The sequence below is a fragment of the Hevea brasiliensis genome, chromosome 15 (assembly GCF_030052815.1).
Source record: "Hevea brasiliensis isolate MT/VB/25A 57/8 chromosome 15, ASM3005281v1, whole genome shotgun sequence".
Taxonomy (NCBI): Eukaryota; Viridiplantae; Streptophyta; class Magnoliopsida; order Malpighiales; family Euphorbiaceae; genus Hevea; species Hevea brasiliensis.
In genome coordinates, this window is record NC_079507.1 from 68,837,356 (window position 1) to 68,896,823 (window position 59,468).

The window sequence follows — 59,468 nt, forward strand, 5'->3', positions numbered from 1 at the left end:
GATTTCAATGATAAACAATATATTAAAACTCTTTTAATATGTTTTTGGATCTGTATTTGCCATTTAAGATTTTAAAATTAATTAGATTAATTTTAAAACCCTGGATTAAATCAAGAACGATTACACTAACCTCTTGATGCACTGCAGCGTGTCTGCGCCTTTGAGATTTGTCTTCAGGACACTAAATGTTGTCCCTCTAGCTTGTCCACACTAAGAACACCTATGGTAGCCCTTGAACAGCTTCTAAAGCTTTTTCTATTAATTAGAAATTCAAGTTCTGCCTTTTAAGAGATTAGAGATGTAAACAGGACACTAGAAATAATTTCTAGTGTTCTTAATTCAAGAGATTGATGGCTAATCTCTTTGAATTGATGAGAGATGAAGAAGAATAGATGAAGAGCCTCAAAATGGCGTGACAAAGGAGAGGAGTGGCTGCTGGTTGTCTTTCTTTTTCATAACAACACTTATATAGCTAGGTTAACATATTAAACCCTTGCCACATGTCACCCTTTGATTAGCTCTAGCTTTAAGTGACCCAATCACATTGTGACAAGTGTCAAACCTATATTTAATCTTGATTTTAATTATCTTACATGATTAAAAAATATTTGTTAAGCTTATGTGTAATCCCATGTGTCACCATCTCATGGTGCCACGTGTCACACTGTGAAATGACCAAAATGCCCCTGTGTCTTAATTTTGAGTTCTTAACCCAAAATAATTATTTTTCTTCTTCTAATTTATATCAAATATAAATTAATTAATTAATCTCTATAAATTAATTTCTTATTAATTAAATTCATATTTAAACACTTTAAATATAAATTTAACTTATACTATACATCCAATAATTTAGATTTAGTTTCAAGTCATGCTAGGGACTTTACAATTTAATTGCAAACCAAACCTATTTAATTAAGCAATTAAACTCTTTAATTAATTAATTAAATCATATTTAAATAGGTGACAACTTGTGTATGTGTGTGACTTACTAGACTCATCACTAATTGGCAATGAGACATGATATCAACTCTTAATATCATCAGAACTCTTTCTTACCATAAATGATTTCTCTAAATCATTTTATGAACCTCATAGACCATGGTTAGCACCTAGCATAGCATGCCATGGCCACCCAATTAGCAATAAGGTTTACCTTAAATGAACCTATAATCATATGTTACCATGCACTAGAATCTCTCATTACAAAATCCCAACTCAATTTGGAGTAATGGTTTATGTCAAACTCCATTTGCTATGAATATTATGTTCTCTTTTAATTCCAGTTCTTGATTAAAAGATTTTCTCATCGAAACTCTTTTACGAATAAATCTATATGTCCTGGCAGAACTTAAAACATCAAGAACAATTAAATGAACATAGGATTATAACTCTATATACTTAGAGGACCATATTCAAACTTGATCATCAGCTACCACCAAATATAACAATTAGGAGCCAACAGATGCCCATATACCCATACATAGTACAAGTATGAAAGCGATCAAACTCAAACTACCTATATAAAAGATAACTGCTATCTCAGTCTAAAGATTATATGCACTGATATGATTTATGACAAAACATTAACAAGAGTAAACTCCATGTGCTTGTCATAAGTGTCACTGGTTCAGCCTACTTATCATTTATAAGTGCCTATCATGTTTGTTATATGATATGAGACTCACCATTCCATCTTATTTATATCTCATATAAATAACTTGGGAACAAATATGAATACAATCTTTCTGGATAAGTCATGTCCTTATTATAAAGTATCCTCGATTGTGAACCTATTTATGATACTTTGTGCTAAAAATATTATCACTCATATTCTTAACAACTTAAGAATAATATTTCTAACGAAATATCAATGGACCTTTTCTATTACATATAAATATATTATGTAAACGGAAAAGTGGAAATGCCTTTTATTAATAAAAATATGTACAAGATACATACTAAATGATATGCTCTAGGGCATACTACTAACAATCTCCCACTAGCTCTAGAGCCATTCATTACAATATCTTAGACCTATCTTTTCAAGATGTCGGTCTAACTGAGTCTGTGACATAGGCTTAGTGAATGGATCAGCTGGATTTTCAGCTGATGCTATTTTCTGCATGGCTACATCGTCTCGCCCAACTATTTCTCTGATAATGTGGTAGCGCCTTTCTATATGTTTGGATTTTACGGTGAAACCTTGGTTCCTTAGCACATATGTTGCTCCATTGTTGTCACAGTGTAGTGGACTGACTCAATGGAAGGAACTACTGTAAGTTCTGTCACGAACTTCTTTATCCAAACAGCTTCCTTTGCAGCATCTGATGCAGCAATATACTCAGCCTCTGTAGTGGAATCTGCAGTCGTGCTCTGTTTGGAACTCTTCCAACTGACTGCACCTCCATTACAAATGAACACATATCCAGAGGTAGACTTTCTATCATCGATATCTGATTGGAAATCAGAATCAGTATAACCATCCAATTGCAAGTCTCCACCTCCATAAATCAAGAATAAATCCTTAGTTCTTCTCAAGTACTTAAGGATTTTCTTGACAGCTATCCAGTGTTCCAAACCTGGATTGGATTGATACCTGCTAGTCAAACTAACAGCATATGCGATATCCGGCCTAGTACACAACATTGCATACATTAAACTTCCAATAGCCGAAGCATATGGAATCCTGGCCATCTTATCTCTTTCTTCAGGTGTCTTTGGAGACATCTCTTTAGAAAGGTGGATACCATGTCTCACTGGTAACAATCCTCTCTTGGAATCAAGCATGTTAAACCTCTTTAACACCTTTTCCAAGTATAGACTTTGGGATAAACCAATTATTCTTTTCGCTCTATCTCTATATATGCGAATCCTAAGAATATAGGTTGCCTCCCCTAAGTCTTTCATGGAGAATCTATTTGACAACCATACCTTTATAGTTGTCAACATACCTGTGTCATTACCCATCAACAGTATGTCATCCACATATAAGACAAGGAAAGTGATAGCACTATCACTAACCTTCTTATATACACATGGCTCATCCTCATTTTTTATAAAACCAAAGGATTTAATGGCTTCATCAAAACGGATGTTTCAACTTCTCGAAGCTTGTTTCAACCCATAAATGGATCGCTTTAGCTTGCATACCTTGGAACCATCTTGGGATTCAAAACCCCTAGGTTGTTCCATGAAAATGTTTTCTTCAATGTGTCCATTGAGAAAAGCTGTTTTGACATCCATCTACCAAATCTCATAATCATAGTATGCAGCTATTGCTAATAAAATCCTAATTGATTTAAGCATGGCAACAGGAGAGAAAGTCTCCTAATAGTCGACTCCTTGCCTTTGGCGAAACCCTTTCGCTACTAGCCTTGCCTTATAGGTCTCTACCTTTCCATCAGAACCAATTTTCTTTTTGAAAACCCATTTGTTCCCTATAGGTACAATACCTTCAGGTGGGTCAACAAGATCCCAAACTTGATTCTTATACATGGAATCAATCTCGGATTTCATAGCATCAATCCATTTTGAAGAGTCTATATCTGATATAGCTTCTTCATAGGTAAGTGGATCATCTCTATGATCTACTTCTTCATGAGTAGACAACTCTTATTATTCTTCATGAAGAAAATTATATCTCACTGGTGGGTGAGATACCCTGGTTGTTCTACGAGGAACAGCTGTAGATGTTTCATTAACGGGTATAGGTTGACTAGATGGATCTATATCCATCTGATCTGTTGGTTGGTCAGAATTCTCTAATTCTAACTCTATTTGCCTTCCTTTGCCTCCTTCTTGAACAAACTGTTGTTCAAGAAATGTGGCATCTCTACTTATCACAACCTTTTATGAAGTAGGCAAATAAAAATAATATCCAAAACTATCTTTTGGATATCCAACAAATCGACCTTTTTCTGATCTGGTCTCCAATTTATCAGTGTTCAGCTTTTTGATATAAGCTGGACAACCCCAAATCTTAACATGCTTAAGACTTGGTTTTCTTTCATGCCATATCTCATAAGGTGTGGAAGAAACTGATTTTGATGGAATTCTATTCAGAATATACAAAGCTGATTCTAATGCAAATCCCCAAAAGAAGATTGGCATATCAGTATAGCTCATCATGCTACGTACCATATCCAATAGGGTACGATTTCTCCTTTCAGATACACCATTCACCTGTGGCGTTCTTGGAGAGTCGGTGAGAAACAATGCCATGCTCTCTCAAGTATTCATCAAATTCAGTACTTAAATATTCACCTCCACGATCTGATTGAAGAGTTTTAATACTCTTTCCTATTTGATTTTCTACTTCAGATTTAAATTCTTTAAACTTTTCAAATGATTCATGTTTGTATTTCATTAAATACAAATACGCAAATCTTGATTTATCATCAGTAAAGGTAATAAAATAATGAAAGCCCCCTCTAGCCATTTCTTTAAATGGACCACATACATCACTATGTATTAGCTCTAAAATATTTTCAGCTCTTAGCCCTTGTCGAACAAAGGGTGAGCTAGTCATTTTGCCCTGAAGGCAAGATGCACAAGTTGGAGTAGGCTCAGAGCCCAATGAGGATAGAATCCCCATTTTCTCCAGTTTTGCAATCTTATCTTCTGCAACATGACATAACCTTAAGTGCCAAATATATTTTGAACTTGAGTTGGTTTTCACCATGGAATTGCATTCTTTTAAATCACTTGCATTCAATTTGTGTTTGTCATTATTATCCAAATAATAAAGACCATCATTCATATAACCTGAACCAACATATTTATTTCCAAAATAAATATTGCAAACATCATCTGTGAACTGAAATTCATAGCCTTTTCTAGTCAAACTAGATATAGAAATTATGTTCTTAAAAGCATCAGGTACATATAAAATATTATCCAAACACAAAACATGTCCAAACATGTAAAAGGATTTATGGCTAAAGCTTTAACAGTTGAGCCATTGCCAATTTGGACTCTAATATCTTGAGAACGCAAGCTGCTACTATTTGCTAGTTCCTGCATATCATTAGAAATGTGAGAACTGGCACCAGTATCTAAAACCCAAGCTGTAGATGAACTATGAGTATCATCAGAATCTAAATAACAAGATATGGACATACCTTCCGAAGGTGTATCCTTCTTGTCCTTCAGAGAAGCAAGATACTCTGGGCAGTTCCTTTTTCCAGTGCCCATCCTTTTGGCAGTGGAAACACTTTCCTTTGCCTCCATCAGCTTTAGTCTTCCTTTTCTGTTTAGCTATTTTCTTGGAAGGACTAGGAATCTGAGGTTTCTTTTTCTTATTGCCCTTCTTCTTGTTGGACTTTCCAGCAGAAGAAGAAGCAATCAAAGCTACCTCTTTTCCTTTATTGCCCGGTATATTCTTTTGGGCAATAACCAGCATGTTGAGTAAACCAGCTAAGGTGCATTCCTGTTGAGTCATATGAAAATTTATCACAAAATTCCCAAAAGACTCAAGAAGGGACTGAAGGATCAAATCCGTCTGTAGTTGGAAATCCATGTTGAAGTCAAGATGTTCCAACTGCTTAATCAGCCGAATCATCTTGTGGACATGATCCCCAACATTCTGTCCCTCAGACCTCCTCATACGGAATAGCTGTCTAGATATCTCATACCTAGCATTCCTGCTGTGCTTACCATACAACTCTTGTAGGTGAAGGAGGATCTCACTCGCACTCAACATGTTCTCATGCTGCTTTTATAACTCATTACTCATGGAAGCAAACATGTAACACTTAGCTCTCATATCATGCTCCTTCCACTTATCCAAAGTTTCATGTTCCTCTTATGTGGCCTCTGGAGGTAAGGGACCAGGAACATTTGAATCTATAACATATCCTATATGTTCAAGGTTCAGGACAAGTTTCAAATTTCTTAGCCAATTAGACAGATTAGGTCCTGTCAACCTATTGCGATCAAGTATGCTTGCAAGGATATTGGATGGTGGTGGTTGTTCTGTGCTCATTATTATCAAAAAATTAATTGCAGAAAATAACCAGATTAATTAGTAAATGTATCATGTAATTAACCAAAATGATTATGATCTTTTAATCAAATTGGTCTTCCCACTAACTTAGCGAATCCTACACTTCCAAAGTAGAAAACGGAAATCCTAGTTAGATGGATTTCTAGTGGGTGATTGAATTCTTATAATTCTATTGATCATCCTCAGGTACATCCATTATTGGAATTACAATAAACTATAAGTGAGCAACTCGTTGCCCATCACATCTCATGTGAGGTTCAATCCTTTACCTAGCCCCTAATACTCAAAATCTCAGGTACATCAATTATTGACTTATCTTGCATTAGTTAAGTTGATCCCATTGAGCCAGTAATTATGCAAATAATTTTAATGTCCTCAGGTACATCCAATATTGGCCACCAAACTATTTACATATTTACAACATCTCATGCTTAACAATTATTCTTAAGAAAATCTCTAAAATTAATTGCATCTTATGCAACTGTTTAAAATTTCTTAAAATAATTGCCCCAATGGAGGGCCTATGTTATAATTACTTTAATTATAACACTTCCAACTTAATCATTTGTTTGGAAGATTTTATGGTCATTCTAATTACTATTAAGGTCTCACTTTGCACATTATCCAATTAGCATGCATATATCATATAATAGCATACATTCCCATACATCTCATGCATTCATGGATAAGCAACAAATATGGTATGATCATGGACTTTCTAAGGGATTTAATTCTGAGCCACCAAGAATTAAACCAGGGCATTCCTAGGTGCATTTCATTCATTCATTTTACAAGAGTTGCTGAAGGAGTACATAATCAACACTTGATCTTGAATTCCTCCCACTGGTCCCACCAATGCTCTTAACCTCCTTGAACTTCTTACAATCCAATATTACATAATAATCCTTGGCATACCAAGATGAATTTATAAGAACTTAAATAAATGAAATTACAATCCAAAATTATTACAAACTTAATAATACATGCCCAAAATAAATTAAAATAAATTAATTAATTTACAATCCTAAAGAAACATAAAAGAAATAAATCCAATCACATTGGTCTTCTATAGTCTATGATCATCCATCATGCATATCACTATTTAAAAATTAAATAAAACATACATACTTAAATTAAATTGAATATCTCATATTCAACTTAAAAATCTAGATTTGAATATGATTCAAATAAATTAAAAAATTCATATTTGAATCTCATTCAAACAAATTTAAAAATTCAGATTTGAATCACATTCAAACAACTTTAAATATTCAGATTTGAATCACATTCAAACATTTTTTAAAAAATCATATTTGAATCACATTCAAACATTTTTTAAAAAAACAGATCTGAATTTTATTCAATCAATTTTAAAAAATCAGATTTAAATATGATTCAAACAACTTTAAAAATTCAGATTTGAATCACATTCAAACAACTTTTAAAATTCAGATTTGAATCACATTCAAACAATTTTTAAAATTTTGATTTGAATCATAATTTAATTGTGTGATAAAAATTCTAATTAAACACTTTAATTAGACATAAAATGGATCTTAGATCATACAATAATTGCACATTCACCATCCATTTACCTTTGCACACCATTGTGGTGCATCAACCATGCGCACCATGGTGTTCATCATTTGTGCCGCCACCTTGGCTTTGCAACCAGCAATGAACTTTTGATCTCATGATCAAACACACAATTAAATCATATAAACATCAATCCAAATGGCAAATATAGTGGCTCTGATACCAATTGAAGGAACAGAAGCGTGAAAAACACAAGTTTATACCATTGAATTCAAAAAATTTTACCTAGGGTCACATGCATCATGCAAGATTTATTTTTATCTATTTGATTTCAATGATAAACAACATATTAAAACTCTTTTAATATGTTTTTGGATCTGTATTTACCATTTAAGATTTTAAAATTAATCAGATTAATTTTAGAACCCTAGATTAAATCAAGAACGATTACACTAACCTCTTGATACACTGCAGCGTGTCTGCGCCTTTGAGATTTATCTTCAGGACACCAAATATTGTCCCTCTAGCTTGTCCACACCAAGAACACCTATGGCAGCCCTTGAACAGCTTCTAAAGCTTTTTCTATTAATTAGAAATTCAAGTTCTGCCTTTTAAGAGATTAGAGATGTAAACAGGACACTAGAAACAATTTCTAGTGTTCTTAATTCAAGAGATTGATGGCTAATCTCTTTGAATTGATGAGAGATGAAGAAGAATAGATGAAGAGCCTCAAAATGGCGTGACAAAGGAGAGGAGTGGCTGCTGGTTGTCTTTCTTTTTCATAACAACACTTATATAGCTAGGTTAACACATTAAACCCTTGCCACATGTCACCCTTTGATTAGCTTTAGGTTTAAGTGACCCAATCACATTGTGCCAAGTGTCAAACCTATATTTAATCTTGATTTTAATCATCTTACATAATTAAAAAACATTTGGCAAGCTTATGTATAATCCCATGTGTCACCATCTCATGGTGCCACGTGTCACACTGTGAAATGACCAAAATGCCCATGTGTCTTAATTTTGAGTTTTTAACCCAAAATAATTATTTTTCTTCTTCTAATTTATATAAAATATAAATTAACTAATTAATCTCTATAAATTAATTTCTCATTAATTAAATTCATATTTAAACACTTTAAATATAAATTTAACTTATACTATACATCCAATAATCTGGATTTGGTTTCAAGTCATGCTAGGGACTTTGCAATTTAATTGCAAACCAAACCTATTTAATTAATCAATTAAACTCTTTAATTAATTAATTAATTCATATTTAAATAGGTGATAACTTGTGTATGTGTGTGACTTACTAGGCTCATCACTAATTGGCAATGAGACATGATATCAACTCTTAATATCATCAGAACTCTTTCTTACCATAAATGATTTCTCTAAATCATTTTATGAACCTCATAGACCATGGTTAGCACCTAGCATAGCATGCCATGGCCACCCAATTAGTAATAAGGGTTACCTTAAATGAACCTATAATCATATGTTACCATGCACTAGAATCTCTCAGTTACAAAATCCCAACTCAAGCTGGAGTCATGGTTTATATCAAACTCCATTTGCTATGAATATTATGTTCTCTTTTAATTCCAGTTCTTGATTAAAAAGATTTTCTCATCAGAAACTCTTTTCTGAATAAATCTATCTGTCCTGGCCAGGAACTTGAAACATCAAGAACAATTAAATGAACATAGGATTTTATCTCTATTTACTTAGAGGAACAGATTCCATCTTGATCAACACCTACCTCCATATATAACTAGTAGGAGCTAACAGATGCCCATATACCCATACATAGTACAAGTATGAAAGCAGTATCAAACTCAAACTACCTATATACAAGATAGCTATCTCAGGTCTAAAGATTATATGCACTGATATGATTTATGACAAAACATTGACAAGAGTAAACTCCATGTGCTTGTCATAAGTGTTACTGGTTTAGCCTACTTATCATTTATAAGTGCCTATCATGTTTGTTATATGGCATGAGACTCACCATTCCATCTTATTTATATCTCATATAAATAACTTGGGAACAAATATGAATACAATCTTTCTGGATAAGTCATGTCCTTATTATGAAGTATCCTCGATTGTGAACCTATTTATGATACTTTGTGCTAGAAATATTGTCACTCATATTCTTAACAACTTAAGAATAATATTTCTAATAAAATATCAATGGACCTTCTCTATTACACATAAATATATCATGTAAATATAAAAGTGGAAATGCCTTTTATTAATAAAAATATTTACAAGATACATACTAAATGATATGCTCTAGGGCATACTACTAACAGGAACAACTCATATAAAGAATATTACGCCAAAATATGATTGTAGATTGTTTAAATGGCTAGATAAAATGAGGTTCTAGAATCTGTTAGGTTCTAGAATAACAAAGGGTTAGTAAACCAGTCTTGGTAGATTAACCATAACTGGAGCTACAAAACTTCAAATTGAATTATTCAAAAAGGAAATCAAAGTTAAAATATAGAACAATTTTTATGGAGAGAGTGTACCCAAATGGTCACTGTAGCTTGATCAAATTGCTAGGAGAAGTTGAAACTGCAATTCTAGTATTCATGGAACCTTAGCAAAACAACTTGAAATATGAATTGTAATTAACAATAATTAATTGTTAAATGTATAAATGAGGTGAAGCTATCATTAGGACTTATATTTCCTTTGCAAATAGAGTAATAATACTTTGCACAACAAATGGCATATGAGAGGGAATAATGTGAATTATAAATACTTAATATGCAAAACACCTTTTAAATGTGTGAATGGGGCACTTGTTCCCATCATGAAAAGAAGGAAAAAAAATATGCTTTGAGAACAAATGGTACATGAAATCGATTGATGTGAATTGTAATCAACATGAATGAGATGATGAATGCATAAATTATGTAGAAATGTGATTTGAAAATTTATGCTCCCACCATGAATAGGATTAAAAATGTTATAAAATATAAATGGAACATGTAATGAAATAATGAAACATATGAACACTTAATGGTACTAATGTGCCCATGTATTGCCTAGACATGTGTGTCAGATTGGATAGATTAGCATGCCAATAGGAGATTGATTTAGCAGTACTGCGTAAAGCTTTATGCCCATATTCATGGCTTGTATGCCCGATTATGAGTTACCATGGCTTCTTAGCCATATTGATTGCATACGTTGTTGACGTTATGCGTTCCATGGTATGACGGTAGGAGATACTATGGTGTTCAGTGCCAGCTATATTGATTGCATACGTGGTTAACGTTATGTGTCCTATGGTATGACAGCCCTAGGCACTACAATGTCTAGTGCCAGGGACCCACATATCCAGTCCAGTCAGCCTGTCATAGGTTACTTGGGCAGTAAAATAAGTTAAGAATATTAAAAATTAAATAAATAAGTGAGAAAGATAAAAAATGAACTAGATTGGTTCAAAAAAAATTATTTATTATGAAATGATCCAAAACACATAGAAAATGTTAAGTAAAGTAATAAAAAGGCTAAAAAAATAAGTATAAATTAAATAATTATTACAAATGCATCTTCCATGATAATATAAACATAAATTCAATATTTTTATTAATTTTATATATTTTATATTATCATTGAAAACTTATGAAATAAGCACTTTCAAAGAACAATAAAAAAATGACAAAAGATATTTAATGTTAAAAATTTCATATTATATAAAATAATTCTTGATTACAAAAATTATGCTCTGTTTTTATCTTTATTTGTATATATTATTTTCTTGTTATATTATTGCACCACTAAGCAAAAATGCTTAGCGCGATGGATTGTTTCCTTGCGTAGGTATTGAAGATAAAGCCTAGTTGACATTAGACTAGAATTTTAGAGTCTGAATCTGCATAAGTGTCCAATGTGTCACATCCTCAGCAATGTATGTAGATAGGGTCCATATAGGTTATATTAATGTATTTTGTATATTATAAATATTTATTATGTTGTAATGTAACTTATGAAATTGTATTTAATATGTATATGATGTAAATTATGAAATTATGTAATTAATTTGTATATCATGCAAATGAATAGAATTTGAGAATTTTTATATATGAATTGAGCATGAATGGATATGTATGGAAATGAATATGGAATTGAAATACATAAATGATACTTGAAATGATGAGATGGTTATGATGAGTATTATGAAATTATTATTGAAAAATATTATTGAAATTTTAAAACAGGTAAATAGTGAAACACGCCAAACGGTAATAAAATAGGGAAAACTCTCTCAATTTCTCCTTTAAATATAATTGATATTAAAATATAACGAGATTAAAATTAATAAAAGAATAAAGTAAGATAAGTAAGGTGCTTTGGCACCGAGTGTGGCATTCATTGCCAGGCTACACTGTAGATCGGGTAGGGGGGTATTACATAGTTAGACTCGTCACATTAGAAAAACACCATATAAATCGGTTTTTGTAGGTAAATTGGGGTCTTATGTTATATTTACTATAATTAAGGAGGTTTAAAGTTAAAAAAAAAAAAAATTAAACTTTATGTACTCATCAACTACAGAATTCATGTATCATGGGTGAAATTCACCCCCACTTGGCAGCATAGTAACTCTTGCTATTGGGGCTAAAGGAAGATATAGTCCTCTTTGGGTTTCTTTAGTTTAAATGAGCTACTTCCTGAAAATTTTACTTTTCAATAAATAAATTACCTAATTTATAATAACTTATTTCCTGCAAAGTAGAGAAAAAATTATATTTCACTCCTAGGAAGTAGACACTTACTCTGACTAAATAAATTAATTTTTTACACTTTTTGAAAACTTGAAGTTCCCAAACCCACTTATCCCAACTAAATAAGGCCTTTGTTTAGATATAATTGGATTGCTTTTCAACTTGTAATATATTTTTGGGAAAAGTATACTTAAATATCATGTAATCAACGCTTTTTATTAAAAGGAGATTAAGGTTTTTGTTTTTGCACATAAGAGCATGTGATCTAATATCATTAGCACCTAAGGGACAAAATGACTAACAGTACGAGATATTTACTGATGTGGCAGGCATGCACTGACATAGTGATAATGTGGTAAACTTGGCATTGATATCAATGCCGCATTAGCAATAAGTCAGCATCATGCCAACAATTTTTATTATTATTATTATTATTATTATCATCATCATCATCATCATCATCATCATCATCATCATCATCATCATCATCATCATCATCATCATTTTGGGACCTAACTATAAAAGGTTAAAAGTACATGTCCTTTGAGTATAAAATATAAAAAACACATATCTTTTAAGTGCCAAAAAAAAGAAAAGTTTGGGCTCTGGATGTTAAAGTTTGAAAGTATATGATACTTAAGTGTATTTTAGCTTTGATTTACAAATAAGTTCTTATATTTTGATAAATAAGTCCTTAAATATTATAATTATTTCTAATTCCTTTATCCCTGTGTCTCCCTCCCACTCTGTTTTTCTATGTCTATGTCTTTTGCCCTCTCTCTTCCTATTTAGGTCTCTCTCTCTCCCTCTCCTCCAATTTAGGTATCTCTCCATCCTTCTCTCCCTCTCTATCCATCTCTTCGCCCTCTCTCTCTTTTCCTATTTAGGTCTCTCTCCATCCCTGTCTCACTCTCTCCATCTCTATCTCCCAATATCCATCTCTTTCACCCTTTTTTTCTTCTTATTTGGATCTCTCTCCATCTCTATCTCCTTCTATCCATCTCTTTTGCCTTTTATCTCTTCCTATTTGGGAATCTCTCCATCTATCTACAACCAAGTTAATGATCCTCAATTTTAGCATCACCGGAAGAATTTTTTGCAACTTATTTTGGGATTTTCGGAATACCTTTAAGAAATATAGAAAGAGATAGATATTAGAGAGACAATAGAAGAAACATAAGAAAAAGAGATGAAAATGAGAAGAGAGAAAGGGGAAAGAGAGAGAGAAAGATGGAAAGAGACCCACATAGTAAGAGACAGAGGGTGAAAGAGATGGATAGAGGGAGACAGAGATCGAGTGAGGGAGACAGAGATGGAAAGAGACCTAAATAGGAAGAGAGAGGGTGAAAGAGATGGATAAAGGGAGACAAAAATGGAGAGAGAGACATAGGGATAGAGAGAGACCCAAATAGAAAGAGAGAGAAAGAGAGGAAGAAAGAGATGGATAGAGGAAGAGAGACTTAAATAGGAAGAAAGAGGGTGAAAGATATAGATAAAGAGAAACAGAGTGAGAAGGAGCGATAAGAGTTAAGGGATAATATTTAAGAACTAATTTGTCAAAATATAAAGATTTATTTGTAAATCAAAAGTAAAATATACTTACCTACTCTCAAAAGCATTCAAGGCTGAGTTTTCCTTTTTTTTAACACTTAAGTAACAAGTGCTTTCAACCTTTGATACTTAGATCTCAAAATAAATTATAATAATAATAAAATTACTGATGTGGCACTTACTTATCTCTGATGTGGTGTTGATATCATGCCATATAATTACCATATTTGCCACATCATCCCTATGTAGGTGTATATTTTTCACATAAACAAATATCTAACATATAGTCACTCTATCCTAATGTTAGACTACAACTCTTATATATATATATATATATATAAAGACTCAAGGATCTTTTTAATAAAATGTGTAAATCAAGGATATTTATATATATTTTTCCCATATTTTTTTAAGGTGGAAACTTGTAGTAATATATATAGGTGGCTAACGGGCTCCTTAATTTGCGGCAGAATATATTAATATTAATATTTAGTCCTTCCTTATAAATAATATTTAAATAGTTTTTGTTCTTATATATATATATTAAAAAAATCAGTTACAGATTTGAATTAAATAATTTGAAATACCCTTGTTGAATGGGCAAAGTTAAAGCCAGCGCAGGTCAAGGTAAGATGAAGCCCATTATATAGGACAAGTATATTGTAGTAAATAGACCCAAGATTGAAAACTTAAGATGTTTGTCAAAGTCTGACGACTGAACATTTTTCTTCCCAAGAATACAGCCCATGAATGTTTTTATACGAGGGAAAATTATTGAGATACAACAAGACACAAAGAAGTTGGGAAGTTAGAAGCAACAATGCCCAAAATGAAATTTTCCTTCTTGTTCATCGTCCTGATTCCGTGGTACAGGCCTTCACTTTGCTGCCCTCAATATCAGGAAGAAGCTCTTCTCCAATTCAAACTCCTTTTACTGGAAAACATTCCCTCAGACTCTGAGCTTAGGGTCTTAAATAATTGGGACCCTGCTACAGACTGTTGTCAGAAGTCGCTTGCGATTCCAACACTTCACCACAGGTGACTCATCTTTATCTCCACGAAATCTTTGCTCCTTCTTGTATTCGTATAGCGGTTGGTTGCTTTTATCCTATAAAAGATGTTTTGCCGTCTCATATTTTAACTCCGCTCTTTCATATACGAACACTCCAGTTACTTGACATTTCCAGTAATAACATACAAGGCGAAATTTCGGGAATTGGGTTTTCCAATTTGACTGAAATTGTAGAACTTGATATGAGTGATAATATGTTCAACGGTTCCATTCCTCCTCAGTTGTTTTCTTTAATGCATCTGGAGACACTTAATTTGGGTAGAAATTTGATTGAGGGGTCAATATCAGGCAGCAGAATGGGTGATCTTAAAAATTTGAAGACTTTGTCATTAGAGTCCAACTTCTTTAATGGAGAGATTCTTGTACTGATGGGAAACCTCACCAATTTGAAGACTGTGTCATTGGAGTCCAACTTCTTTCATGGAGAGATCCCTGTACAGATGGGAAACCTCACCAATTTTGGAGAAATTGTCATTGGGATCCAACTTCTTCCAAGGAGAAATCCCTGTAGAGGTGGGAAACCTCGCTGATTTGACTGAATTGTCTCCTGGCAATAACAGATTTACTGGAGCAGTTCCGTCATCATTATGCCATTTGAAAAAGTTGAAACGTTTGGATTTGCATTCTAATTTGTTCTCCGTGAGCATTCCATCCGAGATTGGTAACCTGTCAGTTATTTCATCTTTGCTCCCAAATGACAACGACTTGGTAGGAGAGATCCCTCCGTCAATGCAAAAGATGGGACAGTTGGAGGAGCTTGATTTGGAAGATAACTGCCTTCGGGGTGAAATTCCAACATGGCTGTTTGATCTCATATATTTGACGGATTTGAAGCTTGGGGGAAACAAGCTTGTGTGGAAAAACTTGACCATAGTACCCAAGAGCAACCCATCTACTTTATCTTTAAGATCTTGCAGTGTTTCAGGGCATATTCCCTTTTGCCTTTCCAACTTTACAAATCTATTTCACTTGGACTTAAGTGAGAAAAATCTCATAGGAAGCTTGCCTCCATGGCTAAACAAAACAAATCTCTATGAGTTGATTTTATCTATCAACTTTCTTTCAGGTTCTTTGTTCCCTCTCTTCCAGTTTGAACTGTTGCAACAACTCGACTTAGCAAGAAATAATTTTTCAGGCAAGTTGCCAGATAACATTGGTAAAGCTACACTGATGAGAAAGCTCGTGTTGTCTGGCAATGATTTCTCAGGACCAATTCCCAATTCCATCTCAAATATGTCAATGCTATCGATTATTGACTTGTCAAATAACAGATTTTCAGGTAATGAGTTCCCAAGTTTTAGGGCACTATATCTCGATCTTTCTTTCAATAAATTTTGCGGTGGTCTTCCTGTTACGTTCTATGAACGGATAGTGGTTCTACTACTAAGCCATAATGAGTTTTCTGGCGTCCTACCTCCGAACTTGATGAATTTAAGTGAACTTGCATGCCTTGATGTCCATGATGATAAGATCACAGGTGAAATCCCAGCTTTCCTTTCTCATATGTCCACTCTTCAAATTTTGAATCTGAGGAATAATTCTTTTCAAGGGCCAATTCCTAACAATCTAACAAATCTTACAAGTCTTCAAATACTTGATCTCTCTGACAATGACTTCAGCGGAAAAGTGCCACCTGGTTTGGGAAATCTTAGTGGAATGATTTATCCTAATTCCGATGCTTCGTTACTTCACCTGGATAAACTTGTCTACAACCGCTGGAATATTATGTCAGTCTTCATTGTATATCCTGATTTAGAAGTATTTTGGAAAAATTTGATGCGAGATCTTCCCGGCCAACACCTTCGTCTGTATACCTTTTTGGATTTATCAAACAATCAATTGTCAGGTTAAATTCCTAATACATTGGGTTGTTTGAGAAATTTGAAAATATTAAACATGTCCCGCAACAAGCTCTCAGGTAGAATACTGAAAACACTGGGTGAAATGGATAATTCAGAGAGTTTAGACTTGTCACACAATAGGCTTTCAGGAGAAATACCACAGACATTTGGAAAGCTTTCACAGTTGACCGACTTGCAGTGGAGCAACAATGAGCTCACAGGTTCCATTCCAGGTGGCCCTCAAATGGACAGGTTGAACGATCCAAATTTTTATGCTAACAATAGTGGACTATGTGGGATGCAAATTCAAGTACCATGTGAGAAGGCATTACCAGAGCCAAAGCCAGAGGAAAGTGGGAGCCAGGGGTCATGGTTTTCTTGGGTTATGATAGGAATTGGATTTCCCGTTGGATTTTTCTCGACAGTCCGGTCTTTCTATGCCATTGGTTACTTTGATGATGCCCCAAAGCGCGGTCAAAGACGCCATGTGAGGCAAGGTGTTCGCTGTTAGTAACATTTGAGTGTGATTTAATTTTTCTTGCGTTTTGTTTACTTTCTATTACGAATAAAGTGCAGTTGCAGTTGTAGACATGCATGCTGCATCTTTAAATTATGTAAGCAAGAAAGGAGCGTCAAACTCCCTGTCTTGCGTGTCTTTGTTTTTCTTGAACATCGTCTGCAGCTTGCAACCATGCTTACTGCTGTGATAATCTTAGAAGAGTTGTCTTTACTCTTTAATCCATTTGTCTTGGTCTAAATATTTTTACTAATATTTAAATAATAAGAAAATCTTCAATTTCTATGCTTAGAATCAGTTCAAGGCAACTCTCTATCTGTAATTAGGGAAAATCCATGAATGAAACATAATCTCTATAGCTATCTAAAGCTAATGCACCATGTAGGTTATCATAACAAAGAAAAGACAATTTGGAGTACTTTACTCCCCAACATGTCAAGCAATATATATATAGAGCCCCCCTATACTCTTCTCTTAAATCTCAATCTACTAGAGTGTCTCTCTCTGCTTTCTTTCTTAATAAAAAAAATATGGGTCCCCCCCCATCTCTCTCCTCCCTCCGTGTCCCCCCCTAATCCCAGTGTCCCCTCTCCTCAAGCTCTGTCTCTTTTTTTTCCATTTCACCATACATATACCACACCACCACGCCACACACGCCATACATCATTACACAAACTTAATCATAGACTTAAATGAAGTCACATGTGGGTGGGACCGGAGGAGAGAGAAAAGGTGTCTCCTCTCTTTTATTACGAGCTTTAAAAATTCTAAACTTTGTCCTCGTAGTCTCAGCAATATAACTAAGCTAATGCAAGGAGAAAAAGTAGGGTCGAGTTCACTATATGCATTTCGCGAAAACAACACGTCGGGCGTTGACAATGGTGGATAGAAATAAAAAAAATCCAATTTGAGACTTTTTGATTTTTTGTATGTGTTTGTAAAATTTTTAATTTATGGACATGGTTGAAATTGAATTTTGAAGGTACCTACATGAAGTGCTCGAAAAAAACTATGAAATTTTTACTGACCAGCAAAAAAAAAAAAAAAAAAATTTTTTAATTTTGCAATCTCAAGCTCCTCAGCAGCACTCACCTCTCGGTTTTTTTTTCTTCATCATGGTTTTTTCGAGAAATTTTATTAAAAAAAAAAAAAAAAAAAAAAAAAACAAAAACAAAAAAATAAATTTTGCGTCAATGGATTTCAATGATTGGTGTGTCGAGTGGAACTCTGGAAGTGTAGGTGAGAGGTTCGATCAGTGGTGAATCAAGGTGATGTCAATCGAGGTTGGACGGCCGGGGCGCGAGGGGATAGTGGCTCGTGGTGCGCCGCGCGGGGGGAGGAGCGGCGGTGGGTGGCGAGAGAGAGGGGAGGAGAAGGAGAGAGAAGAGAAGAGAGAGAGAGAGAGAGAAGAGGAGAGAGAAGAGAGAGAAGAGAGTGAAGAAAAAGAAGAAAGTCGAAAAGAGGAAGAGGGCGTCCGACGTCCGATTCGACGCCCCGATCGGATAAAATTTTCTTTGCTTTGGGACAAAAAACGAAAAAAAAAAAAAAAAAAAAAAAGAAAAAAAAAAAAAATAGAGTCCCCATAAATTAATTTTTAAAAAATCATCAAAGTTTTATATTTTTAAAAAATTGAACCCGATTTCTAAAATCCGAAAAATTTCAAATAATTTTTCAAAATTTAAATAAAACAAAATATAAATAATTACCTAAACATAATAAATTTAAAAATTAAGAGTGTTACAAAATGACTAAAAAAGTTTAATTTGAAGCAGTATAATGACACACGCCATCTTCAAAAATTAATAGGAATTCAAATTTTTACATCACCAAAAGAACAAAACAGAAGCAGCAGATGATGTTTAATGTTTGTGTACCCATAAAAACAATTCAATTCCAGAATCCAGATTTATGCTTAAGCTTTAAAGTATGCAGAACACATTACGTAACTCTTAAGAACTAAATGGCAAATGCGCTTGCTCATCATACATTGAAATGAAAACATAACCAGAAAGCATGGCCAAACAAAATGACATTTTATCCATAGTCTAACTAAATCAAACTAATTAAACCAATGCATGGCTTACTGGATTGGATATTATATATGCAGGCTTCACACATCCACAATTCATGATTAGATGTGGATCCTAGGGGCTTTTTTTCAAAAGGAGGCAACTGAAAAAAAAAAAAAATACTAGAAGGGAGTGAGAGAGAGCTGATCGCTAATATGACTAACTTTTAGCAAATAAAAAATTTTAAAAAAAATTACTGAAAAGTAATTAAACGCTACTTAGAATTGCGTCCGGTTGTTGAACGTTACTTTAAGAAGTGTTTAACTACTTTTTACTCCTTAAAAACACATATTAATTACTTTAAGATATTTAAAAAACTTTTTTAATTACAAAATCATCCATATATTTTACAAAATAACTTTAAATATTATAACTATTTATAAATAAGCTCTTATATTTTTGTAATTAAAAATTTTAAAATTATACATAAAATTAATAACTATATAATATAAAAAATTTAAAAATACAAATATTATTTATATGTAAAAGAGCATTAATATTTATTTAGCAAATTAATAAAATTAGTATAGTGAATGAATTATATTAAATATTTTATAAATATTTGAAAATTGATATTATTTAGTATTTATTAATTTAATAAAATATTAAATTATGATAAATATTATTAATATGAATTAATAAAAAAGATATGAATAAATAATTGTTGAAATAAATTAATTAAATATAAATAAAATAATTTATAAATATTAAATTAATATTTATGAAATATGAAATTAAAAATCAAAATAAATAAAATAATAAAAGTAATGTATAAATATTTTAAATATAGTTTCAATATTTAATAACTTAAAATTTTGATAATTAGTTTATAATAAAAAGCTTTCAATAATTATTAATCAACGAATTATATGGGAGAAAAAAATTGATAATTAGATAATAAAATATAAATAAAATAAATAAATATTTACACTAATTATCTTGATATATATTAAGATTTAATTATTTTTTAATAAATAAACAAAAGTGACACAATTATCATAAGAAAATATTTATCAAAAAATTTAAATAAAAATATAAAAAAATTAGACAAATAATTTGAATATACCTACAATATCATACAGAACATCACTAATACAGGAAGTGAAATAGTATTTTGCATCCTGTAGCATAAAGAAGACAATCAAGTTGTGACACTTCATTATATTTTTAAGTTATTATATTTATTTTATCATTTATATTATTTTTTACTCAAATATTTATATATATTATTTTTTTTAAGTTGTCACCTTTTAGAAGAAAAAACCTGAAAATTTATAAGACCCATCTAAAATTTAATAAAGAATCCTTTATATATTTTTTTAAATACAGATTTCATCAAATCTATATATATATATTAAAATTTATAAGATAATTCAATTTTTTATGATTGTGAAATTTTATTGAGCTTCCCCTGATCTCAAGATTTTAATACAAATTCTAATTGTGAAATAATTCAAGCCCTCCATGAGATTGTGATATTCTCCAATCCTAATAAATTATAAATTAAAGAAATAATATATATATATATATATTACTTTTATTATTTTATTTATTTTGAACTAAATTATTTCAACAGTTATTTATTTATATCTTTTTTATTAACTCATATTAATAATATTTATCATAATTTAATATTTTATTAAATTATTAAATACTAAACAATACCAATTTTAAATATTTATAAAATATTTAATATAATTTATTCACTCTATTAATTTTATTAATTTACTAAATAAATATTAATGTTCTTTTACATATAAATAATATTTGTATTTTTAAATTTTTTATATTATATAGTTATTAATTTTATGTATAATTTTTAAATTTTTTATATACAATAAATATTTTTTTTAATTTTATAAATTAATCCTTACAAATTTTTTAATTTATAAATAGTTATAATATTTAGGATTATTTTATAAAATAATGGATGATTTTACAATTAAAATTTTTTTAAAGATCTTAAAGTAATTAATTCATATTTTTAAGAATAAAAAAATTATTAAAAACTTTTTAAAAATGCGTTTAATAGTCATATATAATTCTAAATAATATCTAATTACTTTTCAGTAATTATTTTTTTTATTTTTAATATTTTATTTATTAAACACTATCTATACCGGTGAGTAGCTTTCTCTTTCCTTCACGTAAACCAAAACACCACCTTTTAATAAATACTTTTCAAGTCATCCTTCTTTTTTTTTTTTTTTCAGTTGTCTCCTTTTGAAAAAAACTATATATTCAGAAGATGAATTCTAATATGGGTCATAAGTTGTTTTGTTAGTGTTTGGTGGCATGGTCAGAATAGACCCCAGAAGTTAGAAACATCTTTGAAAAAAAAAATAAAGGCCCCTGAACGGCCATGCATCTAAAATAGAAAAGTTGAACAATGTAACCTTTATCTGGCCTTGAGCTTCCTGTAGTCCTATCTAGAAAGTTTTCTCTGATTAGTGAATCTGGACTAATGGGTATCTCGGTGACGCTAAACACCAAAGCTTGTTCTTTCTATTCCTCCTTCTTTTATATACACTCATTTAGTCATCTTCTTCTTTGGGTTTCTTTTCTTCGCAACCACGTCTGAGATTATGTCTACATTACTCTTCGGAGATAATGAAGAGTTTGAAAGTTTTTTGGCTGAAGAACTCCAGAATTTTGTGGCGGGGAAGACAGAGAATGCCCATGAGTCATCATCCTCTACTTCGCTCTTCCCGTTCCTGTTTTTGATGGGCGACGGGGATGAGGCTTTGAGCATAGTAGAATTAGCAAGCGGTGAAGATGCTCCTAAGGAACAGGCTCGAGGTGCAAGTAAAGAATACGTTGAAAAGATGGAGAAGGTGATGATGGAAGGATCGGGATTAGTGTGTTCAGTTTGCTTGAATGAATTGTCGATAGGGTCGGAAGCTAGGCAGTTGCCATGCTGGCATGTCTACCATGCAAACTGCAACGTAGTGGCTGTGTAAGAGTAAGACGTGCCCTCTTTGTTGGGCTTGTTGATACATCGGGCTGGATGGATTCAATCAGATGAGCTGCTCTGTATGTACAAACGATTATGGATTACTTCTCGGGATGATTTTTTTCTTTTGTTATTGTTTATACTCATTCTGCAGATTTTTTTAATTAATTTCTCAATATGTAATGCAACTGTTTTATTAATTTTCAAAATAAGCTTCTTCGTAGTGAATATTAGATGATGAATGGATTTTTGTGCTCAAGAATCAATTTTGGATGGAATTTTTTTTTTTTTTCCTTTCAATTTTAGGAAGTGTTGATTTTTTCCTACCTTACGGACCCATTTTCATCTGTAGCTTGGAGGATTATTTGAGTCATGTAAACATGTTGACTTCTTCAATGAAAAATTACCGAAATTTCTAAGTGGCATTCAAATATTTCATTGGTTATATGTAAATGAAGCTATGACTATGAGATATCCATAGACAAGTTCAAGGAGGAAGTGAAATTAATTGAAGAATTGGTTGTGTTAGATTGCATATTTGCCATGAAAATTGCAGAGATGAACCGTTACATATATACATCCTCAATGTACTATTAGATTATTAGATTATGTAGCGTCCACAGAATACATAGGCTGTTACATATGGGTTTTTTTTTTTTTTTTTAAATATTTTCTTAATGCACTATTGGTTAACTTTTTTCGTTGAATTTTTTTGTCAACTGCTTCTATTTTTGTTCGTTTGACTTCCAACTCGAATTCAAGACGTCACAGACGACTTTAGTATTTGTGTTTTCGAAAGTGTTAGTTGTTCAACATTCACGTTATAATTTTTTTTGGGGGTGCAAATATGGTTAGGGAACAGTCTTTCTTTTCCCAATCGGAGTGAAAAAATAAAAAGTCGTCCTTAACATTGAAAATTAACTAGTGGATCTTCTGAATCATTTTTTGGGATTATATAAAAAAATGGACTGATTCTCGGATCATCCGAAGGTCTTATGAAAAAGGTGGCTAAATAACCATCGCTCCCAAATCTAAACTAGCATTATCTTTTGGTACACCAAGGCAACACAATCGGCATCCTTCTCTTTACTCCTGCCAGTATTACAGAAAGCAACTAATTTTGGGAAATCTAGACAATTTTCCCAGCCAAACAAGACTACAATTAAACAATTCATTAACAGCAACAGTAAGGGAGAAAGTTATAATATTAAACCACCATTTGAGTAATTAAGAAAGATGGGAGAGAGAACACAACATATACCATGTCCATTTTGGGAAAATCACATTTTGCAAACCTTCTGGATCGCACCTGTCAAGTCCCAAGATTGGGGGTGCGCGTTGACACAGGAGGGCCATATGAATATCTCCATTGACTGCAAGCCGAGCATTTGTCCAACTTCACACTATTATTCAAGGTACAGAATTTGCAGGACCACGATTTATACTTGGTGCTCACATCTTTGGGCCTTTCTGTGCTGCAAAGCTTGCAGATTGGGGCTAATGACTGCATGAACCCAGCATTATTCACATGCAAATATGTAAGTTCTTGTAATAAGTAATCTATTCAGAAGGGAAAAAAAGGGTGAAAATTCAGTTTCAAGCATAATACTGTCAACTGTCAAGTGTGAGCCATCTTCAAAAAATGAACAAATAAAACTTCACTTACCCACAAGAAACAAGGATAAGCAGCCAAAATGTGTAGCTATAAAAAGTTACAAACCAGATCTACAGTTACGTTTAGGCAACTCCAAAATGTGCTCATCTTACATTCAAATGAAAATATAGCCACTGCGTATGCCCAACAAATGATGTTTTATCCATAAATTAAGTAAATAAAATTAATTTAAATCAATCACTTACTGGATTCAATAATGTGCATACTCCACACTCCCACATGGCATGTTCCTCTGCATTACGTACCTTGTCATGATTAAGTTTGGACCCTAAAGATGAACCACCTGTTAAATCCACAAAACTAGAATCAGAAGGTGAATTTTCATATGAGTTAGAAAATCTCTTTTTAGTGCTGGAGTCATGGTCAAGAATTGAACAAGAAGTTGAAACATCTGTAGAGAAATACACAATATTGGACCCTAAATGACAATTAAAAGAGAGAGCTGTACTGTTATTTGATTGACGATTTCATTTTTTACCATTATCTGGCCTAGAGCATCCTGTACTTTGGCCCACATCTAAAAGGTCTTTTGTGACATCATTGCTACTTTCTCCTTCCTCAAAAACCTTAGCAGACTGAGAACCACACCAAATCTCATCCTGTAATCTCCTTTCTGCAGCCATTGCTGCAGCTTGTATTGGACTGAGTGCAACCATAATGGTGGTATCACCACCAAGCCGTTTAGGTCCAGATGGTAGCATAGATCCCAATTTTGCTCTCTTTTCTGCAGCATCTAAGGCAGCTTTACGAAGAGATGAAGGAGGAGGTTGGCGGGAAAACCCACCCAAACGCCTCCCTGGCAGATCAAACCCCTCCCCCGTGCCGGTTATTCCCTTGGAAAGCAACTCCTCACATTCCTGTCAAAAGCAGCAAAGGATTATTTGTGACTAAAGACGCATGAGATACGAAGTACATTCTAAATGATTGGTAACCCTGCACATCAATCGTTCTAATCATAATAAAATCACAGTAATAGTGTAATCATTTGACTAAACAAATTAGGGAAAAAAAATAGCACCTTTCTCAACTCATCCCAAAGCTTGTAGAAATTGGCGTTGTGAGGACCATGAACATTATGGCATAGTTCATGAAGCATCGTATCCAGAACCTGATCAAATGGAAAGAAATCCCAGTCTCTGTTTGGCCTTCGAAGCCTCAGTTTTACATGCACTCCACCTCCTACATTCAATCCCAGAAGTGCTGGGTTGTTTGGACTTCAGTTCCATTTCCATAAATATTTTCAACAACAAATTTGCAGTGGAAACAACACAAAGAGTAAAACAAAACAAAAATTAGCTTAAACGCTATACATATGAGATGATTGTTTAGTTAATTTGGGTAGTAAAAAGAACCAAGCTTTACACTTACAATATCCAAAACAAAATTAAAAAAACAATAAAAAGAAGAGGAAAATTCAAGTACCAAAATTCGGAGAGGAGCTTGACACTCCATTTGTGCTTACGCATAATGGGTTGAACCTGTTTGGCTAGTTTCTCGAGCATCTTCTTAGCTTTTTCTTCTCCTGGTTTCTTTAGGGCTTCGATTTCCCATACTTTATGTAAATCCCCCAAATTCATCTCTTTCTTCTTCTGGAATGGACAAAATCAAAACCCTAATAAACCCCAAGAATCCAATATTTAAGAGAAATTCGTTAATCGAAACCCATCGCCTTCGTTTTTATCAGTGTTGTGATCGGATTCAGAATTCTCATTTCCTTAATCGAAACTGCAACTCTGCAAGGAAACGATCACTATTGTAATTTTTCGACGGGTTTCTGATTTCGTTGCGTGCGAGGTTGGAGTCTTGGAGACTTGGCGGGATTTTGAACACAACGCGATGCGAGTTGATTCTGTTTTGTCCAGCTGTCTGGAGTCGAGGATTGGTGGTGTCCGAAGAAGATCGCAATGGCCAATGCGTGAAAAATTTTACTTTATTTTTTTTTAATTCTTTATATTATTAAATTATATTTTATTCAATTTTTTAATGATGAAAAATAAAATAAAATTAAAAAAATTAGTAAATTTCTAGTTTTAATATTAATTTTCTTGTATTTATTCTAAATTCTAACAGGAGATTAAAATTTCCAAAAATAGATAGTTCTTCAATTTAAAATATTAAAAAGATCAAAAACGTTATTTTTTATTTAATTAATCGAGTAAAGTTCAATATAATATCTTCTCAGTGTTTTTCTTTTTTTTTAAAAAAAAAATCGAAGATCATTCGAAATATCCGATTTAAATACATTTATTAATTAAAATTCAACTAAACTTTAACGGCTTAAACGGAAACGAATAACACAACAGTAGTCCAAATAATTACCCACTAGCTCAAGTGCTCAACTATTGGTAGTCCTTGCAGCTAAAAACACTATATATTATTACCTCCCCTTCCTTCTACAGATCCATTAATCCCTGCGAAAATCCGATCTTTTCGGTGTCCCAAATCTCGCCTTCTTTAATTTTATCAAACCCAACTGTTCTGATACTTTCCCGGGAAAATTTTTCCTGCTCTGGAAAGCTTAAAGTTTCTATCTTTCACTGTTTTTTTAATGGTTGGATCATAGCGGCAGAGTTTGTTTTCTCTTTTTGATTTGTTTAAGAGAAAATAACAATGGCTGGTATAGCTATAGTATTAGATCTGTTGAGGAAAAATCCCAACTTCTATTCATCCCAGTTCTCTGCCTCCGCGGCCGTCTCTGCTGCTGCCGTCTCTGTCGCAGCTGCCGGCACACCCTTTGCTTCTAGGTTCTTGTTCGGGTGTCATCCCTTCCCTCAGCCCATGTGATGTGTATGGATGTGTGTGTGTGTATAGATACGTGAGCTCTATGTGACACAGTATTGCTACAACTGATTTTAGGTATTGGTTATTTACATGTGTGCATTAAAAAGCTTATGATAATTGATTTGCTAGGTCTATTTATGAAAGAAAGCTGAATTAGGCTTTGTTATTTAGCTTGTTGTTCATAGTTTACTAGCAGAACTATGGTTCGATGTGGATAATGCTAATGGGCGGAGAATGGAATTTGAATAGGTTTGCAATTTCAGATTTTTAACAAGTAGGTTATTGTGTGAGTGATTGGGATTATTTTTTAGAATGGTTAGCCTTTGTTATTTAGCTTAAATGTTCATATTTTACTGGCAGAACAATGTTTTGATGATGATATTGCTAATAGATGAAGACTGGAATTTGATTAGTTTTGCAATTTCAGCTTTGTGATTGTGTGAGTTTTTGAGATTATTTTTAGAATTGTCGATACTGTTTGAATGATTGTGTCCAATTGGGAGAGTTTGTAATGCTCAATGTCAGACCTAATCATTGGAGATTCTAGTATGAACAAGCATATAAATTTTCGCTTTGATAGAAAAGGGGAAGTTATATCAACTACGTTCCTTTTTTGTTCTCAAGTCACTAGAAGTTCAAACTTGCTCTATTTGTGGTTGCCCCTAGTTCATTCGTAAACATTTTTAAGACCATAATGCTGGGGAAGAAGAAGATGAGCTTCTTCAGTCTTGAACTTCTGCTTGGAGTTGTTTGATGTTTTCTTTTTCATCTTTCTTCATTTCATAACAGCTTCTTTTTTTTTTTTTTAATAATCTGGTAATACTTGTATAAATACTTGCCTGTTTTTAGCTTTGTCTTGGCTATATATTAACTTTCTCCGATGTCATGCCAGTTATTCTGGGATACAAGTTACTTATTGTGATGCTGGTGCAGTATTGTCTGATGATTACATTTCTAATATACGAAAAGCATCAGGAGATATTTTTCGGCATGATTCTCTGAAATACTCTACCAAGGAGTACTATTTTGAGTTAAAACCTCTCTTGTCAGCTTTTGCATTGAAGCAACTAGCCATTACATCCTTAAGGTAGTTTTTGCTGTTCTATTTGCCTCTTCTGCAGCCTGCTTCAAATACAGAAGAGGACGATGAAGACTTTCTGCAGGATGCTCCAGAAGTGCACCATGCAGATTTGGTTGTTCCCTTCCAAAAATCAGTGAAGCAAATTGTTCGTGAGGTGAGTTTAATTGTGGCTTGCATGTCTACAGTTGCACTTCTAGGGTGTTCCTGAGGCTGTTTTATAGTTTTCAGTACCTTCAAGTTTATGAACTATTGTTGCCAGTCTGATATTGCTTCTCAATATTCAAATTGTTGACTGTGATTCTGACTTGGCTTTATCTGCATATGCCATTCCCCGGCCTCAATTATTCAAGTTGTTGCTAGGTTTTTGTCCTTCATTAAGCTCTGAGCTATTGCATTTAACACTCTTGTCTCTGATTTTCTAAATTGGTCCTAAGGAGGATCCTTGTTTGATTGTGAACTATGGAAACACCCAAGTTGCCACATTTTGCTTCTCGTTCTGGATCTTATTTAAAGATATAGTAAATCTCTGCATTTTTTTTCTATTTGATCTCTATAAAGTATGCAAGTATTAGCTGTTACACTTCTATAGAAAACAATGAATGGATTTTGCACAAGTTTAGTTCTTTTGATAATGTATTTTTGAATTATTCAAGGAGCACTTAACTGAATTTTATCTTGTTTGCTATCTCAGACTACTGTTGTTACCACAAGACGGATTCTTGAAAGGCTTGCTGTGCATTATGTTTCACAGCGGTTGGCTTGGAAACTTCTAAAAGGTACTTTCCTTTCATAATATAATCAATGTGGCATTTTAGAAGTCACTTCCTTTCAGGAATATAATCATTATGAAATTTTTATTACATGCCTAATTGATGCATGAGAAGAAACGATGACATACAATTAAGCATCAACTAGTGTGGTTTCTATTCCCCATGTTTGGAATCTAAAATTTTACAAGAATTCAATTCAAATAATTTCTATTTTGTTTATTTCTTATGTTTGTAATGAAAGAATTCAATTCTTTTAATTTAAAAATAAAATATAAATTTTCAAAAAAATAGAAATCGAACATGATTTTTATGAGAATTCATTTGAATTCTTTCTTGCAAATGTTTTATTCCAAACGAAGTCATTAAGAATTTTATTTCCATTTTTACAATCTACTGAACTTTCTGATTAGCAACTAATGGATTGGATCAATATTTACAGATGTTCCTAAATAGGCTGTACGCAAAGCTGAAAGAGGGATGCCTACTATTCTCTATATTTTCAGAGTTAGCAGGACAACTTTTAGAGGTCAAATTCTGTCCTTCATGTTTAGTTGGAGTTTTCTGCCAACTTTTTGTATAAAAGCTAAATTCTCTCTCGCCTCTTTTCTATATGTTTAAGCAGGACATTTTTTAGGAGTTGCTGCAGCATGGATTGTACAAGTTGGTATTGAAATTTACCGATTCTTTAATCATCTAGTGAAGTCTGAAGAAGAAAACAATAAGGTTGATAAATCAGAACAAGTTATAATTCTCAGGAAGAAGGTTACTGGTGTTACTCTCAGCTGTAGTGCATCACTAGTTTTTGCTTCCATTGGGGCAGGAATTGGCGCAACCCTAATTCGTCCTTCAACTGGCCAGTGGATTGGTACACAAGCTTTTACTTAGTTCCTTTTGTTTTCTTGGTATCATTGGCATAAATTTGTCACATGTCTTGTGATCCCGTGAGCTAATATATGAAGTGTTTCTCTGCAGGCTGTGCAGCTGGGGATTTGGCGGGGCCAATTGTTGTTTCACTGTGCCTTGAAAAAGTTTTTCATGCTGAACTCTAAAGCAGTGGCAATATATTATCTGAAGTACTTCTTGCACCTGCTTGCGTCTAACTTGATTAACAATTTTTTTGGTATTTGATTGTATAATTCTGCATAATTAATATCGCAATTTTGGGAGCTGTAGGTTAAAAAGGAAAGAACTACGTAAGCTAGATAAATACCAGGTTTTGTAGCAGACGTAGTTTTCTAAATTGTTGGTTAGAATTATCCCTCAAGGTCATTGTTACTTTCTCCTGTTAATAAATTTCAAGTAATTGTTTCGTTTTGTTAGATCTTATGAACTGTGTTGTGCCAAAATAAGAGGCTTGAAACTGCGTTTTGTGTAGCTACTTCCTGTTATAGAATGAATTCTTACATTTAATCCCAACGTATTTGTGTAATCTTGGCATTATTTATAGATTATTAACATTAATTCACTAATGGCGTAAGCTCCTATGGGAGTAAACAACCAAAAAGGTCAACTAATGAAACGAATCCTGACAATCTTCAATAATCTAGGCCTCCAGAACAAAAACCAAGCAGTGATTTGATTTCCTTATGTGTCCCATATCATCACAACAGCAATTATCCCAATACCCAACAACACTGCCAAGAACTTATGATGGGGTGTGTCAACTGAAGCTGCCTCCTGAGGCCTGTAACCCTTGGATAGGAGATGATTTATTGCTACATAGATGAATATTCCACAAGCCAGTCCCATTGATATGGCAAAGATCCAGTCTGCCACCGGACCTTGAGTTGTGGCATCTATGATAATCCCAATAACCACACCAACTGGACTTGAAATGGCAAATGCAAAAGCATAAGCAACGCAGGATAACAAGGGGCGATCAGGGATAATCCGAAGAAGAGCTATTCCCATTGCAATGGCTGCAAATATCTTGTGCAGACAGATGGTCCATAAAGCTTTCCAAGCATCGTTTTTCGTCTCTGCAACTCCAATTGCAATGCCCTCGAAGACAGAATGGAAACACAAAGCGACTATAAGCAAAATGCTGTCCCCAAATGATCTGACAGTTGCAAGTGAGGATTTTGCAGAGGCAGCATCAGTACCATTATGCATCTATGAATTCACCAAATACATTCCATCACCAAGAAGAAAAGCAGCTTGCTCATAAAAGCAAAATTAAATCAAGATACCGTGGAGTAAGAGTATTTTAGAAACCAGAAGATTTATAAGCTACCTGAAAATGTGACTGTGAAGTGCTATGGTGGCTTGTGTTTCCATGATCAACGCTCTCTGTTGGGAAGAAAAGAAAAAAAAATATATGACAATTAGGAAGTCAACAGCAGACATAATCACATGATTTCTGTCCTTTTTGGGAGAATAATATTTTCTCCTTGATAAGGTTGATGAAGGATATCAATCACTCGATTAATGGAGACAAGTAAGATTATGCCAGATTTTGTATTTTGGAGCTAATTTCAAGAAAATGTGATCTTATATTCACAATAATACCAAAAGCCGGTTCTCTTAACCCTTCAAATCAGATTCAGAGGACAATGCCCTACATTTCATAATAAATTCACATTTCACACCATAGTTCCATCCTCCACACAAACCCAGTGCTTGATAAACAAGAAAACGTAGGAAAGAAAAAGAAAATCTGTCATTTTCCCACCAATGTATCAGAACGTACGCAAATAAGGAAAGGGGAAAAGAACTTTTGTTAATGGCTTTTTATGTCAGAAAATGAAACTTTAACTACTAAACCAAACACCTTAATTAGAAATGACTAAGAATAAGTAATTTCAGTACAAAATCTTTTCAGAATAAACAGAAAAATAAATTATCTTAAAAAAAGTTTTTTTTTTTTTTTATTGTTGAAAACATGATCAAAATGCTTGGGACAGAGCATCTCCATATATAGAAATTAGCAATTTAAGAAATACAGGACTATTAAAAAAAATTGCATTAACGAGAATCTAATTGCAGACCTTGACGCTCTAAATCTCCATTGGCCTCACTGCTTCTCTTCCCATACACATAGGAAATAACACAATCAGCAAGCATAGTCATCAAATAACCAGCACTAGCCAACATGAAAGCAAAAGGGTACTGTTTCTTAGTCAAGTCCTCGAAGGTCTTATTTGCATCGCTCAAGAAGTGCATCAAAGCAGTCCCCAAGAACACCCCTCCAGCAAACTGAGTTCCCAGCACCAAGAAACCATCGTTCCACTTCATGAAGTAAGGTGAAACCCCACCAAGGAAAGTCCCTACAAACACCAAAATCAAGCACCATATTTTCACCAAGATTAAGGACTTCTCCCGCAGATTGACATGAACATCACTGCTAGTATGATCATCATCGTCGTGGCCGCCACCGTGTGCGGTGGCTATGAGGAGAAGAGAAAGGAAGACGGAAAGAGAGAAGAGAAAGCGAGACATGGGTGGTGAAACAAATTAAAGAGGATGATGAATATGAATCCGCCGTGGAAAATTGGAACTAGAGTTTCCCTTCTATCCATATCTAAATATATTGTACACAGGCGGAGGAAATGGTTTGTCGTATGCACGTACTGCAGAGAGAAAGGGGTTGTCCTCAGAGGAGCAAGACAAATAGAGTTGGTAGTATTACTAATAGAAAGACAGGTCATTTTTTGTTGTTCTTTACTTTCCTATAAAATTTCGTGAGCTAGAAAATTGGGTGAGATAATCAATGTTCGACAACCCTACTCTCTTAGAAAAGTTAAATATCAACTGCCACGATTGCCATTAAATTTATACAGTTATAATATTATAATATTTTAATTTTAAAATATAATATAAAATTATTTAAATTTTAAATTTTTATCTAATAATTTTTTTTAATTTTTAATTACTAATTTTTTAATTAAAAATTAATGTGAATAACTCTCACAAGATATTTAGTTAATATTTTTCTCTCCTTTCTTATATAAAGTATAAAATTATTCTATTTATAAAGAAAAAAATGATTAAATTTATATATAATTTGAGTGAAAAAAAAAATATTGACTAAATTTTATGCTAAAACTGTTCAGGTCAGCGTCTAATTAAAGGTTCGAAGAATTTTACTGTGTAAAATTTAAAAATTAATAAAGTTTTATATTATATTTTTAAGTTAAAAAATTATAATATTATAAGTACATTAATTTAAAGACAATTATCAAAATTTATCATATTTTATATGTTCAAATCTTTCTAACAGGGTTTTTTTTTAATCATAAATAACGGAAATATTTTAATTTTTTAATCATGCCTCATCTGAGATTAAATGAGAAAGAAATATTATGCTTTGGACATTTACTTCTTTATTATAGAATTTTGCAATAAAGGTCGTCCAAATCTAGCGTTAACATCCCTGTCCTGTGGCATCGTTAGCGATGCCTTGGACATTTACTTCTTTATTATGCTTTGTTTGATTGTAGAAGATTCAGTCCACCGCTTCCATTTGGAATCTCGTGTTTGATATTAAGCATGTCATCTCCATAAATGGCCAAAATTACACGACAAAGCTGGCTCAGCCAGACCAAGACTTTGCATTTCTCACACCCTAGTCATTTGCGTTGCAGCTGAACCTGAGCTTGCCTATAGCCAATTCTGGTTAACTGCAAACAAAGGCCAATAGGGCCCCACTACCAGAATCAGCCTGTTCGCACAATTGAACGCATGTGGAAATATGGAGCCTTGTCTTATTTTATTCCTTCAAAAGATTAACCATTAACATAGAGAACACTCAATGATGGACACAAATGACAAAATATCAGATGGAAAGAAATTATCAAATCATAACATGTACATTAAATGGGCTCAATGTGTGTTTTCTTTCCGCAAAACTTATTTATTTAAATCTCGAAAGGTCAGATTGGCAAGGGAACCATAATTGTTTCAATACTAGAAAATTAATCTTGTAAATTAATTCAACTGTTACTATAGGGAAAAAAAAAATACTTGATGGTCAAGATAATTGAGTGACAATCATAATACTAACATCCGAAACATAAAGGGCTTCACGACTTCAACTGCAATATCTTCACATTCATCTATTAAATATCCATCGACCATATTTTTACAGTAGCCTGATCTTCATAAAAAAAACCTTGCTGCCTCTGTTCTTGCATTCGCCTGGATCATCATTCAACAATATTAACATGTCATCCAGTTAATGTCATTTTGTTCATTTAATTTGCATATGGCTGCATCACCATTCGCCTTCAAGCACCCCAATAAATTTTGATTAACTCAACCAAGCCTAAATCATAGACAAGCAAGAATACAATTTACCTCTGTGTTTGCTTGGACCGTTCCTATAACTCTATTGCAATATCCTCTCCTTTTCATAAGATGCTACACATTTTTGATATCTGCTGGACTTGCAAAAGCAACATCTATGCACAAACCAGAAAGGTACTAAATATCTTGCAAGCCCAGGGGGCAGTTTTTTTGTTATGCCCTTCCCATCCCTGGTTGATGTTTCATATGAGCAATACATCCTCAGGATTCATGGTAGAGTTTTTTTTTTTTTTTTTTTTTTTTAAGATACACCTATTCAAGAGAATTCTTTTGCCCCTCAGATGCAATTTAAAAAAGAGAAATGAAAAATGGATCACAGACATTTAACTTCCACAGCGACAACAAAATGGGCTCTAATTTATGTATGCAATAAAAATCAACACACTCATGTTCAAGAAACGGAATGAGATCCGAAAGTGTTGCATCCACAAATTCTTCGCCTTTCTCATCAATCTTAAATGGCTTGACAGGGACACAATTTTCTGGATGAAGGCTATTTTCAAACGCATGAGCACTCACATGTGTAATCTTACTCAGATCTCTAATGAGTTTCGAGAGATCCTGCAAACAATAATTAAGATTGTTTATAATTATCAATGTCATAAATGTAGCAGCTCTAGAAACAATAAAGAAAAACTTAAATAAAATAAAATATAAACATCAGAAAGCTTCAAAACGCATTGCCAACAGAACTATTTCTTTTTCTAGCAAAAAAGGAAAGTGGCAAGTGGCAATATGAACTTTATCTTATAAACAGCGATGAAGCATTTTATCAGCTACAAAATATAATGGAAATATTTGAAAAGCAGCTCATAAGTGTCTAACAATGCAACTAGACTAAGCCTTAGAAATCACTTAGCCTTAGCAATCACTTAGTTTGTTTATTTGCTTATGCCTTCATTTAAGATTAAAAATTGGATTATCATCCACATCAGTTATGCAGCCTTACAAATGCCAATAAATTAGCTATGTAAATGATTTGGTTCGACATACAAGTAATTCTCCATAATTTAACATAACCTGCAAAACGACAAATTAAAGCCAGAGCCTTATATGGAATAGCACAAGCACACATAGAATTGCTTAACATGTATAGAAAGAACAATTTCATGCCCATCACAAGGACACACACAAGGAATTCACTTTCAAACACCCTTACTCTACTCAAGGGACTGGAAAACCATACACAAGTGGCAAACGTTTAGCAATCTGAAGTCGGTAAAACCAGAAATCGGTAAAGCTAACAATTCCAGACATATAATTGTCTATCCAGAACGTGGGATTTATTTCAAAAATAGCATCTTGTTCCAACCAACTTTTCTTTTTCAAAGCCGAACTCTGCAGCGAAAAGCATTAAAAAAAAAAAAAAAAGTAAAACCAAATGTAAGTTGCGTAGCCAGCAAAACCAGTAGCTCCACTAAAAGCGGCAATGAGCCCATATTTAAAAAAATCTCCAGCCTTTCCTCTCCGAACCCGCAATGGCAGCCTCATCCGGAGACTCTGCCGCAACAGCCATGGCCTCCGCGGACTGATCGGCGATTATACATTGAGAAGAGATGATGGATTCTTTGGCAAAGTCTTAGCTAAAAGATCGCCCATTAGATTTCTTATTTCTCGATACTATCGATGGAAAGCGATATCAAAGTAAAATTGAAGCCATTGTTAGGGCTTTTCAATGTATTGGGATTTAGGGTTTAAATAGGGTTTTGCGCGGCCTTTCGAGATCGAGAGAGAAAGAGAGAGAGAGAGAGAGAAAAGGGGAGGGGGGGCGCACGAAAATTGAGGATGTTTGGTCAACTCGGAGATCAAGTTACAACGGGTTTGGAAATCGGTTTATCTATAAAACTGATGCGGATTAGAAATTCCCCTGTTTGGTTAGCGTTTGCTGCTTTCGCTTGATGTGATGTCCTCCGATTCTGACATTCTTTACATATACTGTTTTTATTCTAATATAAATAAATTTTATAAACTCTATTTATTTAATTTTAGCAAGTAAAAATTAAATTAAAAATATTTATATTCATAAATTACGAAATAAAATAAAATTTTTATATTTATTATATTTAATTTCATAAAAATTATTTATGGTTTTCAATAATAAGATATATCAAACAAATGAGCAAATCAGCTAGCAAATCAAGTTTAGGGCCTTGGCCATGGACTTCATTTCAAGTTTTGGCCAGGAATAGGAATGGCAATGGCTAATGCGTCCATAAAAAATAATAAAAAAAAAATACACAATTTAAACTCGATTTTAATATTTAAATTTAATTAAAATTAATTTTAAAATTTATATTAAAACTAAAATCCATAAATAAATTCATAAAATCATGCAATGTATTTAAAAAAATAACTTAAAATTTTATCATTTGTCATCTTTTAGTATAATTATTACTAATATCGGTTGATATATATACAATTTGAAAAAAATAAATGACCCGTTTAAGTTAATTTTATTTAAAAATATAAAAAATTTAAAATTTAAATAGTATAAAATATTTAAATTTTCATTTTAAATAATTTTTTAATTATTAGTTATAAAAATATTTAAAATTAAAAAAAATATTTATTAAAAAAATAATTAGAGAATGCCTAATTAAGTTGAAATTTCATTTTAATTTATTTTTTTAATTATAAATTTAATTATTACTATTAGATAATATTTGATTTAATAATTTTATTTTAATAATTATTAATATTTCCGTGTGACACTTAACTTGAACTCTTTCAGGACGCGTTAGCCAGAAAAGTCTCACAATAATTTATGAATCAAAACGAGTATTATATTAGCATTAAGCTTTAACAAGCCCATTGAGAAAACATTAAAAATATCTTATATAGACAAGCATTACAAACATAATACGAACATCAAACAATAGGCAAAAATATTCAATGAACAAACTACTATTTTCATTTATATAGCATAAAAATAAATAATCTTCACATCACTTGTAGGCAGGAGGGAGTGACTAAATAAGGTAATAAAAGTTTTCACAGAGTGCCCATTTTCATTCATATCCTTTATCATTCAGTGATGGGCAAATGATATTAATATTCAAAATTTTAATAAAATTTAATGTGTATTTAACATAATCAAATGAAAATTTTAATATTAACAAAATTTTAGTATGATTTTAAAAATATAAAAAATTAAATATTAAACTATATTATTAAAATAAATAAAAAATAATTCGAGTAATACGCGGATGATATGATTATTTATTTTATCTAAATTTAAGTTTATTTCAAACTCAATACTCTTTTTAATTTAAAAAAATTTATTTAAAAAAAATCAAGCAATTAAATTTCACTCTTATAAATGATTTGTTTTAAACAAGTCTATAAGAAAAAGCTAAAGTATGCATTTTTTTTTTAAAGAAAAAAAAGGCTCAATTAGGAGCCACACAAATTTTGTAATGTAGTTTTCTTTTTCATATGAACATATATATATATATATATATATATATATATATATATATATATATATATATATATATATATATATATATATATATATATATTTGTTAAGTATATAAATATAAATATTAACATGGCATACAGAAAATGAAAAGTATTATCGTTGACGAAACTTAAATACATCAGATCATCATGCTTTTAGATTCTTAAAGATTACTCCAGTTAAATTGGACGACACCTACTATTAATGAAGAAGTTGAAATGGGGAAACTTAAGCCTATTTAGATCATTAGCTTAAAAAAAAATTCTTAGTAATAAAGTTTATATAATTAATTAAGAACTAATACTTTAAACTTTTAGATTTGCAAGACTTGATGGAAAGAAAACAATGAGATTTAAGGCTAAAAAATATATGATGGGATTTAAATTGAAATTTTTAAAAGGTATAGCTAATATAAGTTTGATATTATAGAATAAGAATGAGTCTTAACAATTTTTAGATACCATATTCACATCAAGATTATTCATGAACTCATTATTTTAATTATGTGTATGCTTTAATTGATTTTTGCATGAATTATGCTATATATATTTAATTTAAGGATTAGTAAAGTCATTTTTATATAAAACCAAATTTATTTTAGATGCATTTAATTTTTAATTTGGTAAATTATTGCATATACCAAGTGCAATGCTTTCCCATTTATAAAAATATGAGCCTTTCACGAATTAAAGGGAGTGAACCCCACATAAATGTAAATATGTGTCTACATCAGTAAACACTAATTGAGACCTTAACTGAATCCAACCACATACTTCATTCTTCTTTATCCCTATAATGTTCTGGCCTTATCAAGCGATAAATCATAGCATGACACAAAATCCGGAGATGAGCACAAAATTTCAATAACACCACCAAAATTCATTAATTGCAGCTACTTGAAACATTTGAAAATCCAATCGGTGGCTGAAATATCTCCATGCCAACATCAACAAGCTGGTAAGAATTCAATGATCAAAAGAGACTCCTAACTACTCTAATAACCCAAAATCCTGAGCTGGGCAAATAAGTAGCCCTACAACAATGTATAGAGATAAACAGCATTTATGCAACCCCAATAATAGAGATATATTTTCAAAATTGAAAAAGAAAAATCTTTCCCTTTTCCCCAGATACAATTTATGCATATATATATATATATATGATGCAGGTGCATTCTGGCACCTAGCTTAAATACTTCGAGCTCTTGTCTAGCTCAGAAAAAGATGGCTTTAAAATGGTTTCTAAATTCTGCATTTACTCAAGTTTTTGGTCACACGGACACCCTGCAGAGAAGCGATGTGCTAGCATGTCCAAATAATCAAGGCCAGCTGCAGGTCCAGGGATGTGTGAGGAGCTTGAGGGATGTAAAAGAAGGTGGGGTTACAGGGATTGCAATGAGAAAAGAAGTGTACGCAAGCGGGTTCCAGGTGCCACTTCACTACCCAAGGTACACAATGGCAGACTATGAGAAGATGGAGGAGTGGAAGCTTGACATGCTTCTCAGTGAATATGGACTTAGTTTTAAAGGTAGCCTTGAAGAGAAAAGAACATTTGCGATGGGGGCATTCTTGTGGCTAGACCAACTTTGAAGCAGACTACTGCTACTCTCACCACAGCTAAAAGTGATCAACTTCCATGGCCTGGCCTGCCTTTAAGCTTTGATGGTTACTGTATAATTAGTTCATGCTAGAACTAATGTTCACGTTCAGGAGTAAATTTAAAGCAAAGTGTTGTAAATTGCAAGTCTTGATAATAAGGCTCCAGGGTCTTATTCTAAGTTATCATAAATAAAGCTAATAAAGGTATTGAAAATGATTATGTGGCGGACTGAAATAATTGATTAGCAGTTAAAGAGGGGTTCGGTTCTGCAAATTCAGGTGTAATTTGTAAGACAAGCAACCAATTAAGCCATATTCTTTTCTTAAACATGCCCATGGTAAGAATAATTAATCTGATCAAACTAAAAGAAATAGTTGATAGTGAAATTAAGAAATTTTATCCTTTGTGGGGTAACCCTAAAATTAATTCTAATTTTAGTTAACAAAATTAATGGATTATCATTTAGATTCTATTGCTTTGTTGCACATTTTACATCAATCCTAACATTAATTAGTAAATTAATTTTGTGTTACCACATATATTACTTAGCCACATATATTACTTGGACATTAAGATTCAAACCAGCTATATGCTTCCCTGTGAACGGATTACTTTCACCTGATGGATACGTAATTGGGATAGTCATTGTAACATTGATCAAGCAGTGATAGTCAACAAAAGTTTCTCCTTTTTTTCCCCATCTCCCATGGCCAGCAACCTGAATATTCTTTAACAAGGATAGAGATCAATTGCTAAGGATGGCAATAGATAAAGCTAGCAACGATAATTATCTTATTTAAATTTAAATTTATTAATAATTCAAATATGCGAACTATTTCATATTCATCTTAACACTTGTTATATAAATATAAAGTGGATTTTTTTTTGAGAAAAACTAATTTTATTAAGTTAGAATAAATTAAATACTTAAAAATATAATATTGGACTGTTGTTATTCCTCATAGGGAGATGTGGACATACATCTTTATCAGAAGTAGTTATGGTTTTTAGGTATGGAAAATTTAACGTGTACACACCAAAATCAAAGTAAGTATATGATAGAACCATAAAGTTCAATAGGAAAAAAAAAAAAAAAAAAAGAAGAAAGAGAGAGAAACAAAGATAAAGCCAATAATACAAAATGATATTGTCAAGCCATATATGTATACATTTATGGATGGAAATTGTAAGTGCCGTGACCTAAACGTTGGAGATTTTTTCTTTTTTACAAGCCTTATTCTTCATTGACGCGTTGTTTCCTTTTACAGTTCATGCTATTACTCCTACATGAACATGCTTTTTATTTTCTAATTTGAGTATGTTTTTATTTTATGATCTATAAAAAATTATTTTATTTAGAGTTGTAATTGCCATTTCTAATAATATATTTTTTTAAAATTAAATCTGAATAGTAAATTTTATCACTATATTCAATAATACTTACCAGCATAAAAGCGTCCGTGCTTGTTATGATAACGATGAAAACCCATTTAATTACATTGTCTTAAATAATTGAAATCTAAGGATTTGATGAAAATCCATTTAAAATGATGATGGTTTTTCTATTAAAAACCATAAAATTAATAGATTATTTCACATTTTAATTAAATCTTCAATGCATCTTACACATTAATCATGAAATTAATATTTGAAAAAAATACGTAATAAAAAAGTTTCCATTGATTATAGCTTTCATATCAATTTGATAAGAAAAAAACAAAAAAAGAAATTTCAGATCATTTCTGAAAAGATGTGCGTGTAGAAGATGAAAAGAAAATTTTAATTAAAGCATAGGGGAATAAAGCATTATGCAAGGAGAGAGGTTCAACGTGGCAAAAGAAACCGTAAAGCGTCGCTTTACATTTGGATGAGGACAGAGCTGCTCACCAAACAAATTGCACCCAAACTTTATATATATATATCACTCTTTAATTACTATATATTAGTTAATTTTTATATTATAAAAATAGGATGGATAATAGATAAAAAAAATCAATAATTAAATTATTAATATCGTTAGTATTTTTATTTACTGAATGCTACTGTATGGATATTAACTTTAGAGTAAATCCATCTCCGATTGTGCTAGGCCCCGTCAACAATTAATGCAGAAACCAGTCAACTTCAAATTGGTAAAGTAGAAGATGACTCTTTGTCGTATGGGTTGCCACCTAGAATGTTCAAGAAATAGACGGGGAAAAATGAGCATACGCACCCTCCAAATGGGCAACCTTTAATTTTTATTTGTCTGCATGGGATACTTAGCTATACCCTCTACATTGATCATACTGTTTTCTGCCTCTAATTTGCATACATAACAAGGTCATTTTAGTAAAATTTGCCCATCGTTTGATTTCCCTCTCTCTATATAAGAAATGGGCAGCTGGAGTTTTTGACGCACCAACCTACTATCCCACTGCCAACAACCCTCCCAAGTGCATACTCCACCATAGCTTCCTTCTTCTTCAAACAATACCAAAAGAAAATTCAAGAACATGGAACAAATACAGAACCAAAACCACCAAACCTTAAGCCAGTTCTCGAGGTACCAGTTACTAAAGAAAATAACCCAATTGTTGCTTTCAGTTTCAGTGTTTTCTTTGCTATTGTCTAACTACTCTCGCCTTTCTTTTCTCTGTTCTTTCAACTTCTACTTCTCCTCTGTCCCTGTCCAGCTCTTTAGCCACACCATAGATAAGAACTGCATATTCCTCCTCTGTAATGGTCTTCTAGTTTTCGTTGCTAAATTCTCTGGTTTGGTTTGTTCTTCATCCTCAACGTATAACAACCGCAGTAGCATTGAGTCTGTCAAGAACTATGAAGATGATGCAGCCCCATTAGTATTGGACCAGTACTCGAAAGTGTCATTGCTAGAGAAGGAAGATTTGATGGCTCAAGAAAATGTTGCTGGGGAGGACGAAGGAAAAGAAAATGATGAGTATATCACTGGAGAAGTGGGAAAGAAAGAAACACAGCAGTTCATTTTAGAAGATGAACCAGACGAAGGAGAAAGTGGCTTCTCGATTACTGCAGGAAATAAAGAAGGTAGTCAAGTTCTCGTCGAAGAGGATGATGATCATCAAGAAGAGGTTATCAAAGAGTTCGATGACAAGTTTCCTGTTCAAGAAGAAGAAGAAGAAGAAGAAGAAGAATATGAAGGAGAAAATGGTATGTTAAGCACAGAGGAATTAAACAAGAAATTTGAAGAATTTATCAGAAAGATGAAAGAAGAAATAAGGATTGAAGCTCAACAGAAATTAGTCATGGTTAATTAAATAATCATATCAGAAGCAAGAAATTAAGAATTAAATAACAACCACAAGAGAGAGCTGTCCCTTTGTCTCATATCAAGCTTGTAAATTAATTAGTTACATATTATTTTCTTTTTATTTTGCTATATTTTTGTCTTTCTTTTTGTGGCATATATATATATATACTGTTTTTTTTTCTTAAATATAGGTTCTGTAATTTCTTGGTGGAGTTTTATAGTTTCAGTATATGTAAAAGCGTTTCGCTTGTTACAATCTTCATCCTGTTAGTCTTATCCCAATACAAATTACAGCTTCTGATGTGCAAGTTATAAATTTGATTCTAAATCAGGCTGATTACAAAGTCAACCAATAAAAAAAAATTAAAAAAAAACCCATTTATTGTGTATAAAAATATGAAAGATCATTTACAGATGTTCATATCTAAAACAAATGGCTGTTATTTTATGATAATTTTTGTAACCCTTTTTTGATTGATTTTGAAGGGCTAAAAGCCACATATGATGCTTAGGAATTAAATTAGTGTACCATTATTATGTCGGGAGGGCCTCAGGACAATGATGAATCGATGAATTAATTTTTCTGTCACCAACACTTGGAGAGCTGAGAACGTCTTCACAATTGCGCCCTTTGACTTAGGAACTTGGGAAGCTTCATCTTTTGGCAAAGAAAAGAAACAAACTCATGGTTGGTAGAAGAAATCATGATTTATTAATATTTCAGTCATAATTTAAAAAAAAAAAAAAGAAATTGATGAGTAAATAATATATGAAAAAAAGGGTTTTCCACGTGCTTCATTTTGGTGAGGCCAAATAACCCCTAAAATATCAAAATCAAGTAGCACAAGTCCACAACCTTATAATGTGGGGGACAAAAATAACCTATATGCGACCAAATTCATGCCCAAGCCAAAAAAAAAAAAAAATCCATAAAAACAAAGTTATAACTTTCTCTTTAATTTTAACACATGTCACCAATCATTCACCATAGAATTTCCAGATAAGTATGGAATGTTCCCATTTTCACCAACTCAAATTATTGACTTGATTTTTAAATATTATTATATTTCAATATAAATATTTGATTATTAAACTATTAGTTTAATAGCTAATATTACATAGTTTAATACCTTAATTTTCTTTTATATATATATGCCTTAATTAATCATGGCTAGAAAAATAAGTTGAAACATTTGCATCACTGTGGTTGAAAGAGACGACTGAAATTGACAATCTTTTAATTAACATTGTGCGGCAACAGGTGGCTGAAGAATCTTCTTTACACTTATGTGGTTATAAACTGAAGAGCTTTCATTTTCACTCTTTGTGGATTCACATCACAAAAGCAAGTTACCCTTTCTGTATCTTTGGGGGGATGGCTTCTTCTTCAAAGCCACATCAATTGCACATTGAAAGACTAACGAGTTTGATTCACTAGTGTATATCTCTCAAAGCTAGCTATGACACAGTCATATATGTATTAATCGAAGGTCAGCGTGAATGAATATCTAGAAGGACCCATTCTTGTTTTGCTGGGATTAATACTAGTATGTGACTCGTCATGCTTACACTGCAAAGTTCTTAGGGTAGTGCTTGTCCAAAGGTGACAATTGGGTGCTAAAAAATTCTGTACTTATTGTGTACCCAAATGGGGCATGAAGCTAGTGGGATGGGTAAAATCAAGAATCAAGAATGGGCATATGGGTTTGATACATATCTGTTTGAAGGCAACTCAACCAAGCATTAACCACTCGGGGATGCACAAACTTACAAAAGCAAGATGGAGATAATTAGCAGAGGGAGCTGCAATGTATGCATGATTGTCCAATTCATTGAACAATAATAGTAAGGCATTATCAATTATGATCAATGTGGGGTATAAGCAATAATGAATATATGAAAGGTCCAAAATAATAACAACAATACATTTTGAAAGAGAGAGACCAATGCATATTGTATATCAGGGTTTAGTATTCTGAATCTTGATGACAATAATGGCAATTAATTAACCCTTGCAGTTAGGTCCTGTCATTTTGCAGTTAACATTTAAGGCAGACAATTCTAAGCCAGAAACTCTAAACAGCATCCTTCATGCCAGGGTTTCAATTAAGTCCTGCCACTGTCAGATGCACATTAATTAATGTTGTTATTTCCTACTCTATAGGCAACCGGTTCAAGAAACTTGATTTGATAACAGAAACTGTGGTGATGAAAGTTCTGGGAATTTCTTTGAAAACTAAACTACTCAGAATTAGCCAGCCAATTTGATTTATGCAAGTTGGAGATAGATGGAGCAGATAAATGTAAACATCAGATTGGTATTATCAATCAAATCTTGCTTTAGATGTATGGTTATCAAACCCGAACCCATTCAACTAAAAAATAAGAAATTGGAGATTTGACCGGTCTGATTTTATCTTTAAAAACTGTTTTGACAGAACAGGTGGACCGAGTTTTTTTTTTTTCATTTTATCGTTTTTTTTAGAATATTCCATTTGATATTTGGCAGTTATTGATTAGTGATTATTTTTCATTTTTAAGGTAATTTGTTAACAATGCTTTTGGATGTAACTATCCACTAATAATTAATGCATATTAAATTGAAATTTAAAGATAAATTAGAAAATTTTTAATTGAAATTTAAAGATAAATTAGAAAATTTGTTATTAAATATTAAAATGGAATGTTTCATGGTATATATGCTATCTAGGAGAAAGGCACGTGATGATTGTTATCTATGGGTGAGTAAAAGATAAATAATAAAATGGTAAAAAATTGACAAGGGGATTTATAATTAAAAAATTTTAATTTTTAAAAATGAATAAATTAATGAAAAGGTAGAAAAAAAAGTATATTTTATATGCTTGAGAAGAGTAGGACAAACTTAAAAATTGCAGAAATAAAGATAGTTATAGCTTTTACCTTTTCCTCCTTATTTTTTTTTAGTCTTTACATGTAACACCTCTAATTTTTAAATTTATTATTTTATGAATAAATATTAATATTTTGTTTTATTTAAATTTTGAAAAATTATTTGAAATTTTTTGGATTTTAGAAATTGGGTTCGATTTTTCGAAAATATAAAATTTTGATAATTTTTAAAAATTAATTTAAAGACCACGTGACAAAACTAAAAATATATTTGGACTCTACAAATTTTTCAAAATTTTTGGGCCTCGTTTTGGGTCTCAGAATAGAGTAAAAAAATTTAATTTTGGGTATCTTGAATCGAACCGACCAAATCGAATCGGACTGGATCTGACCGATCGAATCAGACCAGCCTATTTTCTTTTTTTCTTCTTCTCCTTCGCGCGCCCCCGACGCCCTCCCTCTCTCTCTCTCATTTTCTCTCTCCTCCCTCCGCCTCTTACTGCCCCACCGCCACCCCAGCCTCCCCAGCTCGCCAATGCACTACCTCAACCCTTCCCCCTCACCGGCCGCCTGTAGCTTTGGAAAAACGTGCCCAAAGGTGCTTACCAACGTAGCGCATCTCTTTAAATTTTCAGTCAAAATTCGGTCAATCCGGCCACCGATTGGACTGGGTCTTGTGCCAAAACTTATCTACACCTCGAGAGCTTTCCATAGACACCAAGAACACCAAAATCCATCAAGCGGTTTGTCCAATTTTTGTCCAGGAAGTTGTAGCCCATTTTGACTTTCGGGCTAGATTTCTCGAAAACCGTAAATCCCACCAAAAATCCGAGAGTACCGGAGTGCTCCACTCGTTGAGAGCTTCGCGGCAATACCCATTTCAAATTTTTTCGACACCATTTTTTGGTGGGTCCCTCAAGACTTCATAGTATTTTTCCGAACATTAAATGAGCTTAGAAAATTCTGAAAAAATTATATACTAACCCCCGTATTGTGGGCTTCGCATAGGGGTACCTTCAATTCACGAAAATTCAACAGTTGCTCGAGTCTACAATTTTGGACCGGGCAGACAAGCTATCGAAAAAGTCTTCCAATTGGGTCAAGGTTATAGGCTACCCCACCATTTTCAGATGTCCCGGATGTGTCTCCAAGGTCGAAATTGGCATAGGTAAACCCGAACCCCCATTTTTCTTAATTATCTAGTGCTTGATTTCGATTAAAAATCTATAAAATATTCATGGTAAGTTAGAAAAATATAATTCCTTTTGCGTTAGCTCTATAATATTGCTAAGGACCGCGGGGCAAAGTTTTAGAATTTTTAGAGCTCAATTGCATAGTTTTTTGCAAAAGGGATAATTATAGGGACTAAATTGTAATTTTTGAAATTGTGATTGTTGACTATTTGGGTGGGCCCAGGAGGAGCCATGTGATGTGATTGAGTTGTAGATGTGTGGCTTGTGAATATAGAAGTGCATTTTGAACCCTTTTACAGGTTGGGTAAGTCCTAGGTATAGGGAAAACTCAGCCGGATTTTCGACACTGCCTAGGGTGTCTTTGGTCTTTTCCAAGCTTGTATCTAGTCAATATATTAAATAATTGCAATGAAATTTGTCAGGTGAGCTAGGATAGCCTTCCTCTTCAGCCCAGCCACCGCATTGACCTTGGTTTAAGTCTGTGAGTAAAATATTAATTTTAATTATAATTTCGATATTATTATATGTTCAAGCATGCCCATGCATCACTTATAAATATGTATCTATATAGCTAAACACTAGGCACGTTTTATATTGCATTCATAATTGATGAAGTGTCATGGATGTTGTTTGTAGTCATTTGGAGCAGTGTGCGTGCGTGTGGTATGGTATTAGATATGGACAGGATGGGTAGACACGGTTTGAGAGACATTCGCTGGGACCTGATCCTTTATAAATAAGTTGGGGTAGACACGGCTTGACAGACACTCGCTGGGACGCCGCACTTGGTTTATTAAGCGAAAGTTCGGCTTGAGAGACACTCGCTGACAGAGGTTGGATTAAGAGAGCTGTATAGGGGATCAGCTCCCATAGATATACTGTTTGTATAGTGTTGGGTGGGTGAGTGCTCCAAATTACCTTTTTATTGCTATGATGTGGTTTGTATGAAAATTTATGATGGTGTTGTATTCCATGCCTTAGGATGCATTAGCTTTAGTTAGCTATAGAAATAGTGATTAAAATTAATATTTTACTCTCTGAGTCGAATGCTCACCCCTGTTCATCTATTGTTCCAGGCTACAGGAGGATTATTTGTTGTGGCTAACCTGCTCTTCTTCTTCGCAGGTCCATTAATAGTATTTAATGTATTTTGTTCAATTTAGTTAAATTTTAGACTCCGCATGTGTTAGAAGTACTTATTTTTATTTTGGGCCTGTATTATAAAAGTTATGTTGAACCTGTAAAATTATTAACTGTATGTATTAGGGGAGAGCAATTTTCAGTTTAAACCGAAAAACCGAATCAAACCGAATCAATTCGGTTCAATCGGTTTGGTTTTTAAATCAATCAGTTCGGTTCAGTTTATAATTTTTGATAATTTCGGTTAATCGGTTTGGTTCGGTTATTTTCATAAAAAATTAAAAAAACCAAACTGAACCGAAATTATATATATATATATATATCAAGAAAATCAAAGAAAACCTAACCGAACCCTAAGATTTAGGTTTGATCAATTTAAAATCGAACCAAATCCAGTTAGAAATCAAATGCTCAATTTATAAATTTCAGTTTGATCGGTTTAAAACCGAACCAAACTGATATTTATCGATTTGATTCGGTTCAATTTTCTCTTATTAATCGATTTGGTTTGGTTTTTAAAATTTTTGATTTTCGATTTTATCGGTTCGGTTCGGTTCGGAATCGAACTGACTGTTTGCACACCCCTAGTATGTATGGCTGGATTAGATGAGGGAGCTGAGCTCCCATTGGATTTTTGATATTATGAGCATATGGAGGATGAGCTGAGCTCCCCATTTTATTTTATATTGTGTTTACAGGTTGGGCGAATCAAAAACTCCCTGTTGAATGGTCCATTTTATGGTCAGACTCTTTCCGGTTGAATTCTTGAAATTAGGCCCAAATGGGCCTTAGAATTGGGTTGAGAAATAGTTAGGCTTACTACAGGCCTCAGGGGCTTTAGGCTGGCCCAGGTCCTAGTCCGGTCCATAGGTTAGGTCGTGATAAATGTGGTATCAAAGCTTAGGCTTCAGATTCATAGGGAATATATATCTAAAGTGTTGGGAAGAGTCTAATAGGAGTCACATGCGAAAAATAGGGTCCACATTCATCCTTGCATTATCATCTTTGCTTCTAGTTTCTGCTTTGTATAATTGTGTGTAAATATGAGTCTATAGAGCTGTGTAACATGTCGTTTTGAATTTTTATGGGCTAATGCTGCTGAATTTTAGGAAAATGCGTAGAAGCAGGAGAGCTGCCACTGCACCAGAATGGGATATGCCAGATGAGGTGTCGGCACAAGATGAGGAGCCTGCCCCGAAGAGGCGGGGTAGGAGGCCTAGAGCTACTCAAGTAGAAGAGCAGCCGCCACTAGTTCAGGAACAGTCTTTTATGGCCCAGGGTCCCATGGACCCAATGGCAGCTACCTTAGCCGGATTGCAGAGAATCATCAATATGATGGCACAGTATATGGTCCACCTTCCCTAATAGTAGCAGCCCACAGCATCAAGAGGGGAACCTTACAAACAAATAATTAATTTCAAGAAGTTGGTGCCTAGTACTTATGATGTGTCAGATGATGCATATCGGTTTTTAGACTCGTGTAGACAGGCAGGGATGGAGTTACAGTTGACTGACAGGAGATTGGTAGAGTGTGTACAACATGTATTGGGGCCAGTGCCAAGGCAATGGATGACAGACTACGTACTACCTCGTATTGAGGGATTATCATGAACCCAGTTTGTGGAACTGTTCATCAATAGGTTTGTGCCATAAAGCTTCAGAGATCAAAAGCAGTGGGCCTTTGAGGCCTTAAGGCAGAATGGCAAATCTGTAGATAAATATGCTACAGAATTTTTGGAACTGAGTAGATATGCCCCTGCAGTAGTGGCTACAGAAAGTATAAAGGTAAAGAGATTCCTAAAGGAGCTAGACGGGAGGTATGCAAACTTGGCCATGATGTCTAATCAGTCTTTTGATACGGTAGTTGATCGAGCCCGACAGATTGAGATTAGTTATACAGGAGATGACATTGGAAGGGTAAAGAAGAATAGAGTAGAAGGTTCTTCAGGTGTTCCCTACATGGGTACCACAGATAGCGGAGGCCAGAGTCACTATAAGAAGGGTGGTTTTAAATACAAATCTCGAGGATTCAGACTAGGGTATGGATCTAGCAGTGGTCACAGTTCGGGTTACAGCAGTTCTGGGTCTGGTTCAGGATCCTCTTTGGCACCTTGCACGCAGTGTGGAAGAGGACATTCAGGACCTTGTATGATGGGTTCAGGAGTATGTTTCTGGTGTGGCCAGCAGGGTCACTTTGCTAGAGAATGTCCAGTGTTCAGCGAGCCACAAATGGGGTCACAGGGTTTTATTGTAAATATTCATCGTCAATTGTATCCTGGTGCTTTCAAAGATGGCAGTAGCCTGGGCCATACAATGTGAGGACAAGGAGAACGTGGATTTGGAGGCAGGTCAGGATGTAGAAATTAATTTCAGGGTTCTGCAATGCAGGGTAGGGGTCAAGCTCTGGTTTTCACCTTGACCCACTAGGGTGTTCAGGCTTCTAATGCAGTTGTGGTAGCTATTCTTCTAGTCTGTTTCTATGAGGCTCGTGTTTTGATAGATCCAAGTGCTACACACTCATTTGTCTCCCCTATTTTTGCCATGAGATTGGGTAGGAACCCTACAACTTTAGAATTCCCTTATCTGTAGCTACCCCACTTAGTAACAACATAGATGCGAATATAGTTTTTCCTGGTAGCCCAGTAGTAGTGGATGAAAGGATCCTCCCAGTAGACTTGGTTCCTCTACCAGTAATGGATTTTGATGTGATTTTGGGAATGGATTGGCTGGCAACTCATTATGCCACTTTAGACTGCAGGAACAAAAATGTGTATTTCCATATACCTGGTATGGAAAAGTTTAGCTTCGATGGTGACAGGAGCATGGCTCCATATAACTTGGTGTCAGCAATTAGTGCTAGAAAAATGTTGAGGCGTGGATGTCAAGGGTATTTGGTATTGATGAGAGATACATCTGCAGAAGGTGTTAACATAGAAAATGTTCCTATTGTTAGAGAATTTATTGATGTCTTCTCTAAGGAGCTTCCAGGGTTGCCACTAGTAAGGGAAATAGAGTTCTGCATTGATGTTGTGCCAGGTACAAACCCCCTATCAATGTCACCTTACAGGATGGTACCAACAGAATTGAAAGAGTTAAAGGAGCAACTATAGGAGCTTTTGGATAAGGGTTTCATACGTCAGAGCACTTCACCCTAGGGCGCTCCTGTTCTATTTGTGAGAAAGAAATATGGGTCCTTGAGGTTATGTATTGATTATATACAGCTAAACAAGGTGACTGTGAAGAACAAGTATCCACTTCCTCATATCGATGATCTGTTTGATCAGCTCCAAGGGGCTAGATTCTTTTCCAAAATAGACCTACAATCAGGCTACCATCAGTTAAGAATCAGGAATGAGGATGTATACAAGACAGCATTCAGGACAAGATATGGTCATTATGAGTTATTGGTGATGTCTTTTGGACTCACTAATGCACCAACGGCCTTCATGGACTTCATGAACAGGGTATTCAGGCCATTCCTGGACCGTTTTATCATCGTATTCATATATGACATTTTGGTATACTATCAGACCAAGGAAAAACATGTGTGGCATTTGAGGATGGTGTTGCAGACTTTGAGGGAACACCAACTATATGCCAAATTTTCAAAATGTGAATTTTGGCTAGAAAGCATATCATTCTTGGGACACGTAGTTTTCAGTGAAGGCATTCAAGTGGATCCCAAGAAAATTGAGGCTGTAACTGATTGGCTTAGACTTACAATTGTCACTGAGGTGCAAAGTTTTCTGGGCCTAGCTTGCTACTATAGACGCTTTGTACAGGATTTCTCCAGGATAGCAGCTCCCCTAACTAAGTTAACTCGGAAGAATGTTCCATTCATTTGGATAGATGATTGTGAGGAGAGCTTCCAGAAGCTTAAGGAATGTCTAACTACCGCCCCTGTATTGTCATTATCGATGAGTGGTGAAGGATATACCGTGTACTATGATGCCTCCAGAGTTGGTTTAGGGTGTGTTTTGATGCAAAATGAAAAAGTAGTGGCTTATGCTTTAAGACAGCTAAAGAGGCATGAGCAGAACTACCCCACCCATAATTTGGAAATGGCGGCGTAGTCTTTTCACTAAAGATCTAGAGACACTACCTGTATGGTAAAGTATGCGAGATATACACCGACCACAAGAGTTTAAAGTACATCTTCCAATAGAGGGATTTAAATTTGAGACAGAGGTGGATAAAGCTTCTGAAGGACTATGATTGTACCATCCAGTGCCACCCTGGGAAGGCCAATGTAGTAGCAGATGCTTTGAGCAGAAAATTTTCTGGCAGCTTGGCGCATATATCAGCAGAGAAGAGACTGTTGATTCAGGAAGTACATGAGTTGATGGATCAAGGTCTGATCTTAGATCTTTCAGATGAGGGGGTATTATTGGCCCATTTTTCAGTAAGACCAGACCTGTGAGACAGAATCAGAGTTTCCCAACATAGAGACCCACAATTGATAAAGATTATAGAAAGAGTACAGCAGGGTGAGGGTGGTGAGTTTGGATTTGCCAATGATGGGCTCTTATTCAAGGTTCCAGGATAAGTGTACTCGAAGTGGACAATCTCAGAAATAAAATCATGCGAGAGGCACACTATACACTGTACAATTTCCACTCAAGCTCCCCCAAGATGTACCATGATATGAAAGATAGCTACTGGTAGAATGACATGAAGAGAGACATAGCAGACTTTGTGTCCAAGTGCTTGACTTATCAGAAGGTGAAGTTTAAACACCAGAGGCCATCATAGAAGCTGCAAGAGCTCCCTATCCTAGAATGGAAGTGGGAAATGATCACTTTGAATTTTGTGACTGGGTTGCCTCGTACCACGCAGAGATATGATTCGATATGGATAATTGTAGATCGTCTAACTAAATCAGCTCATTTCTTGCCTGTGAAAACTATATATTCTGTTGCATAGTACGCTCAGCTCTATGTTTGAGAAATAGTCAGATTGCATGGAGTTCCTGCTTTCATAATATCTGACAGAGGATCTCAATTCACTTCTAAGTTTTGGATAAAGCTGTAAGAGGCACTTGGCACGCAATTAAACTTTAGTACTGCCTTCCACCCTCAAACAGACGGGCAGTCCAAAAGGACAATCCAAACACTAGAAGACTTGCTTCGCATGTGTGTTTTGGAGGTCAATGGGATGATAAACTACCCTTGGAGGAGTTTGCTTACAACAACAGTTATCATTCCAACATCGGGATGACACCCTATGAGGAGCTATATGGTAGAAAGTATAGGTCTACTCTGTGTTGGACTGAAATGGGAGAAGCAAAGGTGCATGATGTAGACCTAGTGTAGTACACTTCAGAGATAGTTCCTTTAATCAGGGAACGATTGAAAATAGCTTTCAGTAGGCAAAAGAGTTATGCAGATCCCAGACGGAGGGATGTAGAGTTTGCAGTAGGCGATTACGTATTCCTGAAGGTTTCTCTGATGAAAGGAGTTTGGAAAGAAGGGCAAGTTGGCACCTCGATATATTGGACATTTTGAGGTTACTGATAGAGTTGGAGCAGTTGCCTACCGGTTGGAGTTACCACCCAACCTTTCTCATTTTCATCCTGTATTTCACATCTCCATGCTCAGAAAATACATACCTGATCCTCATTATGTGTTACAGCCAGATGTAGTAGAGCTGAAAGAAGACTTGACGTTTGAGAAGCAACATGTAACCATAGTGGACTACCAAGTGAGGCAGCTAAGATCAAAACAGATCCCTATGGTTGAGGTTTTGTGGAGGAGCTAGTCAGTGGAAGAGTGCACCTGGGAGTCAGAGCGAGACATGCGTAGCAAGTACTCTTATTTATTCAATGTGTAATTCTGTTCTTTTATTTTGCCTTGTGTAAAATTCGAGGACGAATTTTCTGTAAAGGAGGAAGAATGTAACACCCCTAATTTTTAAATTTATTATTTTATGAGTAAATATTAATATTTTGTTTTATTTAAATTTTGGAAAATTATTTGAAATTTTTCAGATTTTAGAAATCGGGTTCGATTTTCTGAAAATATAAAACTTTGATGATTTTTAAAAATTAATTTAAAGACCACATGGCAAAACTAAAAATATATTTGGACTCTACGAATTTTTCTGAATTTTTTAGAATTTTTTCGAAATTTTTGGGCCTCATTTTTGGTCTCAGGGCAGAGTAAAAAAATTCAATTTCGAGTATCTTGAATCAAACCAGCCGAATCGAATTGATCGAATCGGACTGGCCCATTTTCTATTTTTCTTCTTCTCCTTCGCGCGCCCTCGACACCCTCCCTCTCTCTCTCGTTTTCTCTCTCCTCCCTCAGCCTCTCGCCACCCCACCACCGCCTCAACCACCCCAGCTCGCCAGCGTACCACCTCAGCCCTTCTCCCTCACCGGCCGCCGCCTGTAGTGCTGGAAAAACGTGCCCAAAGGCGCTTACGCCCGCAGCACGTCGCTTCATCTTTCCGGCTAATCCGACCACCGATTGGATCGAGTCTTGTGCCGACACCCATCTACACCTTGAGAGTTTTCCATAGACACTAAGAACACCAAAATCCATCAAGCGGTTTGTCCAATTTTTGTTCGAAAATTTTTAGCCCATTTTGACTTTCGGTCTAGATTTCTTGAAAATAGTAAACCCCACCAAAAATCCAAGAGTACCGGAGTGCTCCACTCTTTGAGAACTTCGCGGCAATACCCATTTCAAATTTTTTCGATACTATTTTTTGGTTGGTTTAGCGAGACTTCACGGTATTTTTCTGAGCATTAAATGAGTTTAGAAAATTCTGTAAAAATTATATACTAACTCCCCATGTTGTGGGCTTCGTGTAGGGGCACCTTCAATTCGCGGAAATTTAATAATTGCTCGGGTCTGTAATTTTGGACCGGGCAGACAGGCTATCGAAAAAGTCTTCTAATTGGGTCGAGGTTATAGGCTAACCCACCGTTTTCAGACGTCCCGGACGTGTCTTCAGGGTCAGAAGTGGCATAGGTAAACCCGAAACCCCATTTTTCTTAATTATCTAGTGCTTGATTTTGATTAAAAATCTATAAAATATTCGTGGTAGGTTAGAAAAATATAATTCCTTTTGCGTTAGCTCTATAATATTGCTAAGGACAGCGGGGCAAAGTTTTAGAATTTTTAGAGCTTAATTGGGTAGTTTTTGCAAAAGGGTTAATTGTAGGGACTAAATTATAATTTTTTAAATTATGATTGTTGACTAAATGGGTGGCCCAGGAGGGGCCATGTAATGTGATTGAGTTGTGGATATGTGGCTTGTGAATATAAAAGTGCATTTTGAACCCTTTTGCAGGTTGGGTAGGTCCTAGGTATAGGGGAGACTCTGCCGGATTTTCAGCACGACCTAGGGTGTCTTTGGTCTTTTTCAAGCTTGTATCGAGTCAATATATTAAATAATTACAATGAAATTTGTCAGGTGAGTCGGAACAGCCTTCCTCTTCCGTCCAGCTGCCGCAGTGACCTTTGTTTAAGTGTGTGAGTAAAATATTAATTTTAATTATAATTTTAATATTATTATATGTTCAAGCATGCCCATGCATCACTTATAAATATGTATCTATGTAGTTAAACACTAGGCACATTTTATATTACATTCATAATTGATGAAGTGCAATGAATGTTATTTGTGGTAATTTGGAGCAGTGTGCATACGTTGGCGTGCGTATATTGGTTATGAACAGGACGGGTAGACACGGCTTGAGAGACACTTGCTGGGATCCGGTCCTTTATGGATAAGTCGGGGTAGACACGGCTTGAGAGACACTCGCTGGGACCCCGCACTTAGTTTATTAAGCGAAAGTCCGGCTTAAGAGACACTCGCTGGTAGAGGTTGGATTAAGAGAGCTGTATAGGGAATCAACTCCCATATATGTACTGTTTATACAGTTTTGGGTGGGTGAGTGCTCCAAATTGTCTTTTTATTGCTATGATGTGGTTTGTATGAAAATTTATGATGATGTTGCATTCCATGTTTTAGGATGCATTAGCTTTAGTTAGCGATAGAAATTGTGGTTAAAATTAGTATTTTACTCTGTGAGTCGAACTCTCACTCCTGTTCATCTATTTTTTCAGGCTACATGAGGATTATTTATTATGGCTAACCTGCTCTTCTTCTTCGCAAGTCCATTAATAGTATTTAATGTATTTTATTCAATTGAGTTAAATTTTAGACTTCGCATATGTTAGAAGTACTTATTTTTATTTTGAACCTATATTATAAAAGTTATGTTAGACCTGTAAAATTATTAATTGTATGTATGACTGGATTGGATGAGGGAGCTGAGCTCCCATTGGATTTTTGATATTATAAGCATAGGGAGGGTGAGCTGAGATCCCCAATTTATTTTATATTGTATTTACAGGTTGGGCAAGTCAAAAACTCCCTGTTGAATGGTTCATTTTATGGCCGGACTCTGTCCAGTTAAATTCTTGAAATTGGGCCTAAATGGGTCTTATGATTGGGTTGAGGAATAGTTACACTTACTACGGGACTCGGGAGCTTTAGACTGGCCCAGGTCCTAGTGTCGGTCCGACTCATAGGTTGGGTTGTGACATTACAACTTAATTTGGGTTGTAAAAAAATTTGAGATTTGAAGAGTAATGAAGAGTAAGCCTTATTCTTTTTTACTATTACTCTTCATTAATTTAACTCTTTTTAAAGCTATCTCTCATTACTTTTATTTATTCTTCTTCCACTCTCATCCAATCAAACCTGAAAGGAATCGATATATCAAGTGAGTAAAGTTGGATATTATAATTAATATTATTGTAACAACCCAAAAAATTAAAAAAATAATAATAACAAATTAATTAATTAAAAATTAAATTAAACATTTAAAATTTAAAATTTTTTCAAGAATGAATCTGGACAATTCATTCCCAGAAATTCAAAAAAAAAAAAAAAATAGCAGCGCCCCCCCCCCCCCCTTAAATCCTCTCTCCTGTCACTCTCCCTTCCCCCTTCCCTTTTCTTCCGACCGGTGAGCCTCTAGTCACCATGGCTGGCTGGCGAGGCGTCCCCCCACCCTGGGTGACGCCGGCGAGCTACCAGTTGGCCGGAGCAGTGCTGGCAGCGGTGCAAATGAAGGAGTTTTCCTCATCAACGGGCGCACAGTGGGCAGCAACTTTCCGACACGATTCTGGCTTCATCCGATGACCGATCGAGGCGATTCAGGTGGTGTTGGAAAGCTTGTTCTGAGAGCTTTCTTTTGATACTAATTTTGTAACAAATGGAGGTCAGATGAGTGAGATATGGAGGAGAGAAGTTTCGGGTTTTTCAAGCTTTTGGGTCAGATCTAGGATGATCCGACCGTTGAATTGACGATTCGAAACCACCTATGGGCTAAGGGAGAGGAGAGGAACATGATGGTATGATCAGATCCCGCAAATGTCGCCGGCGGCCGGCCACCATGCGCGGTGGTTCCGACGGTGGCTCCAGTGAGCTTTGAAGATAATTCAACTTCTAAAGGCTTCCTTATAAATTTTTGGAATTTTTGAGACACATATAAGCTTCGGGTAATATTATTTTCATTATTTCTCTGTCTGTGGAGTAGAAATGCAGTGTTTTTTAAACAGGAAAAATTAGAGAAAAATTTTAAGAAAAATATATGATGAAAGTAAAATTATTTGGAGATATTCTATGGTGTTTGTTGAATTTTTGAGTGATTGTAGAATATTTTTGAAAAATATAGATGGATTTTAGTTAGATTTTTAGCATATGGGCATATAAGATTATTTGAAATTATGATATTTAAATTTTATATAATTGGTTGAAGCTTGTGGATGGAGGTTTAAATATGTGAATATTAAATTGGGTTGAATTAAGAATATGTTAACTATTGAAAACTTATAGAATTGAGTAATGTTCTTGAATAAAATATTCATGGGTGATTAGAAAATTACAATTACTTTTATGATAGCTTTATAACTTTATTAAGGACTACGGGGTGAAATTTTAGAATTTTTAGAGCTTGTTTGAGTGGATTCTTATAAAATGTCAATTATAGGGACTAAAACGTAATTTTTAAGATTTTGAGTATTGCTTGGTTTGGAGGGCCCAGAAGGGGCCATATAATGATAATGAGACATGGGTTGAGTTTAGAAGTGCTATTTGAACCATTTTTGGCAGGTTGGGTAGGTTCCAGGTATAGGGAAAATTCTGCCGGATTTCCGGCATTAATTAGGCTGTATGTTGTCTCTTTAGAGTTTTATTTTGACTTAGTACTAATAAATTTATAATTTAATTATTAAGTGATTGATGTCAGCTATTTTCCTCTATCCAACTGCCACAATAGTCCTCGGTGTACTGTGAGTAAAATATTAATTTTAATTGTAATTTCAATATTATTATATGTTTAAGCATGCCTATGCATCACTTATAAATATGTATCTATGTAGTTAAACACTAGGCACGTTTTATATTGTATTCGTAATTGTTAAAGTGCTATGGATGTTGTTTGTGGTAATTTGGAGCAGTGTGTGTGTATAGCGCGCGTGTGGTATGATAGTGGACATGAACAGGACGGGTAGACACGGCTTGAGAGACACTCACTGGGACCCGGTCCTGTGGGGTAGACACGGCTTGAGAGACACTCGCTGGGACCCCGTATTTGATTTATTAAGCGAAAGTCCGGCTTGAGAGACACTCGTTGGCAGAGGTTGGATTAAGAGAGCTGTATAGGGGATCAGCTCCCATATTTGTACTGTTTGACAGTGTTGGGTGTGTGAGTGCTCCAAATTGCCTTTTTACTATTATGATGTGATTTGTATGAAATTTATGATGATGTTGCATTCCATTCCTTAGGATGCATTAGCTGTAGATAGTTATAGAAACTGTGGTTAAAATTAGTATTTTACTCTCTAAGTTGAACGCTCACTCCTGTTCACCTATTTTTTTAGGCTACAGGAGGAGTTCTTTTACAGAGTAACCTGCTTTTTTTCTTGCAGGTTTAACGTCGGTTATTTAATTGTTTTATTTTATTTTTTTCTAAATTTGAAATCTAGAACTCTGCATGTTTTAGTAGTAGTATGGACCTTATTAGAAATCGAGTTAATTTAAATTCTTGAGATTAATAAATGAAGATTTGTATGGTATTAAAACAATTTGTAAGTGATCGTGTCAGGGTTGAGTGGGGCTCCCCTGACTTCAGTTTTTATAGTTATCGGATTTGGTTGACCCGAATAAAAATATTTAATTTTATTTACAAATTGGGCCTAAGTTTTTGGGCCTTGGTTACGAATTTGAAAATAGTAAGGCTTACTACGAGCCTCGGGGGTTTTATACAGACCCAAGTCCTAGTGCCGATCCGACTCATAGGCTGGGTCGTGACAGTTATGAATCAAAGATGATATATTTTATAACCTATTGAATTTGACACATATATTAAATCATTTATATAGAATGAGATATTATTGTATGCTTTTAGAATATATACTCAATTTATGAGACCCACTCCTTCTTAATTTAAAGAATAATTATAATTATATGTCTATAAAAGCAATATAATTAGAGCTCTGAATGCATGCTAGAATTTTCCTTAAAGGAGTTATTAACCATGCTTCTTTTTAAAATTATCTCTCTCTCTCTCTATATATATATATATAACATATTACTGCTTTTTAATATACTAATATTAATATATAAAAAATTAAATATAAAATATAAATTTAATAGTTATTAAATAATATATAAAACAAATAACATATCAATTGAATCCCAATTCAATTATGATTAAAATTTAAATTGATGTCAAATTTAAAACCTTAGTTAAAAGCCTTCAAGTTATTGTTTTGCTCAAGAATTTTTTTTTTTTTTGGTAAAAAATTATGGCTTGTTTGTTGTATCAGAAAGTGACCTTTGACAGTCATAATAAAGAACCGCTTCTACACCCACTTGTGGCTCAATTGATCCATCCTAAGTGCAATCAATAATGCTACTCTATGTCCTAATAATTAGTATAATTTGTCTTCATTCTCTCTAAATTGATCGATGTGTATTGTTTTTATTTTGTGTGAGTGTTT

General features: G+C 33.9%; 6 protein-coding genes, 1 long non-coding RNA gene and 1 other non-coding gene across 12 annotated transcripts; 5 read left to right on the top strand and 3 right to left on the bottom strand.

Moving 5' to 3' along the window:
- Positions 1–15,343: 15,343 nt before the first annotated feature.
- Positions 15,344–16,774, top strand: LOC110664029 (receptor-like protein 46). The gene has a single exon (XM_058137177.1). It carries the CDS (start codon positions 15,344–15,346, stop codon positions 16,772–16,774), a length of 1,431 nt encoding a protein of 476 aa, XP_057993160.1.
- A 5,161-nt stretch (positions 16,775–21,935) lies between these two features.
- Positions 21,936–22,310, top strand: LOC131174115 (E3 ubiquitin-protein ligase SIRP1-like). The gene has a single exon (XM_058137178.1). The coding sequence runs from the start codon at positions 21,936–21,938 to the stop codon at positions 22,308–22,310; it is 375 nt and encodes a 124-aa protein (XP_057993161.1).
- Positions 22,311–23,367: 1,057 nt separating this feature from the next.
- On the bottom strand, positions 23,368–25,915 carry LOC110663980 (DNA-dependent metalloprotease WSS1). Of its 5 annotated transcripts, none has more exons than XM_021823487.2 (5): positions 25,401–25,915; positions 24,997–25,192; positions 24,457–24,835; positions 24,164–24,246; positions 23,368–23,807 (listed from the first exon to the last, which is right to left on the bottom strand). In XM_021823487.2, exons 1-5 carry the CDS (start codon positions 25,553–25,555, stop codon positions 23,616–23,618), a joined length of 1,005 nt encoding a protein of 334 aa, XP_021679179.2. In that variant the 5' UTR covers positions 25,556–25,915; the 3' UTR covers positions 23,368–23,615. The 5 variants fall into 5 exon arrangements, with proteins under 5 accessions (XP_021679179.2, XP_021679178.2, XP_057991846.1 ...); XM_021823486.2 differs by having other exon boundaries at positions 24,164–24,261; positions 25,401–25,914; XM_058135863.1 differs by having other exon boundaries at positions 24,164–24,261; positions 24,997–25,178; positions 25,401–25,547.
- Positions 25,916–26,307: 392 nt separating this feature from the next.
- On the top strand, positions 26,308–29,874 carry LOC110663984 (uncharacterized). Its single transcript, XR_009144062.1, has 6 exons — positions 26,308–26,734; positions 27,652–27,994; positions 28,532–28,616; positions 29,050–29,136; positions 29,233–29,475; positions 29,583–29,874. It is a non-coding gene; the product is annotated as an uncharacterized LOC110663984 (transcript).
- Positions 29,875–29,995: 121 nt separating this feature from the next.
- Positions 29,996–32,283, bottom strand: LOC110663982 (zinc transporter 11). Its single transcript, XM_058135862.1, has 3 exons — positions 31,598–32,283; positions 30,844–30,899; positions 29,996–30,722 (listed from the first exon to the last, which is right to left on the bottom strand). The coding sequence occupies exons 1-3, from the start codon at positions 32,046–32,048 to the stop codon at positions 30,195–30,197; spliced, it is 1,035 nt and encodes a 344-aa protein (XP_057991845.1). The 5' UTR covers positions 32,049–32,283; the 3' UTR covers positions 29,996–30,194.
- Positions 32,284–33,504: 1,221 nt separating this feature from the next.
- Positions 33,505–35,668, bottom strand: LOC110663985 (uncharacterized). Its single transcript, XR_009144228.1, has 2 exons — positions 35,101–35,668; positions 33,505–34,475 (listed from the first exon to the last, which is right to left on the bottom strand). It is a non-coding gene; the product is annotated as an uncharacterized LOC110663985 (long non-coding RNA).
- A 2,929-nt stretch (positions 35,669–38,597) lies between these two features.
- On the top strand, positions 38,598–38,963 carry LOC110664031 (uncharacterized). The gene has a single exon (XM_021823559.1). The coding sequence runs from the start codon at positions 38,598–38,600 to the stop codon at positions 38,961–38,963; it is 366 nt and encodes a 121-aa protein (XP_021679251.1).
- A 2,387-nt stretch (positions 38,964–41,350) lies between these two features.
- Positions 41,351–42,372, top strand: LOC110663986 (putative E3 ubiquitin-protein ligase RING1a). Its single transcript, XM_021823493.2, has one exon. The coding sequence runs from the start codon at positions 41,469–41,471 to the stop codon at positions 42,246–42,248; it is 780 nt and encodes a 259-aa protein (XP_021679185.2). The 5' UTR covers positions 41,351–41,468; the 3' UTR covers positions 42,249–42,372.
- Positions 42,373–59,468: the final 17,096 nt, after the last annotated feature.

Bases quoted from the DNA above. Each gene is read 5' to 3' on its own strand.
- LOC110663986 (XM_021823493.2), top strand. From the start codon at position 41,469: ATGGAACAAATACAGAACCAAAACCACCAAACCTTAAGCCAGTTCTCG.
- LOC110663982 (XM_058135862.1), bottom strand. From the start codon at position 32,048: ATGTCTCGCTTTCTCTTCTCTCTTTCCGTCTTCCTTTCTCTTCTCCTC. The intron at 30,900-31,597 runs GTCTGCAATTAG...TCTTCCCAACAG, and splicing joins TGGAGATTTAGAGCGTCAAG to AGAGCGTTGATCATGGAAAC. The intron at 30,723-30,843 runs GTAGCTTATAAA...GTGAATTCATAG, and splicing joins CTTCACAGTCACATTTTCAG to ATGCATAATGGTACTGATGC.
- LOC110664029 (XM_058137177.1), top strand. From the start codon at position 15,344: ATGGAGAGATCCCTGTACAGATGGGAAACCTCACCAATTTTGGAGAAA.
- LOC110663980 (XM_021823486.2), bottom strand. From the start codon at position 25,555: ATGAATTTGGGGGATTTACATAAAGTATGGGAAATCGAAGCCCTAAAG. The intron at 24,836-24,996 runs GTGCTATTTTTT...TGCTTTTGACAG, and splicing joins TTTGGGATGAGTTGAGAAAG to GAATGTGAGGAGTTGCTTTC. The intron at 24,262-24,456 runs GTAAAAAATGAA...TGGATTTAACAG, and splicing joins ATGCTCTAGGCCAGATAATG to GTGGTTCATCTTTAGGGTCC.
- LOC131174115 (XM_058137178.1), top strand. From the start codon at position 21,936: ATGTCTACATTACTCTTCGGAGATAATGAAGAGTTTGAAAGTTTTTTG.
- LOC110664031 (XM_021823559.1), top strand. From the start codon at position 38,598: ATGGCTTTAAAATGGTTTCTAAATTCTGCATTTACTCAAGTTTTTGGT.